General features: G+C 43.9%; 1 protein-coding gene, 2 long non-coding RNA genes and 2 pseudogenes across 5 annotated transcripts, besides 2 other annotated features; 1 reads left to right on the top strand and 4 right to left on the bottom strand.

Annotated features, from left to right (window-relative positions):
* Positions 1–14,990: 14,990 nt before the first annotated feature.
* LOC101927369 (uncharacterized) lies at positions 14,991–47,181 on the top strand. Of its 3 annotated transcripts, XR_007065728.1 has the most exons (5): positions 14,991–15,075; positions 26,293–26,379; positions 28,100–28,245; positions 28,588–28,713; positions 46,966–47,181. It is a non-coding gene; the product is annotated as an uncharacterized LOC101927369 (long non-coding RNA). The 3 variants fall into 3 exon arrangements; XR_007065727.1 differs by lacking the exon at positions 46,966–47,181 and having other exon boundaries at positions 28,588–28,875; XR_243796.5 differs by lacking the exons at positions 28,100–28,245; positions 28,588–28,713.
* On the bottom strand, positions 25,899–28,884 carry LOC107985055 (uncharacterized). The gene is made up of 2 exons (XR_001752867.2): positions 28,817–28,884; positions 25,899–26,410 (listed from the first exon to the last, which is right to left on the bottom strand). It is a non-coding gene; the product is annotated as an uncharacterized LOC107985055 (long non-coding RNA).
* Positions 40,064–40,646: an enhancer, noted in NCBI's record as "OCT4-NANOG hESC enhancer chr17:34450775-34451357 (GRCh37/hg19 assembly coordinates)". NCBI's record gives its function as "activates a minimal SCP1, AML or CMV promoter by ChIP-STARR-seq in primed H9 embryonic stem cells {active_cell/tissue: H9 hESC(primed)}" and the evidence as "EXISTENCE:reporter gene assay evidence [ECO:0000049][PMID:30033119]".
* Positions 45,319–45,924, bottom strand: LOC100419980 (golgi membrane protein 1 pseudogene; annotated as a pseudogene).
* Positions 53,588–53,885, bottom strand: RN7SL301P (RNA, 7SL, cytoplasmic 301, pseudogene; annotated as a pseudogene).
* On the bottom strand, positions 58,421–60,208 carry CCL4 (C-C motif chemokine ligand 4). Its single transcript, NM_002984.4, has 3 exons — positions 60,054–60,208; positions 59,393–59,507; positions 58,421–58,810 (listed from the first exon to the last, which is right to left on the bottom strand). The coding sequence occupies exons 1-3, from the start codon at positions 60,127–60,129 to the stop codon at positions 58,723–58,725; spliced, it is 279 nt and encodes a 92-aa protein (NP_002975.1). The 5' UTR covers positions 60,130–60,208; the 3' UTR covers positions 58,421–58,722.
* Positions 64,503–64,703: a silencer, noted in NCBI's record as "peak2824 fragment used in MPRA reporter construct". NCBI's record gives its function as "represses an SCP1 promoter by STARR-seq MPRAs in K562 erythroleukemia cells {active_cell/tissue: K562}" and the evidence as "EXISTENCE:reporter gene assay evidence [ECO:0000049][PMID:32103011]".

The following is a 69,957-nucleotide window of genomic DNA, read 5'->3' as shown; positions in this document are numbered from 1 at the left end:
TGGGAGAGACAGATGCACACAGGAGCCCCGGACGAGGGGAGGTGTGGGGGGAAGCCCAGAGTGTCTGGGCAGGGTAGGAAACCCAGAGCGTCTACTGGGAGCTGAAGGCTTAGGTCCACCTGGGTGCCGTCCAGGTTCTCTGCGTGTAGAAGTATAGGCTGAGCTTCCTGGAGGAGGAGCAGCTGCTGTTGCTGGTGACCAGCACATTCAGGAACGGAGACTACTCTGTCAACAGACAGGGGGATGACCTGAGGTCTGGATGGTCTAGGGGGTGGTAGGGCCCAGGAGGACCCAGGAAAGGGTCTCGGGGATGCAGAACATCCTATGGAGGGCATTTGGGAGTCAGTGCTCAGGCCACTCCGGGTCACTCAGGTCATTTGCCGGCCCCTGTCATAATTATTGCCATATGAGAGTGCCACCCGTCCTATGACATATTTTATATATTTCTGTGAATGGCCTACTTGTTTGTATTTATGAATTTATGTTTAAAGGATGGGCAGGGGTGCTCGAGAGGTCCCCAGGAGTTTCCCTCTGGGGAGAGAGGGGCCCACCCCTTCCCAGCAGCCCTCTGAGCCCCCCGATCGCTTGGCCACAGCCTCTGCCTGGAGAAAGCATCCCCCTCGGAGATATATGGACATCAGAAGAAACCTTTCTCTGTCACCAGGACAAATCCTGTTCTTACTTGAACCAAGGCCAGGTTTCCTAATGAATGCAGGGAGGACAGCACAGATCAATGAAACCAGCAGATAATCCACAAGACTGTTTCCCAGAGCTGGGAGATTTCCTTCCCTGCCAACACTTTTCCTGAAAGTTCTTAAGAATGAGGCAAACAGTTTAAGTCTCTCTCGCACTGTTCTTTTAGTGAAAGAGTTCAATGAGGAAGGAGAGGAAGTGGAGCATATGCTTAGTTTCCAAGCTGGAAAAGTGGCCCATGGTTAACCAAGACTAGATGTAAAAGCACAGGTGGCCACGGGTCCAGGTGAGCCGGTCCTACGATGGCATGGCTGCTAATGCCAGCAGATGCTCCTGTCCTCTCCTTTCAAAGACTGACTTCTTCTGGTCTTTCATTCGTTAAAATAAAATTGACAGGGCATCATCCGAGAAGCTCTACACTTTCCCTTACTTGGATTTCAGACTCTAGATTCGGCTGAGATTTGAGCTTCATGGTGAACACATTCTTGGTGTGCTTGCTGCTGAGGGGTGTGGAGGACAGAGAGATGGTGAAATGGCAAAGTGACTCTTGAGCATGGGTGGGGGAAGCCCCCACATGTCTGAGTCAGTGCCACCTGGACACTACCCTTGGAGCATCCTGCTGAGGTGGCCATTCCGGTTTTCTTTCCTTTCCTTTTATTCCACTGTTTCTGAATCACAAATAAAGATCCAAGGCAAACAGCACATTCAGATCCCCAAGCTCTCCACCTCCAATGTGACCAGGGACGTGCACCACTTCAGGCTCATGCAGGACCCACAGCCTTTGGACCTCAGCTAAGGGACCTGCTTCTCTTCAGCACACGGGGCTTGTTTGTGTTGGGGTCTGAGCCCTGAGCGCATGGTCAAGGAGACCCCCAGGTCTTTCTGAACAGAGACAGCTGGCCTGGCGGCCTCCCTCTCACTGCATGCAAGAGTCTGTTAGGGCGGCTGTCTTGCTTCTGTGTGTTGGGAAATTCAATTTAGGTACCTAAAAATGAAAAGTCCCAGGACATCTCCATGGCTTGGGATCCACAGGAGAGCATCATTGATGCTGGGGACAATTTAAACATATAGAAACCCACAGGGCTACCTTAGACAGGGCACAGGGCACAGCACCCGGGGATGCAGAGTGGAAAGTTCACCACTACAGCCTGGAATTGCCTCTGTGATGCCTTCTTCATGACACTTGGCTGCCTTCGTGGCTGGAAGGCTGAGGCCCAGATCCCAACATGGCCACAGGCTAGCAGCTTGCTTCACCTTCCTGAACTGCAATTTCTCCATCTGAGCCTTTCTCCTAAGAGGAGTGTGCAGGGTCACTTAGCCCATATGGGCCAGAAACCCCACACGGTGCCAGGCACACAGTAGGGCCTCGGCAGATGCTGCCCCCTTCTGTCTCCACCACCCTCCTGGGGCTCCCTCCTGAAACAGCCTCCCTCAGCGCCTTGAGTCTTGCATCCTAACAGCCTCTTGCACGCAGTGAGAGGGAGGCCCCCAGGCCAGCTGTCTCTGTTCAGAAAGACCTGGGGGTCTCCTTGACCATGGGCTCAGGGCTCAGACCCCAACACAAACAAGCCCCGTGTGCTGAAGAGAAGCAAGTCCTTTAGCTGAGGTCCAAAGGCTGTGAGTCCTGCATGAGCCTGAAGTGGTGCAGGTGCCTGGTCACACTGGAGGTGGAGAGCTTGGGGATCTGAATGTGCTGTTTGCCTCGGACATGAAACATCTCACAGACTGCCTGGAAGAAGGTGGAGCAGACTGGGGTTAATGGTCAGCAGCAGCAGCATCCCCACCACTGGGGCTATCCCTTTTTAGGCCCTTACCGTGGGCCAAACACTGAGCCGTGGGCTTCGTGTAACTTCTAAGCACGCTTACCTGATAGGGTGACAGCAAAGACTCGAAGAGGTGCCTGGGCTTGGCACATAGTAGCTATTGCTACTATTATGAATGTTGTTTTGTCTTTGTTTTTGTTTTGAGACAGGGCCTCACTCTGTTGCCCAGGTTGGAGTACAGCAATGCCATCATAGCTCACTGAAGCCTCAACCTCCCTGGGTTTGAGCAATCCTCCCACCTCAGCCTCCCAAGTAGCTGAGACTACAGGTGTGCGCCACCAAGCCCAGCCAATTGTTTGTATTTTCAGTAGAGACTGGTTTTGCCAAGTCGCCCAGGCTGGTTTCGAACTCTGGGGTTCAAGCAATCTGCCCACCTCAGCCTCCCAAAGTGCTGGCATTACAGGCGTGTGCCACTGCGCCCAGCCATTATGAATGTCAATATTGACATGATCTTGTATCCTTATGCCCACACTGGGAGAGGTCTGATTGTCCCCATGTTCCTGGTGTGGAACCACATGGAAGAGGCCTATGTTATCCCAACAGTGCAGAAGCACAGCCTGAGTCTCTTCTTCGGCTGAGCCAAGGGCGTGCTGGAGAGGCCTGACAGAAGAAGGAGCGGCCCTTGTGACCAGTGTCCTTTTGGTTCACAAGGAACGTCTCCTCTTGTTGAAGTGACTTGGCTGAGCTTGCTACTTCTGCTGTGAGAGTCAAATATCAGGATCAAGACTTTAATTATCCCCAATTTACAGATGATGAAACCATATTGGGCAGGAAAGAAAGTCACCCCAGGAGAGCAAGTTGGACCTGAGCACTGGCTGAGGACAAAGGGGAATGATAATTTGGGATGTAGCTTGTTAAGGGGTCTCACAAGTGTTCTTGTGATCCAGGTGTCGAGAGGATACAGCAGAAAGGTTGCCAGGGAGATGAGGGTAGGTTACACCGCAAGAGTGGGAGAAATTAAAGAGAACACGCAACAAAGCCTTGGGACACTGGGAGGGGGATGGACCACCCTGTTTTGTGCTATGGGAGAAGACAGCAAGAAAAGGAATCTGTGTTAAATCCCGAGAGCCTGCAGGAGAAGCAAATGCCCTTCATTTCCTTCATCAGCGGCGAGACTGGCATCCCTGCAGCTTTGGGAAACCATGCTAGTGTAGATGCCAGCTCACGCCAGCGGGCCTGACTGGGAGACCTTGGGCTGGGGTTCTGGTCTGGGGCTCCTAGGCCTGATGGGAGGAGAGTTCAGCCCCAGGTTTCCTGTACTTCAGCTCATATCCACACAATGGTAATTATTGAAATGAGAGACTCAAAAGAAGATGGAACGTGAACTTTTTTGTTGTCCCATGTGGACACCTGTGTTCGGTTTCCAGTTCTACCTCTTGCTGTCTGTGTGTTCTTAAGTAACTCACTTAAACCTTTCTGAGTCTCATTTTCTTCATTTATAAAATAAAAGACATAACATTTATGTCAGATATTGTCCTGAGGATTAAATGGGAGAATGAACAAGCCTCTTCTGCATTCCCCTGGCATCCAGTGGGTGGAGGCCAGAGAAGCTGCTAAACATCCTGCCAGGTGCAGGACAGCCCCCATCACAAAGAATTGACCGGATCCTGATGTCAGTAAGGCAGAATTGAGGATCCTTGGTGTGGGGGAAAAAGAATAAACTCAGAAGCTTGGCAGATCTCAGTTCAAACCCTGGTTGTATCACCTCTAGCTGAGTGACCTTAGGCAGGTCTGTGAACTCTTTGAGACTCGGCCTCCTCATCGGTAGAATGAGGTAGATAAAAATGCCAAGCTCACCCAGAAATAACCCCGTGCATATATGGTCAACAGATCTTTGACAAGGCCATCAAGGATATGCAATGTAGATTCTTTTATTCCTTTACTTTCTTAATAGACTTGCTTTCACTGTACTGTAAAAAAAAAAAAAAAAGCACAATGTAGAAAGAAAACTGTCTTCAATGAATAGTGTTGGGGAAAGTGCGTGAAAAAGAATGAAATTGCACACTTGTTTTACATCATATACAGAAAATTAGCTCAAAACGGATTAAAGATTTAAATGTAATATCTGAAACCATGTAAATCCTGGAAGTACACATAGGGAAAAATCTCCTCGACATTGGTCATAATTGGCAATTTTTTTTTGATGTAACACCAAAGCACAGGCAACAAAAGTGAAAATAAATAAATGGGACTACATCAATCTTAAAAGGTTTTACACAGCAAAGGAAACCATGACAAAATGAAAAGGCAACCTACGGGATGGAAGAAAATATTTGCGACCCATATATTTGATAAGGGGTTATTTGAAAAAATATAAGGAATTCACACAACTCAATAGCAAAAATTAATAAATACATGAATAACCCAATTAAAAATAGGCAAAGGACCCCAATGGACTTTTTTCCCCAAAGAAGATATACAAATGGCCAGACAGCATATGAAAAGGTGTTCAACACCACTAATCATCACAGAAATGCAAATCAAAACCACAGTGAGATATTGCCTCATAGGATAGGACGGCTCTTATAAAAAAACGACAAGAGATAACAAGTGTTGGCGAAAGCATAGAGGAAAGAGAACCCTTGTACACTGTTGGTTGGAATGTAAAGTGGTATAACCTTTACAGAAAACAGTATGGAGGTTCCTCAAAAAATTAGAAGCAGAACTAAGCATACCATTCAGCAATCAGGTTAGAACCTTGAAGAGAGATCTGCGCCCCATGTTTATTACAACACTATTCACAATACCCAAGATATGGAAACAGCCCAAGTGTCCAGCAACAGATGAATGGATAAATAAAATATATATAAACAATGGACTCTTAGCCATTCAAAAGAAGAAACTCCTGTCCTGGATAAACCTGGAGGACATTACGCTAAGTGAAATAAGCCAGACACCGAAAGACAAGTTTTGTATGATCTCACTTATATGTGGGATCTAAGAGAGTCAAACTCATAAAAACAGATAGTAGAATGGTGGTTGCCAAGGGCTGGAGGTGGGGAAAATGGGAAGCTATTAATCAAAGGGTGTAAACTTTCAGTTATAAGATGAACAAATTCTGGAGATTTAATGTACAGCATAGGTGGTAATGGATGTAATAAATTTGATTGTGATAATTAGTACACAATATATACATATATGAAATCATCACATTGTATGCATTAAATATATACAATCCTTGTCAACTATTTTTAAAAAAAATTTTAAAATGCCTAGGTCATAAGAATTCTGAGAATGAAATACAACATACACGAATGGACCTGCTACACAGAAGGTGCTAAATAGGTTTGTTTTGTTTTCTTTTATTTCAACTCTGGCAGATGTAGACTTATTGGGAAAGAATATAGAATGCACTTGTGCACAAGGATTATCTATACGATAGTTAAATATCCTGCATACATGCCATGTCATTTCTATTCCTCAGTCAATGGATAATAAAAGCAGAACCAGCCTTCTGGTGGTCACAAAACATTTTGACATGAGAAAGGCTGATCATGAGCAATCTGGCAATGTACATCCCAGAGCGTGCATGCCCTTTGACCCACAGCTACCATCATGTCATGTCCAGCAATTAGTCCTAAGGAGATGATCAGAGATGTGTAAAGAGATTTCATTCTAACAGCATCCTCTGTAGTGGTATATGTCAGGGGCTGGCAAACCATGTCCAGAGGAGCAGGCTGCATCTAGTCCACCACCTGTTTTTGTAAAGTTTATCAGAACACAGTCATGCCCATTCATTTACAAATTGTGTATGGCTTCTTTCCCTGCAACAGCAGAGTTAAGTGTTGCACCAGAAATCTATGGCCTGCAGAGTTTAAAATATCTACCCTTTGGCCTTTTATAAAAAAAGTTTACTGACTCCTGGTGAGTATATTAAGAAAAAGTTAGAAAAACCTAAATCTTCCAGAGTGGAGAATTAGAAAGTAAGACATGTTGTATATAAGACAGACAGTTTGTGTGTGCGTTTATTTGTAAATATATTATTTTGAAATAATGTTGTCGACATACGTTGCAGGTCTTAAAAATTGTTCAATATATAGTGTTAATCAAAAAATGGCAAACTGTAAAATGTAGACAGAATGTGATTGTGTATTTTGTGCATACACCAACAGAAAAGGGTGCTAGGAAACCTGTGGACCAACATACTAAGTGTGGCTCTTTTGATGGTGGTATCATGGATTTTTAAAAATCTTCTTGGTTTTCTGTAGATTCTGACTTTCCTGTAATGAGTATGAATAAATATGTATTTCTTGAGAAATGTGAAAATAACTTTATCTTCCCAGATTTCTCATAATTGAAAATGTTGGAATAAATGGTCCTGGGACAGATCTTTCCATTGAGAAGGGCAGAAGGGAAACCCTGGGGATTCAGCTGGGTTTCTGTTGCATTTCTAGTAACACACAGTTGTGAAAGGCCAGTGTTGGCCATTCCCCAGGACAGTCTGGGGTAGAGGAGGTCAGGATTTAACTACCTGAGGGTCCGGGGAACAGATGTGGCCACAGTCCTTCCTGACTCACTGTTTTCCCTTCCACAGTCCCCGTCTTCTCTTCACTGATGCACACAGAAGCCTGACCAGAGGAGAGATTTAGTTTTCATCTGAGGATTATCTGTTATGTTGCAGTTCTGAAATTCCCATAATGTTTAAGCTAGAACACAATTGATTTCATTATCTCCAAAGTGTATGGCTTGATAGAAATATATTCCATTATGTAGCACCTTAAATCCAGATAAAACGTAAAGAATTTCTATTCCATGTTTGTATGATCAATGTTAATAATATAAGAAAATCTAAAAAGTAGCTATATCCTATATTACAGTATGAAATAAATATGCTGAATGATTTGTTTTGGGGGGTGGAAAGGTGTAAGACTGAGGAGGGTGCCTGTGGGGAACACTAATAGGAGTCCTTTCTTAAGGGTTGAGTTTTATATATGTCTTTTAAAATAGATGATATCATTAATAAATTATCTGTGGGCATCATGAAAAAAGTGTATAACGTACAACTTTATGAGCTTGACAGTTGGTGAAACACTTTTCTGTTTAAAATTTTATTTGACCCTCCCCAAAAGAAATGTTTATTTATGAGTATTAGGATAGTTCCAGTAGTAATGCCTCAAAAGAACCAGGAGGAATAGTGTTGTCTAAAATGTGGACTCAGGAGCCAGACTGCCTGGCTGTGCAACTAGCCTTGTCATTTCCTAGATATGTGGTAAGTTAATTAACTTCTCAGTGTTCTTATCTGTAGAATGGGGATAATCATAATATACATCTCAGGGTTATATTAAAAATTGAAAAAGTTAATTTTGTAAAGCACTTAGAATAATATCTGGCAAATAAAATTGTTTATAAAAGTAAACCCTATAAAAGTGTTTACTCATTAAATACAATAATCTGAAACCATTAGTGATTTAAACATTTGTGGCGGACTTGGCAATATTTATGAAAATAAATACTGTATTTATAATCTTTGACCTTATTTTACTCCTAGGAATTTATTGTCCAGCAAACATTTTCACAGGCAGACAAAAATATTCCTATAAATTCATGTTCATTACATCAATCTGTGCAAAACGAATAAACAGACAATTAAAATAGCCATCAAAAGGAGTATTGATTAAATGAATGATAGTAAATCCATTCATTAGTAATCACATTATCGAAAAAGAATGAGACATATTTATGTGACGTGGGAAGATCCATAACTAATGTTAAATGGTAAAACATATAAAATGTTATGCCCAATAAAATACTTTCTGTGAGAGAATATGTTAATTTATGCAAGTGGCGCCAATGTGGAGGGTTTATGCTAATTTCATTATACCTCACAGACAGACCTGGGCTCTCCCACTCATTATCTATGTGGCCTGGGGTAAGTCATTTAACTGCTGGAAGCCTCAGCTTCTTCATCTGTCAGGCAGTGATACCCTGACTACTCTGCAGGGTAACTCTGAGATTTCAACGTGATCATCTCAGAATATGCCTGGCAAACAGTAGGAGCTCAGAACTTGATTTTTTTTCCTACAGCAACTGCTGTAGGGGATAGCAGCTAATGCATGAGGTTGGTAAATCCTTATATATATCAAATATTGTAGAAACATAACTACATGCTACTATTTTTTCAAACCCTCCCCCCACCCTTTTTTTTCCCCTGAGACAGAGTCTCACTCTGTTGCCCAGGCTGGAGTGCAGTGGCGCCATCTCGGCTTGGCTCACTGCAACCTCTGACTCCCGGGTTCAAGCGATTCTTGTGCCTCAGTCTCCCAAGTAGCTGGGATTACAGGCATGTGCCACCATGCCCAGGTAATTTTTTTGGTGTTTTTAATAGAGATGGGGTTTCACCATGTTGGCCAGGCGGGTCTCCAGCTCCTGGCCTCAAGTGATCCGCCTGTCTCAGCCCCCCAAAGTGCTGGGTCAAACCCCTCATATCCAGTAAAACAGCCTCACTGGGTCAATGGATATCATGTGGCTGCCTAACATTTTTACTTTATAAAAGGTCTTCCTGAGGCCATTTGAAAGTATGAATAAAAACACCTTAAGATGAACAGGGCCACAGGTTTGCATGAGGCTTGTCAGTGGACCTCCAGGATGAAGACCAAAGTGACTGTGCAATTTCTAGTGGAATAATTTTCACTTAAGATCTTATTTATTTATCAAAAGACCACTGTGAGGTAGGAATTCTTAACCCCAATTTGCAGAAACTGAGACTTTGCCTGGCACCACAGAGCTAGGAAAAGGTGGGCATACGATCCTCACCAAGTCTGACTTCCAAAGGAAGATTTGAAAAGAAACGTCCTTGCTACCTGCCAAATCTCTGTAGAGCCAGCAGCCATGTTCACACATGAAACAGGACAATGACCAATGACAATAGCACCAGGAATAGCTACTCCTGGTCAGATGCCCTCATGACCTCAACTCCGCAGGATGGGGACACCGGGCCCTGCTTAGGGGAAAGGAAGGGGGTTTGTAGAGGAAGCCCAGCCAGCCAAGCAACCAGAGATGGGAAAAACCCATTGGGAAGAATTTGCTTGCTCTAGCTGGGCTTTGCAAAGAACAGGAAAAGATGAGTCTGCACGGACAGAAATGGTCCCGAGTGGGGAGCTTGGCCATGAGCATGACTCAGGGCGTGGTCAGCAGCTGCCATACCAGGACACACGATATGCAAAGATGCTGGGTGGGTGGTTCTTAAAGGTTTTGTGCCTTGAGAAAACTAAAGGATGCAGACGTGGGCAGAAGGTGGCTCTTTAAAAGTGCTTCAGGCAAGGAGGCATTTATGGCATGGTGGAAAGTGGTCTGGATTTGAGTTGAAGAGACCAGCCTTGCCGTTTATTTTGTAACAGATCACTTCACCTTCTGGGCCGTAATTTCCATGTCTGTGCAATGAGAATAACATTATAACTAAGATGTAACAGGAAATGAAAGCACAAGTGTAAGAAGTCCCCATACTTTCACCTCATCCACTCTAACCAGGGCTGACACGTATGATTTTCCAGGTTGTGCACTGAACAACTATGTCTGGTGGCCAGGATGAGTGGGACCATCATCCATCTCCAGTGTCATTTCTGAAGTGCTCCACCCTGGCACTGCCTGCACCTAGAGGGAGGGACACTTTTCCTAAATAGGATAAAGGTGCTGTCTGTTTACCCATGGGACTCTGTCTACTGGAAGGGGGCCTTTCTCTAATTCTCACACAAGCATCATTTGAACTAGTGGTGGTCTTCATGCAGACTGCCATGACTTTCTGCATTCGAATGCAGGCTGTTTATACACACATTTCTCACCCTCTATGGAGCTGAGGCTATGGTTTTCCTGTCTGGAACCAACTACTCTTTAGTACAAACTGGGGACAATTGTAGGCATGAAAACCTAATGGGACTCTGTTTATTCTGGGAATAGGGTAGAGATGAATCCTGCCTGGGATGTGGGAAAGGAAGAAAGCCTTTGACTCATCCCTTTAAGAGAAGGGGCTTTTGGCAATCTGGGGTCTTTATCTTTTCTGAGTTCCTGGCTGACACTGATGTTTTAAAGGCTAACACAATGTGGAAGTTCCAACTCCCAGGCTGACCATTAACTCCATCCCATGCCACAAGCACCCCAGGAAGCCAGGGTTGGAACCCAGAGCCAGGGAGATGGGTGGCAGCCCAGGCTCACAGGAGCCAGTTTCTTAAGCCTGGAGCATGTCAGGCAGAATCAGGCATAACCTGTCCAGAGTGTGCTGGAGATGGGCTGTCCTGGAGCTGGAGAATCATGCACAGAAAGGAGGACCCAAGAAATGCCCTCAGGCTAGGAGGAGAAACCCACATGACTATTGTGGAAAGTGTGGGTTTTGGTGTAGAATTTTTACTCTTTGATGATTTGAGCACTTTTCATCACCATGGTGGGCCGAGGACCTGCCCCAGCCCCCAGATGTTGCTCCAGACAATGAGTTTTGCAGCCCGCAGTGACTGTTTTCCCTCTTCAGCTGCTCTACTTGGGAGGCTGGCTCTGTTAGGAAGGTGCGGGCAACACTGCTCCCCCGCCCCAGGATTGAACCAGGACAAAGACATATCCAGGAAAGCCGCTGTGGCCAGCCTGAGCATAAGAGAGACTGCGACTCCCTGCCCAGTGGAAATACACTATACTGCAAGATGCCAAAATGAGCCACTCGAATCCTCTTTTTCGGGAAGTCAAAAGTACGGTGAGGCATGAGAAGAAGGATCTCCAGCTCCAATTTGGTCTCCCTCTTGTGGCTGAACACACTGTTACCAGATGCTTATGAAACCATTTGCATATGGTACAAGCCCATGTGGGAGAAATGAGAGCTCTGTCAACTTCTACCCATCTTCTGTCCTCTCCTGACAATGCATCTCCATCACTAATGGTGGCCTCTGGGTTTTACTTTCTTCTGTGCACAAAGAAAACAACTGGTGGCACCTGTACATAGAGAATTCCAGAGGCAGGAAACTCTCCCTACTTTTGGACAGTGCACAGCAAAGAGAATGTAGTTGGAAGTTCAGCCAACCTGGATTGCAAGCCACCTGTAGCAACATGGCCTTAGACGAGTCACATGACTGCTGGGAGCAACAATCTAGAAGAGTGGTGAAGATACCTAGGTCATCAGAAGGTTAAATAGAATAATGTGTGTGACTGGGCAGAGCACACAGAATGCACCAAATATGTGTTTTTTAGATTCTTTCCCAAATCTAGGAGATGCAACTTAGCAATGAAATGCCTTAAAACCTAAAACAAAAAGTTATAAAAATACATTCATGGTCATGGAAAAATATACATTAGGTAAAAAAATAAAGGGAGATTATTAATGTATGTAAAATGTAATGTAGTAGCTAGTTTGCATACACACTTACAAAATAAAAGTTCTGTAAGGATATGCACCAGCCGGTTTACTGTGGCTAACTCTTCTAGGTTCTAGCAGCCCTGACAGGTTTCTGTTGCATTTCCCAGCGACCATGACCCCTAATCCCCTAAGCCCCTAAGCCTCCCTCTTTTCTGCTCACACAGAACTGATGAGAGGAGAGACTCAGCTCAAAAGTGTTGAGTGAATGAAATCGTTTCTTAAAATATTGGGTTTATAGTTTCCTTTTAAAAAAATGAAACAAATGATTTAATTTTTAAGATTTTTTTCTGGAAAAATAAAAAATCTTATTTTAAAACATATAATGTTAATGTTAATATTTTCCCCCTTAAAATCTCATTTGATACTCCCATCAAATAAGATTTATTCTTTAGGATTTGAGTAATTCTGGGAATAAAGCCTTAATAAATCAGGAAGGACAACATAGTCATCAAGTGCCTGGGTGCTGCAGACCCTGGTTTCCAAACCAGCTATTTTCTGTCTAACTTCTGCCAAGTTACTTTGTCTCTCTGAGCCACAGTCTTCTTATGTATAAAACAGAATCATTAAAGTTCTCATCTCAGGATGTCATGAGGAGTCAAGCTCTGGGAGCAGTACCTAGCACAGCACAAGCATGACATAAGTATTTGCTAAGTGAATGAATAAAAATTTGATGATCTTTTATTATGCTGCCTGATTTGGTAGTATGTGTTAGTAAATGTTTGTAACTAATTTTATCATCTCACTCTTAGGAATTTTAAAAAATCACTTCTAGAGGTGTACAAAAATACTTGCATATGATCCAGTTCATTTCAGCATTATATGCAAGGACAAAAAATTGCAAACCATTAAAATGTTCACTAAAGGAATGTTGGTTAAATAGATTATAGTAAATTCATTTAATGGAGTATGACATAGTCCTTTAAAAGGATAAAGTAGGTAGATTTGTAGGTTGATAGAAGTATCTATTCACAATTATTGTTAAATGAAAAAATATGTTATAAAAGGTTAGGTATAATATACTTTATATAGCATTAACCTAGTATCTGTGAATATTTTCAAATACAGTCCACGGTGGATATTTCTCTCATGCTACACAGACAGATGAGGGTCAGGATCTTGGCTCTGCCCCTTATTATCTGTAGAACTCTGGGAAATTCATTGAGCCCCTCGGAGCCTGTTTCCACGTGTATAAAATGGTGATAATAACAATTATTCTGCAGAGTTGTTTTAGGTTTTCTTTTCTTGTCTTTTCTTGTTTTGCTTTGCTTTGTTTTGAGATGGAGTGTAGCTCTGTTGCCCAGGCTGGAGTGCAGTGGTGTGATCTCAGCTCACTGCAGCCTCTGCCTCCTGAGTTGAAGCGATTATCATTCCTCAGCCTCCCGGGTAGCTGGGATTACAGGCATATGCCACCACACCCAGCTAATTTTTGTATTTTTGGTAGAGATAGAGTTTCACCATGTTGGCCAGCCTGGGCTTGAACTCCTGGGCTCAACTGGTCCACCCACCTTAGCCTCCCAAAATGCTGGGATTACAGGCATGAGCCACCATGCCTGGCCCTGTTTCAGGTTTAAATGCCATAACCTCCATGAAAATCCCTAGCAAGCAGCAGGTACTCAGGGTGGTGTTTGTTCCCACAGTGACTGTATGTATCTGGGGGACAACACGGGTAATGCATGAGATTCACAAGTCCATATGTAACCCACACATTGTCTGTAAAATTAATAAGTGATGTTTTATTCTTTTCAAATATAAGTAGAGACTGCTGTAAATAACACAAACTCCTATTTAGTGGCATTACTGAATCCATTAGGCATGTATGCAGATACTTTATTACTACAAATTTAGCTATCCTATGAGTAATTTAACATTTCTGATGTTTTAAAAGGGCCCTCATGAGGCAATTTGAAAATATGTATCTAAAGCCTTAATATTAGGCAGGGCCCTGGGCTTTGAATAAAGACTCGTTTTGAGGTCCACAGAGAGGAGACACAAGGCCACAAGATGGTCCCATGGCTAGCAAGTGGCAGAGTCCAGATCCAAAGGATGTCTGTCTGACTCCAGACCTCAGGATCTTAACCCCCACACGATGCTAATGTTCCTTACTGACCAAGGGAGGTTCAGAGAAGGTACATACCTAGTGCCAACTTCACACTACCATTTATCGAGCACTTGCTATGTACTCAATAAATAAGCACTAAGAGCTAGGTGATTGTACAACCTTATTCAAGTCTCAGAACAACCCTACAAGTAGAAACTATTGTCTCCATTTTAGAATGAAAGAGGCTCTGGGAGTTTGATTCACTTGCACAAAGCCACAGAACTAGGAAAAGGAGGGTGCAGGGTTTGAATCGAGTCTATCTGACTTCAGCCCCCCTCACAATGCTATACTGCTGCCAGTCTCGGTGGGGCTTGGACTATGATGACGGCCCCAGAAATGGCTGTCGCTGTCGGATGCCCCCATGATCTCATGTCTCACCCAGCTCCTGCTTAGAAGGCGAGAGAGTGGTTGTGGAGGAAGTCCAGCCAGCCAGCCAAAGATGGGAAACCCCACTGGGACAGAATTTGTTTTCTCCAGTTCGGACTTGGCAGAGAGCAGGAACGCATGGGTCTGAGGTGGAAGAAACGGTCCTGTGGATGAGTCAGCAGCTGCCACAGCAGAAAGCATTTGTGGCCGCTCTGTGCAAAGACGCTGGGTATTTCTTTTGCTGTTATCTTATAGTTTGAGTGGTTTGGAGGAAAAGGCAGAAGCATGTGGACAGCAGCTCCTCATGATTACTTCATTCGGGGAGGCAGCATGCTGTGCTGAAAAGTGTTCTGGCTTTGGTGGCAAAGAGATCAGCTTTGCCATTTACCAACTGCTTGATGTGGGACACATTTCATCTCTCAAAGACCCAGTTTCCATGCATTTGAAATAAGGATACAATATTTACTTCAGAAAGCTGTTATGAAGAGTAAATGCAGATGTGAAATTTACAGATATTTCCACCTCATCTGCTCCAGCCAGTACTGCAGTGGGAAGGTCATGCACTGCACAGTGATTGCCAGTAGATGGCGCAATGGGCCTGCCGCCATCCCAGGCTTTGTTTCTGAACCCAGCGGGAGAGGGAGATGACAGAAATCTTTATTGCAAACTGGGGGACACCATTAGCTACAGTGGCCTCCTGGGATCACCATTTGCAATATAAGCCCAGTGACTTAAAGGAGAGAGTGGAGAGGAATCATGGTAAGGTAAGCAAAAGAAAAAGACATTTTGTTTATTTCTCAGTTTCCTCATCTGTAAAATGTGGGTGCTATAAATCCACACATCATAAAAAGCTCTCAAGATTAAAAAAAAATGTATTTGAAAAGATCTGAAACAAAGCGGGTGCTAAATATGTGTTTCATTCATCCTTTTCCCACTCTGGGGGATTCCAACTTATTACAAAAGATTGCTGAAACATTCCTCCAAACAAGTAAATATTTCACAAACGTAACTGAGGTTTTTTTTTTTTTTTAATGTATGTGACTTAAAATTGTAAACTCAGATGAAATTACACCTACTGTCAAATAGTGAAAAATTAAACTATAGCCAGTATTTTGAGGTTGATCAAAACTTTTTGGCATAAAAAAATGTACCCTCGTAACAGCAATTTGGCAATGTATTTTTGGAGTTTAAAAAGCGTGCATGCTGGCCAGGCACAGTGGCATGTGTCTGCAATCCCAGCTACTTAGGAGGCTGAGGTGGGAGGATAGCTTCAGCCCAGGAATTTGAGACCAGCCTAGGCAACAGGGATTCCTAATTTTTTAGGGATCTCTAAAAAATTAAATAAAATTAAAATGTAAAAAATGCATGCATTTTCACCTAGAAACACTTCAAAGAATATTTCCTGATGAAACAATCAACTGTGCATGGAAAGATTTCATTCTAAGGAATCTTTTGAAGTCTAAATATCTATTGGTCAAGAATTAGTAAATAAAATATGGTATATCTACATGGTGAGAATGATGTGAAACCTTGGGGGGAAAATGAAATTGTAGAAATACATCCACTGACAGGGAAAGCTGTTTACTGTATATTGGTGAGTGAAAAAAAAAAGAAGAGGTCCAAAATTATGTAGAGTGTGATGCCTTGATTATTTTGCACACACACCCCATGGATCAAAGTATGAAAGGACGTGACAAAACATGTAACTATATTTATCTGCTGGTAATGAGATTATGAGCAAGTTTTACCATCTCTTTGTTCTATATATCTGACTTCACTATAATGAATATCTATTCCTTGGGAAATATGAAATGATTTTTCTTTTCAGGATTCTCATACTTGAAAATGTGGGGGTAATGGGTCTTAGGATCAGCCCTTCCCTCAGGAAGGGTGAGAGCAGAAGGAGCCCTCAGGCCTTTGGGGACATTTCTGTCACATTTGTGGGTGACCGCACTACTGTGAAAATCCAGGTATCACCAAATCTTTAATCAGTCTCGGTCAGGCCAGGTGGGGAGAGTCAGGACTCACCTGCTTGGGGATGAGGTTTTGGGGAGGGGGAACAAAGATGTGCCAGCAGCCCTTCCTGATGCAACATTTTCCTTCCTTGTAGTCCCCGTCTTTTCTGCATTGGTGCACACAGATGCCTGACCAGAGGAGAGACCCAATTAACAGCTTTCAAGTATTACATATAGAAAATAACATTTTCAAATGCCCTTTAAGATATCGTCAAAACCATCAATTACCTAGAGATAAATCTAACAAATCTTGTGCAGAAAATTACACGATATTACAAACAAAAATTTGTAGGTACCTTAATAAATGGAGGGATGTGCCGTGTTTGTGGATTAGAAGATTCATTATTATAAAGCTGTCAGTTTTCCCCAAATTCAACAATAAATTTAATACAATCTCAGTCAAAATCTTAGAAGGATTTTTCATGAAAATTGATAAACTGATTCTAAAACTTATATGAAAATTCCAAAAGGCAAGAATAATCAAGACAGTCTTAAACAAAGTTGAGGGACTTAAGCTACCATTTATCAGGATTTATTATAATGTGGCAGTAAATGGAACAGCAGTGCAAGATACCAAATAGATCAGTGTAACAAAAACACACCATCTCATAATTTATGACAAAGGAGCCGCTGTAGTTCAAAGAGGGAAAGAATGCTTTTTCAGTAAAGGTAGCTGGCTTGATTGGCTTATTCATGTAAACAAAAAGGAACCTTGACTCCTACCCCACACCACACACAGAAATCTCTTCCAAATGGATCATGGACTTAATGTGAAAGAAGAAACAATAAAGCTTTTAGAAGATATTGTAGAAATAGTTTCATGATCTTGGGATAGGCAAAGATTTCTTCTTCTTCTTGTTTTTTTTTTTTTTTTTTTTTTTTTTTTTTTTGAGACAGAGTTTTGCCCTTGTCACCTAGGCTGGAGAAAATGAGCTGGGTTGGCCTTATTCTCCTTTTTTCGTATGAATGTATGGGGTACAAGTGTAATTTAGTTACATGCATAGATTGTGTAGTGGTGAAGTCAGGGTACCTGGATAATGTACATTGTACCCATTAAGTAATTCCTCATCATCTACCTTGTCCTACCCTACCCTCCACCACTGTCCCAAGTCTCTACTGTCTATCATTCCACATGCTATGTCCATTGCATGTTTGTGTTCCCCCCAAATTCATATGTTGAAACCAAATCACCAATGTGATTGTATTAGGAGATGATGGAGGGGTTGTGGAGGTGAATAGATCATGATAATGCAGCCCTTATGAATGGAATTAGTGTCCTTATAAAATAGGCCCAAGGGAGCTAGTTCACCAGTTCTACCATGTGAGGTTGCAGCAACAAGTTGGGATTCTGCAACTCAGAGGAGGGCCTTCACCAGAACCTGGCCATGCTGACACCCTGATCTTGGACTTTCCATTCTCCAGAATGGTGAGAAATAAATTCCTGTTATTTATAAGCTATGGTATTTTGTTATAAAAGCCAGAATGAACTAAGACAGAAATAAATGAGTTAGAGAAAGGTGGCTCCATTTTCAAGCAGAAATTAGATTATAGAAAAGCTGGGGATTTCTAAGTGGGAAAATTAAATTATTTCTCACCTGTAGTCTCTCAAGCCATTAAAGGAAACTCAAAGTAATATATAGTCTCAGTGGTAAAAGTCTAATAAAAGGTATGGCTGTAGGACACTCTGTTAAGAGCTCTGTAAGATTGAAAGTCGTGCTTAGTAGATACTTTGAGCTAGACAAAATGGCTCCTAAAAATTTTAGGGTTCTTGTCCAACAGATGCCTGCAACTCTCAAAGAAGAGAAAGACCTGTTCACAAAAGAATTGTGCTAGAGACTTTTGGGTCATGGAGATCTGAACCAGTTTCACAGGAAACCTTTGAGGTTCTTAAAAGAATTGTATTGTTAAAAGCACTACTGCTCACACTATGAGGGACTAAGACAAAATCTTTAGAAAACTGTTGGCCCTCATATTTCTGCAGACAGGCAGCAGGATGAAATACCTACTGTGTTAAAGGTTCCCAAGACATTTTTAGGCTCAAAGTTTTGCTAGGAGGACTCACAGGACTCAGCATATAGTCATATTCATGGTTCTGATTTATTACAGTGAAGGATACAAAACAAAATCCACGAAGGGAAAAGGTATATGGGCAAAGTCTGGAGGAAACTAGGTGTAAGCTTCCAAAAGTCCCCTCCCTGTACAGTCACACAGTAATAACTTAATTTCTTATGCATCGAGTTGTGACAGCCCATGTGAAATATTGTTCACCAGGAAAGTTTGCCTGAGCCTAGGAGTTGAAGATTTTTACTGGAGGCCTGTCGTATAGGCACTCCTTCTACCCAGCATGTGCCAAAATTCCAGACTCCCAGAAGTAAAACATGTATTCAGCATAAAGCATACTGTTTGCACAAAAAGTTTAGGCACAGTGAGGCACTCTTGTCATTTAGGGAAAATTTTGTATCAGTGTAGAGAACTGTTTAACATTCAAGCTCCCAGATGTCAGCCAAGGGCCAACTTTGCAAGCAGGCCTTTCTAAGGACTATATTCTCAGGCCGGCCATGTTATCTCTTCTGCACAGCTAATCAGATGCAAGTGCAAACTTGATGGTAACAGAAATTTCAGTGATTCCCCGGGATTGGTTACTATGAGGTGAATGTTTGTGTCCTTCCCAAATCCATAAGATGAAATCCTAACCCCCAGGATAGTGGTGTTGCAAGCTGGGCCCTTTGGGAGGTGATTAGGAATTAGGGGCAGAGACCTCATGAATGGGATTAGTGCCTTTATAAAAGAAACCCTAGGGAGGTTGTTTGATCCTTTCACCACATGAAGACACAGCAAGAAACTGCCATCTATGAATGAGGAATCAGGCCCTCACCAGATACTGAATCTGCTGCCACCTTGATCTTGGACTTCCCAGCCTCCAGAACTGTGAGAAATAAATTTCTGTTGTTTATAAATGACCCAGTTTATGGTATTTTATTACAGCAGCCTAAATAGATTAAGACAGCAGCATTACTTTTAAATTACTATTTAAATTACTATTAAATACTATTAAATTACTTTTAAATTACTCTTTTGGTCATAGTGGTGGGATAGTTCCAAGGGGGTTCCTCTTGACGTATTCTATCATAATAGCCCTCACCCCATCCATCAGGGAGCAAATGTGAAGTTTTTCCCAGTGTTTAAGATAACAATTACAACTAAGCACTCAAGACCTGAGAAAGTGACCACAGGAAGAGTTTGTGGAACCACTGGGCTCACTGTGAAATGGGCAGAAGCCAAAACTCCATTCAACACCTGACTTCGAAAAGCCTGCACTCTGATCAATGCAGGGATATTTTAGTTCCCAAATATCAGTGTCAGATCAGAGCACTGTCCAGTCATTGCCTCAGAGCCTGGGTAGTTCCCTCTCTCCAATGCTATGTCACCAGTGAATGATTGCAAGTCCCATTAGATAAGCATAGAAGGAAACTTTACAGTACTCACTTGTGGCAATGTCCCATGGTCCTCTCTTAGTGGGAGCTGACTTCCTCCTAACTCAAAGGGTTCTGGTCTGTAAACTGGTTGGTTTTGGTTTTGGGAGGAGAAGCCATTCCTTTCCAGTATGGTGTTCCTAACATATGTCTGTTCCCTAGGCCAAGAAGTTGTGTGCACTCTCTTGCTCTCTCGCTTTCTCTCTTTCTGTCTCTCTCTCTCTCCCCTCCTTCCCCTCCTCATCTCTTTCTTCCTCTGTCTCTCCTTCTCTCGTATAGATCCACAAAGGCCTCAGTAGTTTGCCCATATCTTCCATCCTAAGAACACCATGCCTAGTTAGCCATTGCCAAAAACATACACATATTCCTTAGATTAGTGCTGATATAACTTGGCAAAATATTTTAGTATTTGAGCATGTATTCTATCTCCTCCCAGGTCAGATTTTGGACTTCACCTTTGGAGTGCAGCTGGATTATGACTCTTGTCCTCCCAGTATTCTGAGGCAATGAGAGGCAATGGACTATAGCTCTCCAAGACATTCAGTAGAAATTATTATAGAAACTTCAGGCAAGGGGGTGGCAGCTTCCTCAGGGGAGCTGGGGCTGTGACTGCTGGTAGAGAGAGTCAGCGCAGCTCTGGGAAGTTAAGGTGCTCATATTTGTCAGAATCATTGCAATCTGTAAGGCCCTACTTTCCCCTCTTCATGCCTTAGTTTAAATATGAGAGACCTGGCAAAGCTGAGATTCAACTTGCTTTGTAATTCATAGTCAACCTGTCAAATTTGGTTCTCATCTCAGATAAAATGGAAACAGACTTCCTTAGGGCAGAATACATGTTAGCTGTTTCTCTGACCTTGTCTTCAACTAAGGATTGAAAGCCCTGAGCTTATGTTTTCTGTAAACTCTCCAGTGCAGTTAGAAGGTGGCATCCCACTCCATGTAACCACCATAATGTTCTATTTTAAGAGCTCCTTGGGTATTCTAAAGACTTCCCTTTAAAAGGCATTTCATCGAAGCAACTATAGGTGATAATTTCAGTATCTATCTTGCCAATCTGTGACCTGGACTCCTGGGATCCTACTTTCCACCAGCAATGTGGCCGTTACTGCCTTTAAACACAACCTGCAGAGATAACCAATCCCAGATTTCCATCTTTAAGGTGTGGTTTCCTGGAATCTTGTTCTCTGTCTACAGCACCTGCACTGGTCCAGAGCCAGGTCTCTGTATTGTCAGTGAATTGGTGCTGGTTGGGAGGATGCTGATTTTTAAGAATTGCAGGCCAGGCGCAGTGGCTCACGCCTGTAATCGCAGCACTTTGGGAGGCCAAGGCGGGCGGATCACGAGGTCAGAAGATCAAGACTATCCTGGCTGACATGGTGAAATCCAGTCTGTACTAAAAATACAAAAAAAAAATTAGCCGGGCTGGGTGGCGGGTGCCTGTAGTCCCAGCTACTCAGGAGGCTGAAGCAGGAGAATGGCGTGAACCCGGGAGGCAGAGCTTTCAGTGAGCCGAGATCGTGCCACTGCACTCCAGTCTGGGCGACAGAGCAAGACTATGGCTCCAAAAAAAAAAAAAGAATTGCAGCACGCACATTTAATAGTAAGAAGGACCCAGACTTTGTAAAGATACATCAAGGGCTCATTCAGGAAAAATATTCTAGAAATCAGCCACTCTAGTATTCCCCTTGAAATCTTCAGAAATCAGACTTTAGCCTAGACCCATTGTGGAACTTTTCCTTCTAGTGTTGTAGTTCCAGGGTGCAGAGAACAGCCAGGAAACCCTGTGGAAAGCCTTGTATTATCAGGAAGCTAGAGGCCCATCCTTGGACTTGGCACTGGACAAAGGAAATAACTCTACACACTTTATGACAATACCACAGTATCTTGAGTAGTGTAGCTTTATAGTAGATCTTGAAATTAGATAATGTGAATCCTCTAAGTTTGTTCTTCCTTTTTTAAGATTGTTTTAGCTAGTCTAGATCATTTTCATTTCCATATACATTTTAGAATAAGTCTCAATCTTTAAAAGAAGATTACTATAATTTTGATAGAGATAAGTTGAATCTATAGATTAATTTGGGGAAAATGAACATTTAATACTATTGAATCTTTCTGTCTGTCATTGTGGTATAAATCTCCATTTATTTAGGTTTTATTTATGTGCTTACAAACAAGTCCACTCAAGTCCTTCTCATATGGCCTCTCTGCAAAGCCACTTGAGCCCAGAGACCCATCACTGCCCCCACTTCACCTTTGCCAGTGTCCTCATAGGAATGCCGCCCTGTGCAGCAGGACATTCTCTCCAGCCCAAAGCTGAGAGTCTAAGTGACAGGATGGTGCTGTGTTCCCACTAGCATTTACTCCATTGGTCACATCATGTTCTGGACAGCAATGGGGAGACTGCTTCTCTCCTCACAGGGCTCAGAAGTCCTGTGAGATATTGGCTGGAGAAGACAGGTAGAAAGCCACTTCCTCCATTCCTCCTGCCTCTGTCTCTGACATGGGTACCCCAGACTTCCTGGAAGGTTATCCTCACCCAATTCATGTTACTAACTCATAGGAGGGACATTTTTAAACTTGAAAATTCATATTTCATAATTACTTTTGGTTCTTTACAGTATTTTTCAGCCACCTCTTATGTAAGGACTTTTTTTTCCTTTTGCACAGGTGTTGATGGGAGCATTCATATCTTGTGAGGCTGACTTTGTGGAATGTATGACCTCAACTTTGACCACGGCTGGGAGATGGGAGGTTGGGTGTGGGGTGACCTCCTAACCATCGTTCCATCAGCCATGTGGGTTTCGTAAAATGAATGTGATCCCTACTCCTCCAGGCCACCCTCTTCCTTTCCAGCCCTCACGTCTTTCATTCCAAGAGCAAAGGGGCCATTTCTGTGAGATGTCTAATTTTTGAAGGTGCTGTGATTTCTCTTGATCATCAGTATAGAAGGGGCTGTTGCATCTTGTTCAGCTATCTCTGAACAAGGTGGCGAAGCTGAGATTCATCTTGAATCTCGGTTGAGATTTAATTGATTTAATTGATGTTTACATGCCATTTTAGATCTCTGCACAACATGGAATACAAATACAACAACTATTCTGTCTGGTTTAAAAGTACCATGCACAATCTGTCTTGATAATGACCTTCCTGATGTAAGTGGATTTGGACCTCTATAGATTCTATTTGTGATTTTAAAAAATGAAAATGTATGTGAAGGGATGGGTTGCCCCTCCACACCTGTGGGTGTTTCTCGTGAGGTGGAACGAGAGACTTGGAAAAGAAAAAGACACAGAGACAAAGTATAGAGAAAGAAATAAGGGGACCCGGGGAACCAGCGTTCAGCATATGGAGGATCCCGCCAGCCTCTGAGTTCCCTTAGTATTTATTGATCATTCGTGGGTGGGTGTTTCTCCGAGAGGGGGATGTGTCATGGTCACAAGACAATAGTGGGGAGAGGGTCAGCAGACAAACATGTGAACAAAGGTCTTTGCATCATAGACAAGGTAAAGGATTAAGTGCTGTGCTTTTAGATATGCATACACACAAACATCTCAATGCTTTACAAAGCAGTATTGCTGCCCGCATGTCCCACCTCCAGCCCTAAGGCGGTTTTTCCCTGTCTCAGTAGATGGAACGTACAATCGGGTTTTATACCGAGACATTCCATTGCCCAGGGACGGGCAGGAGACAGATGCCTTCCTCTTGTCTCAACTGCAAGAGGCATGCCTTCCTCTTATACTAATCCTCCTCAGCACTGACCCTTTACGGGTGTCCGGCTGGGGGACGGTCAGGTCTTTCCCTTCCCACGAGGCCATATTTCAGACTATCACATGGGGAGAAACCTTGGACAATACCTGGCTTTCCTAGGCAGAGGTCCCTGCGGCCTTCCGCAGTGTTTGTGTCCCTGGGTACTTGAGATTAGGGAGTGGTGATGACTCTTAAGGAGCATGCTGCCTTCAAGCATCTGTTTAACAAAGCACATCTTGCACCACCCTTAATCCATTTAACCCTGAGTTGACACAGCACATGTTTCAGAGAGCACGGGGTTGGGGGTAAGGTCATAGATTAACAGCATCTCAAGGCAGAAGAATTTTTCTTAGTACAGAACAAAATGGAGTCTCCTATGTCTACTTCTTTCTACACAGACACAGTAACAATCTGATCTCTCTTGCTTTTCCCCACAGTATGAATTTAAATATAAATAAAAGTTTACAATGAAAAGTAATAATTTTCTGGCTGGGTGCAGTGGCTCACATCTGTAATCCCAGCATTTTGGGAGGCCAAGGTGGGCAGATTGCTTGAGTACAGGAGTTCAAGACCAGCCTGGGCAACATGGTGAAATCCCATCTCTACTAAAAATACAAAAAATTAGCTGGGCTTGGTAGTGCATGCCTATTGTCCCAGCTACTCAGGAGGCTGAGGTGGGAGAATCACTTGAGCCCAGGAGATGGAGGCAGCAGTGAGCCAAGATCGTGCCTTTGCACTCCAGCCTGGGCAAACAGGGTGATACGTGGTCTCAAAAAAAAAAAAAAAAAGAAAAGAAAGAAAGAAAGAAAAGAAAAGAAATTTTCCTCCCCATTTTGACTTCCAATACCTCCCACCCCATTATCTTTCCAGGAAGAACCACTATTATAATTTCTTGGGTTCTCTTCTAGAGATATTGTATATCTATCTATCTATCTATCATCTGATCAATAGTGATATGCATTTTTGTATATGTGTGTTTGTCCTGATAATATTCTGAAAATATTTCAATCTGATGCTTGGGTTAAGGTCAAGATCATTTGGAATGTATATTTGGGCTGAGACATATTTGAATTAAAGTCAGGATACATATTTGGGCTGTTTTCTGATCTCTGACTGACTTTTTGTTTGTTTTGTTTCCAGAGTGACTTTTTATATTTTTTAATTATAAATTTTTTTGTGGGAGGAAGGGAAGGATTAAAAAATGCTACTGGAGATAGAAAACCTATTTATCCATTTGTGTTATATCATACAATGTAGTTTTCTGAAATTATATCTTTTTTTCATTTTCTGGATCTAGACTAGGGGTCAGCAAACTTTTTCTGTGAAGGGCAGGAAGTAGATATGGCTTTGCAGGCCATTCAGTCTTTGTTGTGACCCCTTAACTCTGACATTGTGACTTGAAAGCAGCCATGGACAATATGGAAACTAATGAGTGTAGTTATGTTCAAATGAAACTTTATGAGCACTAAAATTTGAATTCCATATTATCTTACATATCACTAAATATTATTAGTATATGTGTCTCTTTGTATTTTAAACATTTTAAAATGCAAAGATCAGTTTAACTCATGGGATGTGCAGAACCAGGAGGTGGCTTGGATTTGGCCTGTGGGCTGTAGTTTGCTGATCCCCGGGCTATCTGAAAACTAATAAAAATCAGTATTCAGGCTGAGTGCAGTGGCAGCCTGTTACCCAGGCTGGCGTACAGTGGTGCGATCTTGGCTCACTGCAACCTACTGCTCCTGGGTTCAAGCAATTCTCCTGCCTCAGCCTCCTGAGTAGCTGGGACTACAGGCATGCACAATCATGCCCGGCTAATTTTTGTATTTTTAGTAGAGATGTGGTTTCACCATGTTGGCCAGGCTGGTCTGGAACTCCTGACCTCAAGTGATCTGCTTGCCTCAGCCTCCCAAAGTGCTGGGATTACAGGTGTGAGCCACCGCACCCGGCCGACTTCTTCATTCCTTCTCTATGACCCAGCTCTGACCCCCACTTTTTGGTGCTCCCTCAGTCTGCCCTACAGCCTACCCTACATCTTTGATATGGTTTGGCTGTGTCCCACCCAAAGCTCATCTTGAATTGTAGCTCCCATAATTCCCACATGTTGTAAGAGGGACCCAGGGGGAGATAATTGAATCATGGAGGTGGTTTCCCCCATACTGTTAGTGAATATATCTCATGAGATCTGATGGTTTTATAAGGGGAAACCCCTTTCACTTGGCTCTCATTCTCTCTTGCCTCCCACCATGTAAGATGTGCCTTTGCTCCTCTTTCGCCTTCTGCCATAATTGTGAGGCCTCCCCAGCCATGTGGAACTGAGTCCATTAATCCTTTTTAAAATAATTCACCCAGTCTCAGGTATGTCTTTATTAGCAGCGTGAAAACACAAATACAATCTTTCTCTTCCCGTGGAGGCTAAGCAGAGGGTAAGCCCCACTCACCCTTAGACAGAGGGCAGTAATTCAGAGGCCACTAAGGATGTAGGAAGGGACTTGAGGGACTTTGTCTTCTTAGAATCCCCAGAATTGCTTCTACATGCATGGGCCTTATTATTTTTATGCTATTTATGATGCTGCTAGTCCAGAAAGGGCCCCTTAGAGACCTTACATAGTATAAAGACTCAGATTGGATAATGCCAGAACAGTTTATTCTGGATAAGAGTTTTTAGGATCAAGATCTTCTGGTTAAAAGTTAGCCTGTGGAAATTTCCAAAATTGAATAATTAAAATAAGGCTATTTCTTCCAGGCTTGTAACTCCAAGGATGAAGAACAACCAGGGCTTGGGGATGGGTGAAGAATCTTCTGAAGAAGTGACCTGGCTACTCTTATAAAGGTCTGTGCTTCCGCCTGCACGGTCATCACTGCTGTTGACATAAAATACAGAATTTATCATGAGCCATTCCCTGCTTAAACACCTACTATGGTGCCCCATTCGAATCCAAGCAGGGTGTTTAAGGTGCTTCAGACTCTGTCTTGATCCTCCTCTTGCAGATTACTCCCTGCCACTACCCTATGGGGAGTCTCTTGCCACATCCTCCATGCTCTAAATCTCTATGGCTTTGGCTCATCCAGGGTGATGTGACTGTTGCTTCCTCTGCCTGGCTTGTCCTCTTCTCTCTGTTAACTCCTGCTCTTTGTCAAGATCTAGCTCAGATTATTATTTCCTCTCTGAAGACTCTTCTTGGTAAAGTTGCTCGCTCTGCACTGCTTCCTCAGATCTTTGTGCACTTGTTACGTGCTTTTTAATTTGTTTTATGGCTCTATCTCCCTAACTAGACTGAAAGCACTTGAGGATGGTGACCTTTTCATAGTCTTTTTGTTATTTGGGCACTTAACACATAGCAGCTGCCCCATGATTGCTGGTCCCTTTTCTTTCTCTCCTCGCCAACCACCCACCCTGTTGTCAGACTGAAATAAGCCCAAAAGTCCATGGAAGTTGGACAGCTGTATTGACAACTGAGCTATGTCCAGGATCAAGCTATCTCTTCTTAACTGCTTAGCATGCTTCTAAGCATGGTTCAGGGAAGCCAGGACAACAGAAGAGTTCAGATAAGGTGGCCAAAAGTCCTGGAATAGTCAAAACAATTCCTGCTTCCCTGTGGTTATCCTAAGGAAGACCAATGTGTCATTTTCCCCTGGGAGCATCTCAGGGGCTGGCTTTTACTTGTTTCAGGAACAACTTTGCACACATGACCACAGCCATTGCTTTGGCATCTCTTTCCCCTAGACAGGATTTGTTTCCTGGGCACATGTTGACACAAATACCATAGGTTCCTTTTGGCAGGTCCAGGTGCCTACCTATTTCAAAAGGTTGTTTTAGGAATGAAACTGGATACTGTTCAAGTTCCAACCACATTGTGACCTCATCCACTACTACCCACCTACCAGGTCCTCACATGTGAACTCTCCCTGCACTCATGATTGCCCTGCCACACGAGTGTTGGTTGGAGTATTGTTTAGAAGCAAATCAGCCTTCAATGTGTACCATGGGCAGCTATTAGGCATGAAAATCTGCCAGCTGCCCTATAATTTCTATGAACAAAGGGATCCCTACAACAAGGGAAAGCTGGATTCCCACAGAAAGAGACTAGGCAAAGGCATTTGGTCCATTTGTATTGTAAGGCCTAAAACTTCAAGAGCTGCCTTAAAGTGCTTTCAAGTTCTCACAGGGTCCAAAGGTCTAACCCTGAGTTCTCCTGCTCTTTGAATGTGCTCCCCCCTCCACCACCCAGTGGGAGAGGCTCCCCACCTGGCTAGTTCCTCTATTATCAGATCAGCTGCACCCACCCAGTTCTTAACCTATGAGTCTCAAGTCCCTGTCAGCCCACAAAAAAAGCTAATCACATCTTCCTGCAGGAGTACTTTTAATGGCAAAAACCACGATTACCCTTGCACCATCCTAATGCAAAGCCTGCCTTCCACAGCCTCTGCTGGTTCACCCTGCTCCCAAGTGGAACCTCTGTGGGTCACTGCATGGCATGCAGTATCCTCCTCCCTCAGGCTGTGAGTATAGGTGACACTAATTCTATGTGCTATTCATCTCATCTCTTCAGTGTCAGGTGTCATGGGTTCAGCCATCTCACACTATTTAAAGTGGGGGACCCGTCCTTCACTGATGGAGTGGACAGGTGATCAGAGAACCATCCCACCAAGAGAAAGACCCTCTTGAGGCCCTCCATCTCTGCATGTCAGGTTCACAGTAAGTCTTAACGGTGCCAAACATAAGCCCTTATGCCACTCTTCTCTTCTCTTATCACCTTTGCACCCTTCTCCAACCCACACACATGCATACACTGGGCCCCTGACTTCCCTCTTCCTAGCTTCTCTTTCTGCTATTAACTGGCAGTTGCTGCCTAAACTCGCCAACCACCTTGAGAGTTGTGAGAGGATAGCCCGGCAGCCTGTAGCTGTATGCTGGGGGTGGGGAGGGCTGAAAGGAAGAGGACGTCCACCCTCCCAATGTCAAGTTGCTGAGTGAAGTCTCCTTTGATGACAATGCAGTAGGGCTAAAGTGGACTAAAATTTGCTTTCTCTCTCTCAGGCTGTGAGACAGAGCATAGAACCTGTGTCAGGTCACAGGAGAGTGATCCCCCAACACTTTGGGCCATGTTCCAACCCTGCCTGCCCCAATTCCCATTGTGTAAAATCCATCTGCAACCTATGCCAGGTGGGTGGAGAATCTTCCCTCCAGGTTAATTCAACTTCCTAGGATATAGAGGCTGTGAGATTAAATAGGAGCCCCTAGTGAATGGGGACTCAATTGTACTCACCTTTTCCTTGGGCAGGCAGTTGGGGCTGCAGACACAACACTCACACAGCAATGTACTGGGAAGATCTTCTGAAGACACAGATTCAAGACAAATATGTATCTCTCTGACCATGAAGAGGGATGTTAGAACCCCAGAACAGAGATAATATGTTTTGCAAGGACACAAATACTATGGGGCCTGTTGTGGAGGTGTAATAATTCTTTTTCAAACATTCAAACATTCAAATAATTCTTTCTTCAAACATTCTTTTTCCTCTGTGCCAGGGCTCCATTCAGGCTATAAGATATGTGGCTACCATATGTTCCCTGGTGGAGGTGAATATGGTTAGGATGGGACCGAAGAATAAGGTTGGCAAATGTGTAGCTCCTAAAATTTCAAAAAAAAAAAAAAAGTTTTTTTTTTTTTTTTTTTTTTGAGATGCAATCTCACTCTGTCACCCAGGCTGGAGTGCTGTGGTGCAATCTCAGCTCACTGCAACCTCTGCCTCCCGGGTTCAAGCGATTCTCCTGCCTCAGCCTCCCGGGTAGCTGGGATTACAGGCATGTACCACTATGCCCAGCTAATATTTTTGTATTGTTAGTAAAGACAGGGTTTCACTATGTTGGCCAGGCTAGTCTTGAGCTCCTGACCTCAGCTGATCCACCCACCCTGGCCTCCCGAAGTGCTGGGATTACAGGCATGAGCCACCTCGCCTGGTGTAAAAATCCAAATTTAAGATACAAATATTTTGGGAGAAGATGCAATCGGGAGCAAGAGAGTGAGAAGTAATTGTAAGAGTGCTGTCTCCTGACTCTTGCCCCACTGGCCAGAGTCCTGGGATGGGGTATAACTAGACCCTGCCTTCATGTTTGGGGGTCTTGGAGTAGAAGATTCCAGGTTTTTTTTTTTTATTTATTTAGGCAGGACCCTCAATGATAGAAAGTCTTATAGATAAGTTCCACAGTGTAACCATGGAGAGGAGGCATCCCTATATCAAAACTGGAGGTGCAGTATGCCTAAACATGAGCAGGGCAGAGGCAGCTCTCTGATTTTCCATGAGCACAGAGTATCATGGGAGGATCAACTTAATCATCTGATTCCCCTGAGAGGAAGACCGAAGTTAATTGAAAAACAGCTGATGGACTTGTAAAAGGTAGCCATGACCAGTACAAAAGAGCAGTCTTTGCTTACGATTTCACCAGAGCATGCCTAAAGCCTGGAAAATTGCCAGCAGTCTAAAAAGTGGATGTTCTGTTGACTTAGCAACTATTCCCAGCTATAAAAGGAAATAGCACTACTGCTGTACAATGTAGACAGTGTGGAAAAAACAGTATGAATGGAACTCAGATTATTCCTGGGGTCTCTCCTTGCTTTACTGTGTCAGTGTGTATAAGCTCATGAAAGATGTCTATAACTCTGTACAGGTTGGGTCATCAAGGGCTCAGATCTCCTCCAGAATAAAAATCTGAGTCATTCCACCAGAAAAAATTGCACCAATCAATCGAGGGGGTGGCTGAAGGCAAAGGGAACATGGATTGGATAAGCGGAGGCAGGAATTTGTTACAATAAGCTACAGCCTCACAACCAGTTTCAGAAATACTCTCCATCTACCCATATTTCATTTTTTATTGTTGGGTATATGTTTCTGTATTTAATCTTCTTTTCTCTTTCTTCTCCCATTTTCTCACTATTATAACTAGGTGAGTTAGTGGTGGTTGACTTTTAGTATATTTCATAGGATATGAAATATCAGTACAGGATCACAAAAGAACAAGAGATGAAGTGGGCACTATCAGGAGATCCTGAACTTGGAGCTGAATGAAAATAGCAAGTATTGGGCTGTCTTTGGGGACAAGATGAGTGGATTTTCAGTAGTACAGGGGCATATGCAGCAGTACCTGCATTATATTAGGTAGGGTTTGAATCCAAGGGAATGTACGAATATGCAGGCAGAGTTTGGGAATATTCCCAGCAGTGCTGATGCAGCCAGGAGTCCAGCAGTGGTGGTGAGTATTCAGGGTATTAATACAGCATTGGCACATGTCAGAGTCTTCTTGCTGTATGGACATGTACATAGCTATATTCTGTATTGCCCGACGCCTTTGTTTGCTGCCTATCACACCTTCCTATCAATTTTCCATGCTACTCTTAACATTCCAATAAGTAGGGTCAGTTTCAGTTATTTGCATAAAAACCTTTTGCCTGGTTAGCTCCCAGAACTGTGAACTCCTACAAATGCTCAAAGGGTGCTATGTTCTCACAGTCCTCCCTGCCCCAGAATCAACTAATACTGGGAGTAATTGGAGAGAGTTCTCCTCTCACCACAGGACTTAGTATGGGTTGAGGAAGAGATAACATTGAGGCAGGAGTAAATACACAGAGACTGTGAGCAACCTATTCACACAGATCATTTCTGCCTTGGGGTCTGCTCAGGCCCAGTCACACTTTTAGCTTTTCCATTTGACGGGGTGTTGCTGGACATGCCCTACTTGATGGCTAAGTGGATCAGATAACACCCAGCTCACATGGGTGGTAATGTCACACATGAATGGTTGGGCATTCAGTCTTTTCAGAGTTTTAGCTAGTTCTACAAAAAAGAGTAGGTACTTTCCACAGAGAACAGGAACTTGCTCCAAAACCCTAGGGGCTTTCACTGTGATTCTTCTGTCAGGGTTTTCCGGTTCTATACAGCATTCCTGAGCAACTCCAGACATTTTGTGTATCAAAGACCTATTGGTTTATGAGGGCCAAGAGTCAGAGCTACACAAATTTCAGTTTGAGTCAACCAGAGAGACATTGGTTTTTCTTGACATAACTCAAAGCTAATATTTTGTTAAGTTTAGATCACAGGGATACTTCATCTCCCATGGGGAACCTCCATGAGATAGTAATTTCCTGAATTTTTATAAAATTTATGTTTCATCCCAAGAAATTAATGTGACCTGCCAAAACATCTAGGGTATCTGCCTCATCTGTCTCCAGGCCCTGTCAGCACAATGCCATAAATGTACTAGATCAGATGGATATTCAATGGGATGGTGAAGTGGTTAACATCACTGTAATCTAGATTCCGTCATTGAGCCACAGAAGTAACTGACCATGAAGCAAGATAGCGAAAGTATACTGATAGCCCTGCAAGGTGAAAACACTTAACTTTTTGCTTCTGATATTTAGGCTTAGAATTGCAAATATCCAGATGTATAGCTGGCAACATTCCAGATACCAGGAGATCAATTTATTGGCTCTAGTAAAGAGAACCCACCTTAAAGGGCAGCCGTCATTAAAATTACAAACCAATTAACATCACTCTTTCAGTTTTTGAGAGGGCCCAATAATAACACCATTTTATCACTGCCTGAGTTTTGAACCAAATGAGAAGCCTACAAAGGAGTCAGCAGAGGAGGGACAAAATATTACCTTTATCATTGATAAAAAATCTCACTTGAAGGACATAGCTAATACCTTTAGAAAATTTAGATTACAAATATTAAGAATCAGAATTAAACAGACAATCTCATTCAGCAGTGTTAGACTAAGGCAGGATCCTGTTCATTGAGAAAGAGAAGGGAATAATGGGTGCTCTTGTGGTCAGCCAGCCACCAAGTGGCAGGGGAAGGAAAGGGGCTTATGTAATTTACAATTATGTATGTTATAGGAAGAGTACGTAGGGAGGGAAGTTATCCAACTGCAGCCATATCTTGGAGAAATTGCAGATTCAGTTCCATACCACTGCAACAAAGCAAATATCACAATAAATTGAGTCACACGTTTTTTTTTTTTAGTTTCCCTTTACATATAAAAGTTATGTTCACACTACATTATAGACTATTAAGTGTGCAATAGTATTATATCTAAAAAATACTTTAGTGCTAAAACTGCTAACAATTATCTGAGCCTTCAGCAATTCTTTTTTTTTTTTTTTTTTTTTTTTTTTTTGCTGCTGGGGGGTCTTGCCTCCATGTTGATGGTTGCTGACTGATCAGGGTGGTGGTTGCTAAAGGTTGGGGTGGCTGTGGTGATTTCTTTTTTTTTTTTTCTTTCTTTCTTTCTTTTCTTTTTTTTGATGAAGTCTCACTCTGTCACCCAGGCTAGAGTGCAGTGGCTTAATCTCAGCTCACTGCAACCTCCCCCTCCCAGATTCAAGCGATTCTCCCGCCTCACCCTCCTGAGTAGCTGGGATTAGAGGCACGTGCCACCACGTCTGGCTAATTTTTGTATTTTTGGTAGAGACGAGGTTTTACCATGTTGGCCAGGCTGGTCTTGAACTCCTGGCCTCAAGTGATTGGCCCACCTTGGCCCCCACAAATACTGGGATTCCAGGCATGAGCCACCAGGCCCCACCGATGATTTCTTAAAGTGGGACAACAATAAAGTTTGCCACATTGATTGACCCTTCCTTTAATGAAAGATTTATCTGTAGCATACACTGCTGCTTGATAGCATTTTGCCTCCAGCAGAACTTCTTTCAAAACTGGAATCAATCCTCTCACAGACCCTGCTGCTGCTTTATCAACTAAGCTTGTGTAATATTCTCAGTCTTTTGTTGTCATTCCAATAATGTCGCAGCGTCTGTAACAGGAGTAGATTCCATCTCAAAAAAAAAAAAAAAAACTTTCTTTGCTCATCCATAAGAAGCAACTTCTCATTCATTCGAGTTTTATCAGGAGATTGCAACAATTCAGTCACATCTCCAGGCTCCACTTCTAATTCTAGTTCTCTTTCTATTTTTACCACATATGCGGTGACTTCCTCCACTGAAGTCATCCACTAGGGCTGGAATAAACTTCCAAACTCCTCTTAAAGTTGATATTTTGACCTCATCCCGTGAATCACAAATGTTCTTAATGGCACCTGGAATGGTGAATCCTTTCCAGAAGGTTTTTAATTTACAGCCCAGACCCATCAGAGGAATCACTATCTATGGCAGCTCTGGCCTTACAAAGTGGATTTCTTAAATAATAAGACTAGGAAGTCAAAATTACTCCTTGATCCATGGACTACAGAATGGATGTTGTGTTAGCAGGCATGAAAAGAGCATTCATCTCCTTGTACACCTCTATCAGAGCTTTTGGGTGACCAGGTGCATTGTCAATGAGCAGTAATATTTTGAAAGGAATCTTTCTTTCTGAGTAGTGGGTTTCAATAGTGGGCTTAAAATATTCAGTGAATCATGATGTCAACAGATGTGATGTAGTTTAGGCTTTATTTTTCCATTTTTAGAGCATGGGCAGAGTAGATTTAGGATAATTCTTAAGGCTCCTAGGATTTGTGAAATGCTAAATGAGCACTGGCTTTAACTTAAAGTCACCAGCTGCATTAGCTCTTAGCAAGAGTCAGCCTATTCTTTGAAGTTTTGAGGCCAGGCATTGAGTTCTTTCTAGCAATAAAATATTCCTAGATTGCATCTTCTTCCAACAGAAGGCTCTTTTGTCTTCACTGAAAATCTGTTCTTTAGTATAGCCACCTTCATCAATGATCTTAGCCAGATGTTCTGAATAACTTGCTGCAGCTTCTCCATCAGCACTTACTGTTTCACCTTGCACTTTTATGTTATGGAGACGACTTGTACATCTCTATCTTCTTCCCTTAAACCTCATGAGCCAATCTCTGCTGGCTTCAAACTTATCTTCTGCAGCCTCCTTACTTCTCTCAGCCTTGACAGAGTTGAAGACAGGTAGGGCTTTGATTAGGTTTTGGCTTAAGGGAATGTTGTGGCTGGTTTGATCTTCTATCCAGGACACTCGAACTTCCTCCATATCAGCAGTTAAGACTGCTTTGCTTTTGTATCATTTGTATATTCACTGGAGTAACACTTTTAATTTCCTTCAGGAACTTTTCCTTTGCATTCACAACTTGACTCTCAGGTGCAAGAGGCTTAGCTTTCAGCCTGTCTCAGCTTTCAACATGCCTTCTTCAGTAAGCTTATGCATTTCTAACTTTTGATTTAAAGTAAGAGATGTGAGACTCTTCCTTTCACTTGAACACTTAGAGGTCATTGTAGGGTTATTCATTGGCCTCATTTCAATATTTTTGTGTTTAAGGGAATAAGGAGGTCTGAGGAGAAGGGGAGAGATGGGAGAACAGCTGGTGTGTGGAGCAGTCCGAACACACACAGCATTTATGGGTTAAGTACACTGTCTTACATGAGCATGGTTTGTGATACCCCAAAACAATTACAATAATAACATCAAAGATCACTAACCCCAGACCACCATAACACATAATAGTAATGAAAAATTTGAAATATTGAGAGAATTACTGGAGACACAGAGTAAACACATGCTGTTGGGAAAAAATAGTACTGATGGACTTGCTCAATGCAAGGTTGCCACAAACCTTCAATTTGTAAAAAAGTGCAGTATCTGTGAAGTGCAACAAAGTGAGGTAGCAATAAAATGAGGTGTGCCTGTGTTTATTCTCTCAGCCGTTAAAGCTAGAGTCAACTGCAGGTGTAACCGTTCCTCCTGGAGAAGGAGGTCAGCAGTTAGCAAGGCCACTCTACTTCCATCGTCATGAGGTTACTCATAGCTTCTTTGGATATTCCCTGGAACCCCGAACAGTGGCTATAAAGATTGTGAGCAATCCTGGGGAGAAATCCTGGCATGTTTGTTTTGGCATAGGAAGGGGCACTAAAGCCTGGAGCAGGAAAGCCTCAGGGTACCACAGACAGAGGCTGGGCTGTTCTGTGGTATGCCCCATCCCCCATCAAAATTGCCAGGAAGGGCACAAGTAAGGACTTCACTTATTTTAGCCTTTCCCCTAAATTACATTTGAGTAGCCACAGAAGCTGCTATCTCCAGGGGAGCATGAGCTCCTGGGGGCTTCCAAGACATCTGAGGATCATAACTGATGTCAAAGAAAGATACAAACTTCACAAGATAGTCTGGATGAATCAGATTTAATGAACCAAATAGAGCAAGACATAGGACATTGGGCTATAAGATGGAAAGCTTTTTGGTTGTGCTCTGTTCCTTCCTCACTAAGTCCGAGGAAGACTTCGGCTGTAAGGAAGACAGCAGCTGTGCCTGTCCTGCAGAGTCAGAATGATGCGATAACGTCATGGTGGGCTGGAGAGACCAGCAATACCAGCATGCTGATCTGCTGGCCAATGAGGAGCCCTCACTGTCAGCAGGAGTCCCATTTCTTCCTTCACGCTTCTGTGTTCTTCCCTCAGCTTCTTCAATTCCACTCTCACTCTAAGTTCCCCATTTTCACAGTCTGGCCCTTGGGAGAATATTCTCTCTGCTCTGAAGTCTGTAGAGTCTTGGCAGGAATGAAATTTGCGTTGTCATAACCCCCTTCTTTCCATCTCATAAGAAGATATTATAAAATCTCTGCTCAGAGCAAGCCATCTTCCCACCCTGCACATACCTTGTGTTCACCTCAGAGCTGCTCCCTCTTGGATTCCCACATGGAGGGCACATCCCCCACCTAGAGGAGTGACCCTACTCTCCACATCCAACTTCGGTCAGACCCAACCCAATCTGATGAGAAGGATGGAAAATGCAGGGTGATCCCTCTTGTAGGTCAAAGGAAGTGGGTCTGATGAATGCAGTGGGGACACAGCCTGCCTCTGTGTCAGATGATCCCCAGGCCTACGGCTCGGCCTGGAAACTTCTCTGCTCCCCTCGATCCTGAAAGGAGGACTGTGAGCACAGGTCACCTCATCCTCATGGTGATAAAAGCCACCAAAATGAAGACTGTGCCTTCTTCCAGTTAGGCTTTGATGTGCTGCACACACCTGGAACAATTTGTACCCTCAATGTCACCAGAAAGGAAGGCAGAGCAGAAACAGTAGGGCAGGAAGTATACACAAATACGAGGTCTCCAGGGAGTGCCCCCAGGTGAGCCAGTTCCTGTTCTATCTCACAGCTGGTTTCTCTCTAATTACAGTAGTGGTTTCTTGGAGATGTAATCGCCAAACATGAGACATTTAAGAACACTTTTTAGCACTTTGCTAATCCCAACAAGGCATGGATGTTCCTGGTACCTTTAGGAAAAGTGGCCAAAGAAATGAATCGTCTCTGTGTCATTTAGAAAATCAGAGTGAATGCGTAAGCTATGAAGCCAGGTGTAGTGTGCTGGGGGCCATCTGGGGCCTCCTGGAGGTTCAGTGACAAGAGGATTTGAAGAGCTTCTGGGAGAGATGTTGAAAGTGTGCTTGGAAGCCGCTGACCAACCCCCCAGCTGAGATCCCTATGCAGGTATGAAATTCGGGCTGCCGCTTAACTGCAGGGGCAGTAACAGGTGGGTAGTGAAGTCACTCCCTGAGAAGATGGGTGTTCAAAGGTTGCAAGCTGGCTGAGGGCCTAGAAGGTTGAGAGACAGAGTCTACCCTGATGCCTGGTGGTCTCTGACCTCTGCTTTGTACTCAGAGGTTCCTAGAGGAAATGCTGCTTCAGTGAGCTAAAGAGTGAACAAAATAACAAGAGAAGAACACTAAATGTTCCACACAAGCCTGAGTAGGATGCCTGCCCTCTCTCCTCCCCAAATTACAGAATCTCAGTGAAAGAGATGTGGAGGTAAAACCCCAATGACAGTCAAAGGAGGTGAGGCCAGACACGGTGGCTCACGTCTGTAATCCCAGCACTTTGGGAGGCCAAGGCAGGTGAATCATGAGGTCAGGATTTCGAGACCAGCCTGGCCAACATAGAGAAACCCTGTCTCTACTAAAAATACAAAAATTAACTGGGCATGGTGGCACACGCCTGTAGTCCCAGCTACTTGGGAGGCTGAGGCAGGAGAATTGCTTGAACCCGGGAGGCAGAGGTTGTGGTGAGCCAAGATCGCACCATTGCACTCCAGCCTGGGCAACAGAGCAAGACTCTGTCTCAGAAAAAGAAAAAAAAGAAGAAGAAGAAGGAGACGAATACAAAGCCTGCTTTGTCATTGGTGGTTGGAGCTGTGACAAGCACTCATGACCATCTATGGGGGGCCTGGACAAGACAATATACCCTAGCAGCAAAGAAATACTAGGCAAGCCAAGAGAAGGGCTCAGACTGAACACCCCTGGTAGTTAGTTCACATTGGCATCTCAGAATCTTTGGAGGTGCTAAATTTGCAAGCACCCAGGAAGGATGACTCAGTCTGAAGAAGGGACCAGGGCACCTGGAGATGGAGCAGTGATAGCTACAGGAGGCAGACAAATCCCTAGGCAGACAGGGGTGGGTCCCCAGTGAAACCCCGTCTTCAAACCAGAGACGGTTTAAAGCCTGAAAGCCAAGCTACGAGTCTTAGATAAATCCATAGACCAGACTGGGAACCTCTCTTCCCATTTGGCACACTTTCCTCTAATTGATCCCCACCCTTCACCTATTTTACATATACCTACACTTCCCTAATTGATTTTTTACACTGCTGTGCCCACCTTTGAGTGGTGCCTTTGTTTTAGCCTTTCTTGCATACTCACAAACCAATCAGCACACACTACCCCATTCTGAGCCCATAAAAGCCTTGGACTCAGCCACACTGGGGGACTGCCCACCTTCAGTCAGGAAGAGACCATCCAACTTTGGAGAGGGGACTGCCCTCTTAGGTCCTCTCTTTGCTGAGAGCTGTCACTCAATAAAACTCTCCTCATCCTTTGGTTGTCAGCATAACCTCATTCTTCTTGGATGTGGGACAAGAACTTGGGACCTGCCAAATGCAAGTACAACAAAGGCTATAACACTGTGGTTCTCTGCCCTCTGCTGGTGGAAGGCAACCGCCCCATGTGACAGGAAGCAGTGCTGGAGCCAGGCCAGCCCTGGAGCCATGGATTGGAGTGGGACAATGGGACTAAAAGAGCTGTTAGCCTGCTGTAACACTCCCTCTGGGGCTTTAGGGTTGCTCGCATCCCCATTCATGCACCATTGCATTCCTCTCAGCCAGACATTGGTGCCCAAGGTGGAAGCAGGTTGTGGCAAGCCAAGCCCACCTGCAGGCTTAGTGTGGATCCTGCGGTGAGCACAGGATCCAAGCAGGAGCACAAGCCAAGCACAGCCCGCTGGGCCGAGTGGGTGAGGTAGCTCCTGTGGTGAGCCCGGGGCCAAGTGAGGCCCAGGCAGGGGTATCACCAGCCATGGAGGTCTCCAGCTGGCTACGCAGCTCTGAAAAATCCTGTGTCAGCAACGCAGTACAGGACGGAGGGCAATGTCCCCAGACAGCACAGAGGACAGCAAAGGGCAAGCCCAAATCCAACTGCAAAGTGGCTGCCTGGATTCTAGGCTGATGAGTAGCCTGGCCTTGGTGAGGGAGTGGGGCCAGGCAGAACAGCCCCAAAGAGCCTGCAGGAGGACCCTCTGGAGCACTGTCAGCCAGGGGAGGGCTCCCATGCCCCTCTCTAAAAGTGACCTAAATAGGATCATGTTAACTTAGGTAACATAATCTTTAAAAGTTAATTTTTATACAAGAAACACATCAATGAACTCGTGTGATGAACAATTCAAACAATATAGACATGCAGAATGACCTACTGGGAGGTCGTTAATATTATCAGTATTAGCAGTTTGCTGTGTGTTTTTCTAAGGCCTTTTCCTATGCTTTTACATGCACACATGTGTGTATACAAAATTTACTTTTTTTGCATAAATGAAGTTATATGTATTATTTTGCTTTATTTACTTAATGTTATATCTTGGAGAACTTTCCAGGGTAGTGTCTTTTTTTTCCTTTTTAAAAAAATAAGTGCCAGCTCAGTGTGGTGACTCATGCCTATCATCCCAGCATTTTGGGAAGATGAAGCAGGAGGACTGCCTGAGCCCAGGAGTTCAAAACCAGCCATGAGGGCAACATAGTGAGACACCATCTCTACAAAAAATTTAAAAATTAGCTGGGCATGGTGGCACGCCTGTCCCAGCTACTTGAGAGGCTGAAATGGGAAGATCATTTGAGCCTGGGAGGTCGAGGCTATGTGAGCCATGATCATGCCACTGCACTCCAGTCTGAGCAACAACAGAGCAAGACCCCATCTCAAAAAAACCCTGTTATCTAAAAATCCCATCATATGAATGGCTCATATTTTATTTATCCAAGCTCCAATTCTTGCACATTTAGGTGGCTTCTAGTCTTTTTGCTATCACAAACAATACTATACTGATGATTTCATGCATGCTTCTTTGTCTATATACATCAGTATTTCCCCAGAATGCCTATATGTGAAAATAGAAAGGATGTACCTACTGTACAGTGGGAAGATATTGCCAAGTTGTTCTCCAGAAAGACTACATCAACTTACACTTCCACCCACAGTGAAGGAGACACCGATTTCTCACACATTAGCCCAATATATTTATTACCTTGCTTTCCCAAGTTAAATTTTTAGTGGACTATTTCTTGCTTTGTATTCTTGAAAGCTACTTCCCTTTTCCCCCTGGAAAAGGGAGTAGGCTTAAGACCTACCCCAATTGCGAATATCGAGCAAATAACTCTCACAACAATTAGATAAAGAAATTAATTAGCAGAAACTGTGTAAGACAATAGCACCTGGCGTTTGCTTCTCCAGCATTTGCAGTTTCCAATATGCAGCATAGGGTATTCATGGCCTGTGATAGTTTTGCTGAGGCATGCATTTCAATCACTTAGCTGCAGTATTGCTAAGGAGGGAATGATAATGACAACAGTTGACTTTTGTTAAGTATGCACTTGTAGGTTAGGCCCCCGGCTTGCATTTTATACCTGTCATCTCCCTGAAGCCCTGCTAGCCTGTGGGGTCATTTCCATTGGAATCCCCATGTCACAAATGAAGAAACTGAAGCTCAAAGGAAGTCCACACCTTACAAATGCTTCAAGCCCACCTCAGGCCCACTGATGTGGAATCTCCAAGGCTGGGGTTTGGGTAAAGCTCCCAGATGCTGTTCCTGCATGCGGGAATGAGCAGACGCTCTACCGACTTCATAAAAGCTCTATTTCTTTGTGAAAAACAAAACAGTGTTCCCATTAAAAGATTTCCAGAGCTCTGCTGACAATCACAAATTTGGGCATTTGGCAAGGTCTTATAACATATCATTTGAAAGGGCTAGGTATCCACAGCAGCCGTCACACATGTATAAAAAATTAAGAGAAGACTGAGCAGACGTTGGGAATCCCTGGATGTCCTCAGTCCACAAACCTCATCCTTCATATCTGGAGCCATCAAAGTTTCATTGCTTTTTTTTCAGGCTGGCTTGTGGGACCTTAGGCATGCAATGGCTTCTGTGTTTAGACTCCTGAATATGCTGGAATTCTATTTTTCCTGGAATTTTATATTGCAGATAATCACTTCCTATTCCTGTCAAATCCTTCCAACGCCTAACTGCACACCAGCCCCAGATGTTGATCAGATTACATCTTTGTCCTGTTTCATGAGAAAGTGAGGATGGGCACCAAGATATAGTGTCACCCAGCATGAGACTTTGAAAGGTCAGAGACAGTGAAATTTAAAAAGTCAGATGGCAAAGATCTGCCCAAGGAAGTCCTTTAACACAGGTGGGGCTGTTTGCCTTTCTGTGTTACTTAAAGCATGTGCCAGGTAATATTTCTCTCACTCTCCTACTTTCTTTTTTTTTTTTTTAGTTGAACTAACAGCGTATTTTATTTCTCAGTAACTCCATGTGCACTAATTAAACATGAGATGAATAGAGACATTATTAATTGGAAAGCAAGACAGAATTCATATCATCCCCAAGACTGGGACACAAAAGGAGGCTGGAAAAGGATTTAGAGAAAATTTTATAGAGCTGCATTCGTACTCTTTGTGACGGTTAATACTGAGGGTCAACTTGATTGGATTGAAGGATACAAAGTATCGATCCTGGGTGTGTCTGGGAGGGTGTTGCCAAAGGAGATAAAGATTTGAGTCAGTAGGCTGGGAAAGGCAGACCCACCCTTAACCTGGGTGGGCACAATCTAATCAGCTGCCAGCATGGCTAGAATATGAGCAGGCAGAAAATGTGAAAAGAGAGACTGGCCTAGCCTCCCAGCCTACATCTTTCTCCCATGCTGGATGCTTCCTGCCCTTGAACATCAGACTCCAAGTTCTTCAGTTTCAGAACTCAGACTGTCTCTCCTTGCTTCTCAGCCTGCAGATGGCCTATTGTGGGACCTTGTGATCATTTGAGTTAATATTGAATATACTCTTCTTTATATATATAGCTATTCCATTAGTTCTGTCCCTCTAGAGAACCCTCACTAATACACTCTTCTTCAGTTGCCTTTTCTGAGTGGAAACATTAAATCCTAGTGACTGGGTAAAGAGATATCACGGGGAGAACACTGAAATTGGAGATCGCCACATGCGTGCAAACAGGGCCTGCTCTCAGTGGTCACAGGGCACAGGGAGGTGGCACAGCCTGCTGTGAATCCCGGTGCTACAGCTCACCAACTGGATGCTCCATAACTTCTCTGGGCTCCATTTCCTCTCTGAAGCCCAGAGAGGCCCCTGCATCTCAAACTGCGTGGATCCTTCCACTTTTCCTGTAGAGAGCCTCATTGGAAGAAAGTCATTAGTGCAAACTTGCCAGTCATTCACAAGTGGTAAGAGCCTATTTACTGTAAATCTTCGAAACCAACTCAAGTCAAACCAAATGTCATTGTTTTCATTGGGAACTATGATTAAATAGTCATTTTCTTTTTTTTTTTAAATTATTATTATTTTACTTTAAGTTCTGGGATACATGTGCAGAATGTCCAGGTTTGTTACACAAGTATACATGTGCCATGGTGGTTTGGTTTGCTGCATCTATCAACCCATCCACTAGGTTTTAAGCCCAGCATGCATTAGATACTTGTCCTAATGCTCTCTCCCCTTGCCTCCCACCGACTAACAGGCCCTGGTGTGTGATGTTCCCCTCCCTGTGTCCATGTGTTCTCACTGTTCAACTCCCACGTACAAGTGAGAACATGAGGTGTTTGGTTTTCTGTTCCTGTGTTAGTTTGCTGAGGATGATGGTTTCCAGCTTCATCCACGTCCCTGTAAAGGACATGAACTCATTTTTTATGGCTGCGTAGTATTCCAGGGTGTTTATATGCCACATTTTCTTTATCCCTTCTATCGTTGATGGCAATTTGGGTTGGTTCCATGTCTTTGCTATTGTACATAGTGCTGCAACAAACATATGTGTGCATGTGTCTTTATAGTAGAATGATTTATAATCCTTCGGGCATGTACCCAGTAATGGAATTGCTGGGTCAAATGGTATTTCTGGTTCTAGACCCTTGAGGAATCGCCACACTGTCTTCCACAATGGTTGAACTGATTTACACTCCCACCAGCAGTGTAAAAGTGTTCCTATTTCTCCACAGCCTCGCCAGCATCTATTGTTTCTTGACTTTTTAATGATCACCATTCTAACTGGTGTGAGATGGTATCTCATTGTGGTTTTGATTTGCATTTCTCTAATGAGCACTGATGATGAGCTTTTTTCATATGTTTGTTGGCTTCATAAATGTCTTCTTTTGAGAAGTGTTTGTTCATATCCTTCACCCACTTTTTGATGGGGTTTTTTGTTTTTTTCTTGTAAATTTGTTTGAGTTCTTTGTAGATTCTGAATATTAGAACTTTGTCAGAGAGATAGATTGCAAAAATTTTCTCCCATTCTGTAGGTTGCCTTTTCACTCTAATGATAGTTTCCTTTGCTGTGCAGAAGCTCTTTAGTTTAATTAGATTCCATTTGTCAATTTTGGTTTTTGTTGCAACTGCTTTTGGTGTTTTAGTCATGAAGTCTTTGCCCGTGTCGTAAATAGTCATTTTCAAAATTAACATCAACCTTTGATTTTTAAATCAGTTTTGTGAGTCATTTACCACAAGCTAAATGTGTAAACCATGGCAAAAACAATCATTGTATTCCTCTTGCCTTTCTAAACATTCCCGATTTGTAACACTGTATAAATCCATCAATAGAAATTAACTTTCTTTTATTCTATTAGTAAAGTAGGCATAGATCTCTCCACAACAAATCCATCTCACAATGCTCTCCCTCCCTCACTGTGCTCTGTGGCAAGCATTCCCATTTTTGGCCCATTTTTATCAAAAGCCTAATACACTCATGGCTTTTCTTGGCAATATGTACTTAATAGAGCATATTTTGCTTTGCCCACACATAGGAAGCAAAGTATGTATAGATCAGAAATCTTCAAATTACAAATAACTTAATATTGCACTATTATACTAAATAACTTAATAGTACACTAAAATGACAGGGTTATTATACACGTAGCCTTTTAAAAAAATCTTGCACAAACAGCTTTGTATTTAGACTTGTTTAAAACTCTTGCTAATAATGTCTGTGTTAACAGTGCTCTGTAATTCACAATTGCTAACATGTAGAACCAACCTAAGTGCCCATCGACCAATGAGTGGATAAAGAAAACGTGGTATATATACACCATGGAATACTACTCAGCCATAAAAAAGAACAAAATAATGTCTTTTGCAGCAAGTTGGGTGTAGCTGAAGGCCATTATTCTAAATGAATTAACACAGGAGCAGAAAGCCAAAAACCGTATGTTCTCACTTATAAGTGAGAGCTAAGCTTTGAGTATGCAAAGGCAAACGGGTGATATAATGCACTTTAGAGACTCAAAAGGTGAAGGATGAGAGGGGGGCTAGGGAAAAAAAACTACACATTAGGTACAAGATACACTACTCAGGTGACAGGCGCACTAAAATCTCAGATTTTGCCACTTTATAATTCATCCATGTAACAAAAACCACTGGTATCCCAAAAGCTACTGAAATAAAAGAAAAAAAAGTCAGTGCTCTTGGCCAATGGTTCCAACCTTTTTGGCACTAGGGACAGGGTTCATGGAAGACAATTTATCCACTGATTAAGGGATGGGGGATTGTGTCAGGATGATTCAAGTGCATTACATTTATTGTGCACTTTATTTCTATTATTGTTACATTGTAATATATAATGAAATAATTATACGACTCACCATAATGTAGAATCAGTGGGAGCCCTGAGCTTGTTTTCCTGCAACTTGATGGTCCCATCTGTGAGTGATGGGAGACAGTGACAGATCATCAGGCATTAGGTTCTCATAAGGAGCGTGCAACCTGGATCCCTGGCATGCGCAGTTCACAATAGGGTTTGCACTTGTATGAGAATCTAATGCTGTGGCTGACCTGACAGGAGGCGGAGCTCAGGTGGTAATGTCAGCAATGGGGAGTGGCTGTAAATACAGATGAAGCTTCTCACTCGCCCACCACTCACCTTCTGCTGTGTGGCTCGGTTCGTAACAGGTCATGGACCAGTACCAATCTGTGGCCTGGGCCTGGGGACTGCTGTTCTAGACCATTGATTGTCAGAATCGGGAGTGCACAGTACATAGTCATTCAGTGGGTACCAGTGAGAATAGGAATAACAGGCTGGAAACAGCGCTCTACCCCATGTGTGGAGAAGAGGAGAACTCCAGAGGGAACCCAGACAGAGTTCTCTACCTGCAACCAGCCTCTCCTTCACAGTGGAAGAGGGACTCTTCCTACAGGCTGCTTTTTTTCACACAAAATTATACTCAAGAATAAACAAGCACCACTGTCACCTTACTTGAAAGAGAGCTTGTGTTCTATTTTTGGCTTGGAGCTGCTGACTCTGGTCTTTTTTTCCACTCAGGTGTCTGGAAGCTACAGCTTCATTTCCCTTTTTGGTGACCTCTTCTGTGGGCTCCTCACATAGCTCCTTTGCCTCCTTCGTTCAGTCAATGTACTGGGTCAGATGCATCGCTCTCCAAGTTGGCGTGGCCCTTCTGAAACTGGAGGCCATCCTGCTGCAGCTTGCTGTAATTCCTATGTAGCCTTTAGCTGGTCTTGCAGGATGCCTATGAGCCTCTCACCCAAGTGATGTTCTTCACAAAACCCCCTTTTAATCCTGGGACAGCTTGTCAATGCTCTCCAGCTAAAAGCTGTGGCTGGACTAGATTTGGCTGAGCTGATCTCATTGCTTTTCCTGCCCTCCCTGGAGCTTATTCCTTTTCAGCTGCACCACACCCCTCTCCACGGCCACCCTGCAGACCCTGCCTTCCAGCACCTGATCCACCCCTGGGGGTGGGGGCGGTGGGGGGCAGTTCACAATCTAGCAGTTGAAGCCCACGACAATGACACAGGCCACCAGGGAGGCCTGCACAAGGGGTAGCAACTTCATGCAGTGATGCCTATTTCCCAATGCCATCATCTGAAAATCAGCACTGAGAATCTCTCTGACATAGATTGAGAATTAATCATTTCTGTAAAAGCAGTAACAAATATTCAGTGCTTTCATATCACATTAGAAAGAACGTGGCTCTCATTATTCCCCAGAAAGGGTTTCTTGATTTGATTCTTAGCATGGGAAGTTTCCCCGCCTCCCCACCACCTTTGACAGAATTACTAATGACACCCAATAAAAGCCTTTCTCAGCAAAGCCAGAAACCCATTCTGGAGGTGAATGGGAATTCACCACAAGCAGCATCATTGCTCAGAGAACACCCTGGCAGCACAAGTGTCCCCAGTCCCTGGCTTTCTAACCTTCACTACCACTCCCCTGTTTTGCCAGCAATCATCATCATCCATGCTCACTGCCTGCAGGGGAGGGTGAATAGAGTTTAAACAAACAAGTCAGTTGAGTTCCTCAGTACTCTTTTTTTTTTTTTTTTTTTTTTTAACTCATAACAGACATAATCATTCTGAAAGTGCATTTCAGGATCTGGACTTTTTGAGAGGAAAGGATCTGAGTGTGGGAGGGAGAAGGTGCTCCTAAGGTTAAACCCCCAAAGACAATGGGGATAAGGATGATACCATTAGTAATATATGCATTTTTTGAATTAATGATAATTTTTAAGAACTAGCTTCCCACATACTGAGAGAAAATCAGATAGACATTCATGGGAGAATAAAGTGAAAGATGTGAGCCAGAAAGCTAGACATCTGAGAATGACCCCAATAGGGCGTCCATCCTGCCTGGGAAGAGGGAGGACTGTAGGTGCAGGGGAGCAGGAGGGAGGTGTGCCTGGGAACACCACCAGTCTTTCCAAGTAGCCCCTGGCCTGGAAGGCTCAGAGAAGCTTAGGGTGGGACAAAGGGGACAGAGTCACAGCCCTGACCCAGGAGGACATGGCAGGACAAGTGAGCCGGCAGTGACCAGAAAGTTGAAATGCACCTCATCAGTGGCTAGCAGGGGTCAGGGTCAATCATGAGTGAGAATCCTGCATCTCCTGACTGCTCAATCACTCTCCAGCCTTCCAGAATGCAGAGGGACCCTGGGAAGAGCTGGAGAAGAGAAGAGGAAGAAGGATGGGAGACGGAAGATTCTCAGTTGGAAAAAAAAACAGCAGCAAGAAACTTTGTTTACCTTGTTGGTCAGATTAAATTTCTGCCACCAAAAGAAATCGAGATTGAAAAGCTAAGTTTAATTATGGAGAAAATAAAGTTACATTTTTTTTTGCACAACAAAGTCATTGACTATGAAATTTATAAGCATCATATGAAACAGACAATCTTATGAAACTTACCAAGGATGTTTCCAGCAACCCCTTGTTTAGGGAACAGAGTAAAGGGGAGAAAAGGTAGCATTTTCAAATCTCAAGAAAGTGTTTTATGTCAGAATTCAATTTGTCCCAGAGCACAGCTGTCAAGAGCTTTGTAAATCTAGGCCTCTAGGAGGAGAGGGCTAAAGCACTTTCAGGATAAAGGCTAGAAGCCTAAGGCCCTGATCATTTGGGCAATCCTTGTTATTGCATTTGTTGTTCCATTCTCTGACACTTCTAAAAGGCTGTGGAATCTCCAGATGTGTTCATAAAATAGTGGTAGCAATTATTCATTGCTTCTAGGAAAGGGAAATGGATATGTTACCAACAAAGCCAGTCCCCATACAAATGGAGTCTTTCCCCGTTTAGTGCTGTGAAGCCAATATACAAAACCAAAAGTGAGTGTCAAGTAGTGCAGGCTTTATTCCATGGCCACTGTATTAGTCAGGGTTCTCTTAGAGGGACAGAACTAATAGGATAGATGATAGATAGATGATAGATAGAGAGATAGATAGATAGAGAGATAGACAGATATAAAGGGAATTTATTAAGTATCAACTTACATGATCACGAGGTCCCACAATAGGCTGTCTGCAAGCTGAGGAGCAAGAAGGGCCAGTCCAAGTCCCCAGACTGAAGAACTTGGAGTCCGATGTTCAAAGGCAGGAAGCATCCAGCATGGGAGAAAGATGTAGGCTGTGAGGCTAGGTCCATCTCTCCTTTTCACGTTTTTCTGCCTGCTTTATATTCACTGGCAGCTGATTAGATTGTACCCACCAGATTAAGGGTGGATCTGCCTTCCCCAGTGCACTGACTCAAGTGTTAATTTCTTTTGGCAACACCCACAGGCACACCCAGGATTAATACTTTGTAACCCTCAATCCAATCAAGTTGACACTCAGTATTAACCATCACAAGTCCACCCCTTGTCAACCTGAACCCATACACATCTCCTGAGATCATACATAATCTTCAAATAAAGACAATAATGAGGTCATAATTACATGTAACATAATACAACTATCCATTGTACAACTGGAAAGGCACCAATACCAACCCAAATACTATTACATAAAGTGAACAATACTTAAATGCTGATATGAAGCCAATAAATATTATGTCACATAATAAAGGAAAAGGAAATAAAATTAAGATATTTTCTTCGTACAAGTCTATACATGCACAAACATGTTTTTAACAAAAGAAGGAGGAAATGCTCATGACAGTTACAGTGCTCATTTCTGCAGCTGGTCTTGTGATCATAGCTGGTATTGATGACTACCTTCCTCTACTACCCATTCTGCATTCCCTTTGCCTTCAGCAAGCACCTCAGTAGGTCGTGTTTTTGTTTTTGCTTTTTTTTCCAGTGGAGTGACCCAAACCTTCATTCCTGAAGGGTCTGAGTCATTTGTAGTCCTGCCTGGATTGGCTGTTGCCCCAACCCTGCAAACTATTGTCACTTATTTGGCATTGTAATTGTGACTCCAAAAGGCCATTCCACCATTCTATCAATCCAGCTGCTTCAGGATGATGGGGAACATGGTAAGACCAGTGAATTCCATGAGCATGAGCCCACTGCCCCACTTCCTTAACCGCAAAGTGAGTGCCTTGGTCAGAGACAATGCTGTTTGGCATGCCATGACGGTGGGTAATGCATTTTGTGAGTCCGTGGATGGTAGTCTTGGCAGAAGCATTGCATACAGGATAGGCAAACCCATATCAGGAGTAAGTGCCATTCTAGTGAGAACAAACCTCTGCCCTTTCCATGATGGAAAAGGTCCAATATAATCAACTTGCCACCAGGTGGCTGGCTGATCACCCTGAGGAATGGTGCCATATCGAGGGCTCAGTGTTGGTCTCTTCTGTTGGCAAATTGGGCACTCAGCAGTGGCCATAGCCGGGTCAGTCTTGGTGAGTGGAAGTCCATCTTGCTGAGCCCATGTATAACCTCCATCCCTGCCACCATGGCCACTTTGTTCATGGGTCTATTGGGCGATGACAGGGGTGGCTGGGGAAAGAGGCTGAGTAGTGTCCACAGAATGGGTCATCCTATCCACTTGATTATTAAACTCCTCCTCCACTGAGGTCACCTGTTGGTGAGCACTCACAGGGGATACAAATATCTTCACAGTTTTTGACCACTCGGAGAGGTCCATCTACGTACTTCTTCCTCAAATTTCTTTGTCACCAATTTTCCAATCATTCTTCTTCCAAGTCCCTGACCATCCAGCCAAGTCATTGGCTACAGCCCATGAATCAGTATATAATCGCACACCTGACCATTTCTCATTTCATGTAAAGTGCACTGCTCGAAGTTCTGCCCACTGGGAACATTTCCCTTCACTGCTCTCCTTCAGGGATGTCCTAGAAAGGGGCTGTAGTGCTGCAGCTGTCCACTTTCTGGTGGCGCCTGCATATCGTGTGGAACCATCTGTGAACCTGGCCCTAGTCTTCTCTTACTCTGTCAACTGATCATAGGCCCATCGGTGCAGGCTGGGGGAGAGAAGGCAGAGTGGCAGGAGTGGAGACCATGGGCATTTGAGCCATGTCCTCATGTAACTTACTTGGCCTTCAGGACCTGCTCAAGCCCGATCACATATATACCACTTCCATTTGATGATGGAATGCTGCTGTGCATGACCCACTTTGTGGCTAGATGGGTTGGAAAACACCCAGTTCATGACAGGTAGTTCAGGTCACATGGTGACTTGATGACCCATAGTCAAACGTTCAGTTTCCACCAAAGCCCAGTAACAGGCCAAGAGCTGTCTCTCAAAAGGAGAGTAGTTATCTGAACAAGATGGCAGGGACTTGCTCCAAAATCCTGGAGGCCTCTGCTGTGATTCACCTATGGGAACCTGCCAAAGGCTCCAAACAGCATCCTTATCTACCACTGACACCTCAAGCACCATTGGATTTGCTGTGTCATATGGTCCAAGTGGCAGAGCAGCTTGCACAGCAGCCTGGACCTATTGCAGAGCCTTCTCCTGTTCTGGATCCCACTCAGAACTGGCAGCCTTTCGGGTCACTCAATAAATGGGCCAGAGTAACACTCCCAAATGTGTTGCCTCCAAAATCCAAACAGGCCCACTAGGCTTTGTGCCTCTTTCTCGGTTGTAGGAGGGGCCAAATGCAGCAACTTATCCTTTACCTTAGAAGGAATATCTCGACAGGCCCCACACCACTGGACCCCTAGAAATTTTACTGAGGTAGAAGTTCCCTGAATTTTAGTCAGATTTATTTCCCATCCTCTGGCATGCAAATGTCTCACCAATAAGTCCAGTGTGTTTGCTACTTCTTGTTCACTGGATCTAGTCATCATAATGTCATCATTGTAATGGACCAGTGTGATATCTTGCAGAAGCAAAAAGTGTTCAAGGTCTCTCTGAATAAGATTATGACACAAAACCGGAGAGTTGATATACCCCTGAGGTAGGACAGTAAAGGTATATTGCTGGCCTTGCCAGTTGAAAGCAAATTGCTTCTGGTGGGCCTTATGGACAGGAATGGAGAAAAAGCATTTGCCAAGTCAATTGGTGCATACCAGGCACCAGGAGACATGTTAATTTCTGGACCCTTCCCACTGGGATGATTAGGTCTAAAGTGACTAATCCACTCCACCATCCCAATCTCCCTAAGCCTTTGGATCCCTTCCTCTACATTAAACCAGGAGAGATCAGGCATTTCCAGCTGGCTCACAGTGGGCCATCTTTTATTCCATATTTCAGCTAACCAAGCAAATAAACTATTAGAATCTTTTGTAACTCCCCAATCTGCAACATTAAATGCAGAATCCCTACTTAGTGGGCCCAAATCAATAAATTCAGCCTGATCCAACTCTATGTTCCTTCCACCATTACCCCATACCCTTAACATCCATTCCCATGCCTGTTCTCCAGATTGCTGTTTTTATAAATTAGAGAACTCAAACAGTTCTTTTGAAGTGCCATGCACCTCCTCATGGGTCACACTCTCAATCTCACTTCCAGGGGCCCACTGGGACTTTAGTTACAGGTCTAGACTGTCATCAGTGTAATGGACCAGAATTTAGTGTAGTTACATGTCTAGACTGTCATCAATGTAGTGGGCCAGCAAACAGGGGTGTTGGGTGTGGCTCCTGAGGGGAATCAACATTACTTTGCCTGGCAACTGCCTCAGGGGAGGCCATCACTGTTGCCTCAGGCAGCACAGGGTTTATCTGTGGACAAAGGTGGAAAGGCTGATGGCAGCATGGGTCAGGGAGCGGATGTTGCCACTACTGGGGATTGGGAAGCTGTTCCTTCTGGCAAAAAAGGTTCATCAGAGTTTACAAACTCAGTGTCCCCAGCTTCATCTGGGTGCTCCCACATTTCCCCATTCCAAGTTGCAGGGTCCTATTCTTTTCCAATCAATGCCCCCACTTTAACAATAGACACCTGGTGAGGCTGTGCATGCCCCTTTTGTTGCAGGTCAGCCACTTGCATGATAAAAGCTTGTGTCTGTTTTTCTACAATTTCAGCTCTTTCTGTACAGGAGATAAGGTTCTCACTCAGGGCAATCTTAGCAGATTTGAAGCTTAGTATCTATTTCTGAAGCCGGGAGACAATCCCTGAGTTCATCATTTTCTTTCAACACTTTGTATACTGAACTTAAGAGCAACCAACCAGCTTCATTATGTTCCTTGGTTCTCCGCATATGGTCAAAGGTATTATGTATAGAGTCACTAAACTCCTTGCCTCTCATGAGCAGTGAAATCAGGAGTGTCAAATGCATTTATTTTGCCTAACTATCTAAACCGTTCACACCAAGGACTATCAGTCTTCTCCATACTATTAGACATACAGTCCTTAGCATTTTGGGGTCTAACCATATTAAGCAGCCAATTCCAGAAACCCCAAAACCAACGAAAGAACTCAATCCTTAATATTCTGTTTCTCTAGAACCACTCCTGGTACCAAAATCTGTATTAGTCAGGGTTCTCTTAGAGGGACAGAACTCATAGGATATATATAGAGAGAGAGAGGGGAGATTTATTAAGTGTTAACTTACACGATCACAAGGAAACATCCAGCATGGGAGAAAGATGTAGGCTGGGAGGCTAGGCCCAGCTCTCCTTTTCATGTTTTTCTGGCTGCTTTATATTAGCTGGAAGCTGATTAGATTGTGTCCACCAGATTAAGAGTGGATCTGCCTCCCCCAGCCCACTGACTCAAATGTTAATCTCTTTTGGCAACACCCACACAGACACAACCAGGATTAATACTTTGTATCCCTCAATCCAATCAAGTTGACATTGATTAACATCACAGCCAGGGAACTGAGAAGCAGGAGCCTGGCTCACAAATCAACTTCTTAGCTCAGAGAGCCGGGAAATCACAGATAATAGGATATATTTAATGAAGGGGTTGGGCATTAAAAGCAGGGGGAGGAATATTCATGTATTTTCTGAGAATGGGTGGAGAGCTTCTTGGAATTGGAGTTCTTGCCTTTCTTTTGGTCCTCTTATGGTTTCTTCAGTTGTTGTCATGGAGATTGTCAATTGTCATGGTGCTGGTGGGAGTGTCATTTAGCATGGACATTAGATTATAATGAAGTTACAAGTTCATCGGAGGTCAAGTGAGCTGCCATCTTAGACCCCAGCAGTCTTAGTCTGTTGGTCCCGAGGGGGAACTTTGGACCTCAGGCATCCTGTTTTCTGAAGATAAGCAGAGTTAAAGTGGCGTAGAAATTTACCTAGGTCACATAGACATTACCCTGGGTAACAGATATTTTGGTGACAGAGCTAGGAGGGAGATTTACTTTCTGGTTGGGTATCTTTTTATGCCTTTTGAATTGTATATAATGTCTACTGTTATCTATTCAAAAATTATTAATTTAAAAACCATTAAGTGCATGATATCAAACTCCTTGGTGGGCGCTCATCTGTCAGAAGTTCTAATGGGTGGGTAGGGCCTTGAATCTGCAGACTTCATCTGGAGTCACAGATATAATAACTTCCTCTACAGACAGCTTGAAAGATTCAGGGATTCACTCTTTTCAAGAAATGAAGGGGGAGAACAAGACAAGCCCTTCCAACCTTCCAAATCAAGGAGATATAGAAAGGTAGGATGGAAGGCAAAGAGGTTTACTATGCCAAGGTAGACCTGTTTAGGCAGGTTACAGAAAAGAAGAGCTAATATAAATCAAATAGGTCTGCAAAGATTACACATACCAGTGTCCTCACACTGTGGATCTACCTCTAGACCTTTCAGAGCCTTGGTTTTCTCATCTTTAAAATGGGAATAATAATATCTACCTTAGGTTTTTTGTCGTTGTAGTTGTTGTTGTTTTTGTTTTTTGTTTTTTGTTTTCCCCAGAGACAGGGTCTCACTATGTTTCCCAGGTGGAAATGCGGTGGCTATTCACAGGCACGATCCCACTACTAATCAGCATGCGAGTTTTGACCTGCTCCATTTCTGACCTGGGCCGGATCACCCCTCTTAAGGCAACCTGGTAGTCCCCTGCTACCAGGAGATCACAATGTTAATGCCGAGCTTAGTGTGGACACCAATTGGCATAGTGCACTGTAGCCCAGAACTCCTGGGCTCAAGCAATCTTCCTGCCTCAGCCTCCCATGTAGCTGGGACTACAGGCACATGCCACCATACCTGAGATTTTGCAAGGATTAAAAAAGACTATATATGAAACTCATAGCAGTATAGCACCTGGCGCTTTAAGGAGCTTGGTAAATGCTGGCACTTTTCCCCTTCAAGTCCCTAGCTGAAGGAAGAGAGGACCCCCTAAGGAAATGAATCAGGAGTCACTGTAAATAACCAACATCTCCTTGAGGAGCCCAGGGACATAGGGTCCCGAGATTTAGAAGCTGCTAACACTGCCTGAAGAAATTATTTCCCTGCAGCTGTGCTGGTCTCCTAGTAGGGAATGTTTCCGTAGAAGGGGATAGTCTCCCAGACCATCCTCCATCAAGTCCCATCAAGCCCATCTTCCCTGAGAGACATTAATTTTGATTTTCTGATTCCTTCTGAATATATATATTTTACACACTTATCGTATAGAGCCATCTCTTGATATCCACAGGGGATTGTTTCTAGGAATTCCCATGGCTTCCAAAATCTACAGATGCACAAATATCTCTGATATAAAATAGCATATTATTTGCCCATAACCTATGCACATCCTCCCGTATACTTTCATCTCCAGATTACTTAGAATACCTAAACAATGTAAGTGCTGTTAATAAATGTAAATGTAAATCATTGTTATACTGCATTGTTTTTTATTTGTATTTTGTTATTATTATTATTTAGTTTTTGAGACAGGATTTTGCTCTAGCGCCCAGGCTGGAGTGCAGTCACGTCATCTCAGCTGTCTGTAACTTCTGCCTCCGGGGCTCAAGCAATCCTCCTGCCTCAGCCTCCCAAGTAGCTGGGACTACAGGCATGTGCCACCTCACCCCACTAATTTTGATATTTTTTGTAGGATCAGGTTCTTGTTATGTTTGCCCAGACTGGTCTCGAATTCCTGAGCTCAAATGATCCACCTTAGCCTCCCAAAGTGCTGGGATTACAGGTGTGAGCCATCACATCTGGCCTGTTGTGCTTTCTTTCCCAAATATTTTCCATCCATTGTTGACTGAATCCACAGATGTGGAACCCACATATACGAGGCATTGGCTGTATCCAAAAATGAAACTTATTAAAAGGTAGAAAAATGTGCCATGATTTTGTCTCTCAATTCTTTTCTTCCATTTTCCTGTATGCTAGACTCAGTGGGAACCCAAGAGAGAAGGAGTTTAGAAGGGAGAACAGGTAGAGATAAGTGGGAAAGAGAGGGCGCCAAGACCCTCAAGTCTGTAAAGGGTGAATGCAGACTGCAGTACAGGACTGCCACCTGGTCTCTGGTCTCAGCCTCGAGGAAGAGCTGTGGCTATGTCACCATCCTCAGCTCATCTTGCTCCCTTGATCCCTGCCTCTGCTTGCTCGGCTCCTGGCCTCCTTGGAGGAAAATGCCTGTGTCAATGGGAGCATGATGGAGGGTTCCAGGTTGAGGTGGGATAGGGGGATGAGGACATGTTTGCATGAACATGTCCTAAAGGAACATGTACATAAGGAAATGGACTCCCATCTGGAGAGTGAGCTGGGGGAGGTGGGCACTGCAAGGAGTAGGAAAACAGGCCGGATGCCTAGAAGTTGCTCCATAATCCATAGTTCCTTTCGAGTGTCCTGCTTCATCTGTTCTGGCTTCTGTCCCCACCCGGAAACCTGGAGAAACCTCAAATGGAACGTCAAGTAAGCAGATTCCAGCTCTCTGGGCCCAGGGTGAGAAAAGGAAGTTGTATGAAAAGAGGAGAAAGGAAAAAAACAGTCTCATATTGTGCAACAGGTGAAGTCCCACATTGCCCCACTTCGAGGATTCCATTCTGCTGTTTGTAATTGCTGGTGAAGCATTTCTTCATGAGGCTGCCCAGGCCTCCTGCAGCCTTCCCTGGTGGTCTTGCCTCTGTGGAGCTGAGCTCCTCCCTTTCCATTAGCTGAGGGGCAGGGAGGATTGGGAAAGGGACTCCATCGTGAGGGAGAAGACCCAGATTCTGGCCCTGACCTTGCCTGCTCAACAATGAACCAGAGACAGGTCATGGCTCTGCTCTGGGCTGCATCTGACAGATGAGAGGATGGATTCTTTCCCGGACAGGAATCCAGGACCCCTCAGAGCACCCTAGATGTCTCAAGAAGAGGCATGCTTCCTAAGGGTCTTGGACCCTGGATCAAGCCTCAGCCCCAGAACTCAGTTGCTGAAGCAGATCTCCTCTTGGGATGCCTCTCCTCATTATAGTTCATCTCCTTGAGGTGTGTCCCTCTCACCCTGGGTTCCTCCTGCAGGGAGGTTTGGCTCACCCTCTAGAATGCTCCCTTTCCTGCCACACTGAGCTATTGGGGGCCGCTATCAGTGACGCGTCAGTTGGTGGTTGTATTTGTTCCTATTGCTGCTGTAAAAAATTACCACACACTTAACATCTTATAACCACATATTTATTCTCTTAAAGTTCTGGAGGTGAGAAGTCTGAAATTAGTTTCACTAAGCCACACTCCCTTTGGAGGCTCTAGGGGAGGAAAAATTTCCTTGCCATTTGCAGCTTCTAGAGCTGCATCCTAACACTTCTTGGCTCCTGGCCTCTTCCTCCATCTTCCAAGCCAGCAGCATAGCATCTTGCTTCTGTTGTCACATTGCTATCTTCTCCTCTATTACCAAATTCTTCTCTTCCTCCCCCTTATAAGGACACTTACAACTGCATTTAGGGCCTGACCAAATAATTCAAGGTAATCACTCATCTCAAGATTCTTAACTTGATCATATCTCCAAAGTCCATTTTGCTATAAAAGTGACATTCACAGGTTCTGAGGAATAGGATGTGTGCACCTCGGGGGCCATTATTCAGCTACCGTAGTGATCTATACCTTGTCTCTGGCCTGGAGTCATCCATTCTCTCTCCCATCCCGTCGCCTCAGAATAGAATTGCATATCTTTCTCAAAATCCACACTCTAATCTTACAGGCCATCCCAACTCCCCTTCCCTTCACTTTCTTTAGGCTCTGAGAACATTCTAGGAGACTGCTCTCCAACAGAACTTTCTGCAATGATGGACAGAAAGCCCGTAATCCGTGCTGTCTAACATGGGAGCTAGCCACATGGAGCTACTGAGCACTTGAAATGTGACTAGTGTGACTCAGGAACTGAATTTTAAATTTTATTTCATTTTAATTAAATGTAATGAAAACGTAAATAGCCACTTTGGCCAGTGGCTAACATATTAGACAGCTCAGATCTAGGCAAATGAAAGCAGAAACTATGGCCAGGCACATTCTTTGCTGCTAGCCTCTTCCTACACCTGTTTTGGATCAGCTCTGCCCCCTAACCTCCTTCTCTCAGTCCCCGCAGAATCTGAAAGAAGTTTCCACTGGGGCTCTGGAATGATGAGGGTGACTAAGGGCAGGACAAGGAAGGGAATTGTGTCTGTTGACCCCAGAGAAGTGCAGGGCCCCAATTCTGCTTTTGCATAGGACTAAGAACACTCAAATGATTTTCAAGATAGTCTCCGCCTTGTTCTTACTCAACCGGTCTCCCTTTTGAGGACCACAGAGATGCGTCACTAGGGAAGGTGTGCAGGAAAGGGCCCGAGCCTGGGAGCTGGCATTGGCCAGGCTCCTGCTCTGCTATGCACTCGCTGAGTGGCACGTGGCAAGTTACTTCCCAGGCCTTGGCCCTCAGTTTCCATAAAATGAGAGGGTTGGACCAGATGGTCTAAACTTTCCTTTTAGCTTTAGTAGACTACGAGTCTGTGTCCCATGGATCAGGCTTTATTGTGCATGTAATTCTACTTCAGAGTTGTGTTGTGTCTGACCCATGGAATAGGCAGTTCTGATTGAAGGATAATTAAGTAGAAGTGGCTTTAGGTTACTCCTGCAACACTTCCAAACAAAACCTCCATCCTGCTGTCCTCATGACAACACTTCACAGTAGATTGGGATTTAGAGTGCTGATCTGTCAACTAACTAATCTAATCCTCATGATGATCCTGACAATTGCTAGGTCCATTTTAAGTGAAAAGGCTGAAGCTCAGAGAGGGAAGGAGAGAAACTTCCAGGTGCCTGGTCCTATGATGGGTGCTTTATACATCACCTTATAACAGCCCTTCGAAGTGGTTAATATTATCCCCATTTCACACTTGTGAACACCGAGGTCTAATAAGGCAAGATGACTTTCCCAATGTTATAATAATAATAAGATGATGAAGTCACTCTTCTCACTCTTCTTCCGCCTTTGCTGTGCTGCTTCCCCTCTTTACAACTCCCCCCACAAGATGTTGAAATGATAACCTCCTTTTCTGGGGCATTCTTTCATGACACTCCCCAAGCAGGCCTACAAGCTTCAGCAAGTCACTTCACCTCTCTGTGCCTCTGTTTCCTTAACTGTGAAACTCGGTGCAACAGTCCCTAGTTCATAAGGGTGTTAAAACCCTTGTTGAAAGTACGCAGTGAGATCGTGTATTAAGAGTGTTCAGCCCAGAGCTCATATTAAGGACTCAGCAATTGCTCATTCTTACTGTTTTGGGAAACTGTAGTTTGTCCCTCCCAATGGTACCAGGCAATTCCTTTTACCCCCAAATCAAATTAAAATCACAAAGAAACTGTCTGCATTTTATTTTAAAGTTTTATTATGAAAACACACAGAATCAAATGTGTTATCCATGTATTTGCAACAGCAGAGAAACAGTGACAGTGGACCATCCCCATAGGGGACACTTATCCTTTGGCTAAACTAATATAAATAATGGAAATGACACCTAATACAATAACACGGCACATAAAAAAGATTAAATTAAGAGAAGGGACAGGAACTGCGGAGAGGAGTCCTGAGTATGGAGGAGATGTGTCTCATGGAGAAGCATCCGGGCTCAGGTGACCTTCCCTGAAGACTTCCTGTCTCTGAGCAGCTCAGTTCAGTTCCAGGTCATACACGTACTCCTGGACCCAGGATTCACTGGGATCAGCACAGACTTGCTTGCTTCTTTTGGTTTGGAATCTGTAGAACAAGGAGCGGACAGATTAGAATCTCATGAGACCTTTGAGGTCATCTGGCTTTATCCTTTGCATCTTCCTCTGCCTGACCATGGTCCATGTGGGGCAGCTCTGGTGGATGGGATCCTTCCTGGAGCAGCACTGGAAGCAGACTCCCTGTAACTTCCACCCACTGGATTTAGCTGTGGGCCCCAGGAGTTGCCCAGATTAGGAACCAAGGGGCATTGCAATCAATATGAATAGATCTCCCCATTCCCTGCCAGCCTGGCAGTGACTTTTCCACATGTCTTTCTAGCACGGTTTAAGGAATCGGTCCATATCTCATGGGACCTGTCTGCCTTCCCCTGCTTCCCTGTCCTCTGAATAACTTCCTCCCCAGCAACCCCCTTCTCTCTCGGCTCCCACTCTGCCGCCTTCAGCACTTGAAAAGTGAGTTCATGACCTGTGTCCTCACTGCTCTCAGGGAAGGCTTCAGCCCTGGGAGCTGCCTCCCCAATGCTCAATCACCCCCTCCCCAAAACAGGCCCTCTTTTAAAATCCAGCCCTCACCCTTGCCTCCCAGGGCAGCCCAGGGGTTGATACTCACACCACAGCTGGCTGGGAGCAGAGGCTGCTGGTCTCATAGTAATCTACCACAAAGTTGCGAGGAAGCTTCCTCGCGGTGTAAGAAAAGCAGCAGGCGGTGGGAGGGTCTGAGCCCACTGAAAGGAAAGGCCAGGGTGAGATCAACACTGCCCGTGGGAGCTGTTTATTTTGACTTCTAATTTTGTATCTTCATTGAGCATCCCTGTGGAGCTACCAGAACCCCAAATATCCATTCCCACCTAACATGAGCAGGAGTCTTATTTTGAATAGTGGATCTTCAGAGAAGAACGAGAAAGAAATCTAGAAGATTGGAACTGGATTCAGTCTCAGAACACATCGCACTCCCTTCATATGACAGATGGGGAAACCAAGGCACAGAGAGGGACAGGGGCTTGCTTGAACAAATAATTAAAGGCAGAGCCAATTCAACAGTCTGACTTCCAGCCCATCGTTTTCCTCTGCTGGTTGCTAATTCTTAAGAAAATAGGAACTTGAATGTTATTGAATATCTACTAGACTCTACATTTAGCAGCAGACTACATGGCAATCTTCCTAGCTGCCTTTTGTCCCATCCCCAGATCCCACTGTTTGCCAGCCATGACTAGAAAAAAGGACTCTGCCTACACCTTGACTCGAAATAGCAGCTGCAAAAGTAGACTTACTTGGTGCTGAGAGCGCTGGAGAGCAGAAGGCAGCTACTAGCATGAGGAGAGACAGGACAGTCACGCAGAGCTTCATGGTATTGGTGGAAAAGAGGTTTTCTCAGAGGTGAGGCTGCAGAACTCAGAAGCTTCAGAACCCAGCTGTGTCCTGTGCTGATACTGACTTGGGAATCTCTCTTTATAGGGACTCTGAGGCCTAGGACAAATGTGGGGGCACAGGAGAGTGAGTGGAATTTCCATGGTAGAGATGACGTCATGCTCCTGAAGCTAGCTGAGTGAGGAGTTCCTCTCAGCTTCTCTTCCCCAGGGCGATGTCATCATAGAGGAAAGATGAGGGAGGTGCAGGCGAGAAGAAAAGGGAAGTGGTACAGCCAAAGGCAGTGACCGAGACTGGGGAGAGAGTTGCAAACCCCAGAGGAAAAGATGAAATGTTCACACCTGCTACAAGTGGCTTGTAGACAAGAACTGTGCTGCTCTTGGTGGTTGGCACCCTCAGATGCTGGAGGGTTCATGTCAGTCTTTCCAGGCTGGCCACAAGCCTGACCCCAAGAACAAAGTGGGAGCCAGGACTCCCCCATCCCCTTCCTGTGCCTTCTTCTGCTGAGCTGAGTGCCACTGACTTTTGTGCCTTATATGTTTCCTTGGGCATGAAGAGTCCAGCATTGGATGTGAGGAGGGACCCAGTAGGGTGGCTCAGGAACATTTGTAACTTCTTATTGGACACTTACCTTGTACCAGGCACTGGAAAAGCTGTGTTACACACATTATATATAATCCTACCATAATCTTGAGCAGGGGTGTCTAATCTCATTTTACAGACAAGGCAATTGGGGATCAGAGAGTGGTCCACTGATGCGCTCAATGCCACAGAGCTGATGAATGGCACTGCCAAGATTTGAATCAAGATTCACCTGACTCCAAAGTCCATTTTCTTTCCATGCTGTAGTCTCCTGAATAAACATAGAATGTGACCACAAAGAGAACCCGTTGACTGATAGACTGCTAGGAGCTATTCCACACTCAAAGACTGACTATATTCGGACTTAATTCAGGAAGGGGATAGGGCTAGTCTGTCCTAGGACAAGGAGGAAACGGAGAAGAAATAAAGATTTCAGGATATTTTCTTGGACCAGCAAAAGAACAGGACAAATTAACCAGTAAGAATCAAGTTTGGAAGACCCAGATAGAGAATGTTCTTCTAGTATAAAAACAGGATTGAGCTGGGTACAGGGCCTCACACCTGTAATCCCAGCACTTTGGGAGGTCAAGGCAGGCAGATAGCTTGAGCCCAGAAGTTCGATACCAGACTGGGCAACATGGTGAAACACTGTCTCTATAAAAAAATATTTTGGCTGGGAGTGGTGATACACACCTGTAGTCCCAGCTGCTCAGTAGGCTGAGGTGGGAAGATCACCTGAGCCCAGAAAAGTCCAGGCTGCAGTGAGTGGTGATTGTGCCACTGCACTCCCGCTTGTTTGACAGAATGAGACCCTGTCCCAAAAACAAAACAAAGCAAAACAAAACGAAACAGAATTATATACCTAGTAATTAGTTTATCTATGTTACAGGCAAAATGTGTAATCTAAGGATGTGGGTGTGTCCCAGCCAGTCCATAGGGAATGCCCATGCTCATGTTAAGCCCTGGCTGGTTTGACAGTTGCTGGGCACCTGTACAGAAGGTGAAGCTTACAAAGGCCCTGCATACAGGAATGTGCAAGGTTGGACAAATGAAGGGAATGAGGATAATTGGATCAAGACCTCTATCTGCCTTTAGCTCCACTACTCTAACCCACCTGCTCACCTTTAACCCCACATTGTTACCTGCTCTTCTCTGAGAAAGAAAAAAGAAGAGTAAAAAAAGGGAGCCATGACTTCAAACTATACCACAGGGCTGCAGTAACCAAAACAGCATGGCTTTGGTACAAAAACAGACTCATAGACCAATAGAACAAAATAGAGAGCTCAGAAATAATGCTGCATACCTGCAACCATCCGAACTTTGACAAAGTTAACAAAAACAAGCAACAGGGAAAGGACTTCCCAGTCAATAAATGGTACTGGGATAACTGGCTAGCTGTATGCAAAAGATTGAAACTGGACCCCTTCCTTACACCATCTGTAAAAATCAACTCACAATGGGTTGAAGACTTAAATGTAAAACCTAAAATATAAAACTATAAAAATATGATACCTGTAAGATAACCTAGACAATATGATTCTGGGCATAGGATCTGGCAGATATTTCATGATGAAGATGCCAAAAACAAATCACAACAAAACCAAAAACTGACAAATGGGATCTAATTAAACTAAAGAGCTTCTGCACAGCAAAAGAAATTATCAGCAGAGTAAAGAGATAACCTACAGAATGGGAGAAAATATTTACAAACTATGTATCTCACAAAGGTCTAATATCCAGAATCTATAGGGAATTTAAACACATGTACAAGCAAAAAACAAACAACTCCGTTAAAACGTGGGCATTGAACATAAACAGACACATTTCAAAAGAAGACATACACGCGGCCAAGAAACATACAAAAAATGCTCAGCACCACTAATCATTAGAGAAATGCAAATTAAAACCACAATGAGATACCATCTCAAACCAGTCAGGATGGCTATTTTTAAAAAGTCAAAAAATAACAGATGTTGGTGAGGCTGTGGAGAAAAGGAACACTTATACACTGCTGGTGGGAATGTAAATTAGTTCAGCCATTGTGGGAAGCAGTTTGGCGATTTCTCAAAGAACTTAAAACAGAATTACCATTCAACCCAGCAATCCCATTATTGGGTATATACCCAAAGGAATATAAATCATTCTACCATAAAGACATGTGCACATGTATGTTCATCGCAACAGTATTCACAATAGCAAAGACATGGAATCAACCTAAATGCCCACTGATGGTAGACTGGATAAAAAAAATTTGGGATATATATATATATATATCATGGAATACTTCTCAGTCATAAAAAAAAAAAAAGAACAAGATCATGCCCTTTGCAGCAACATGGATGGAGCTGGAGGCCATTATCTTAAGCGAACTAACACAGGAACAGAAAACCAAATACTGCATGTTCTCACTTATAAGTGGAAGCTAAACATTGAGTACACATGGACACAAAGAAGGGAACAGCAGGCACCAGGGCCTACTTAAGGGTGAAGGGTGGGAGGAGGGTGAGGATAAAAAAAACTACCTATTGGGTACTATGCTTATTACCTGGGTGATGAAATAATCTGTACACCAAACCCCCCGCAACACACAACTTACCTATATAACAAACCTGCACATGTACCCCTGAACCTAAAATACAAGTTAAGAAAAAAAGGGACCCACAGCATCTGGGAGCCATAGGAGAGGTTGGAGCAGCATCCTGGGGTACTTCAGGGTCATTAAATAAAGTACAAGGTCATCCTGCCTCAGCACTCTCCCTCACTCCCCACCCGCACACACAAGCTGCACTTCTCTCATCTGTTCTCTCCCCCTTTTCTTTGTACAGCTCTTTTTTCAAATGTTCTGATCTTCTCCAAGACCCTCGCCCCCAGCTGTAATGTTCCGAGTTCCCTGATAGCAGATGTGTTAGTACCTCTCCTGGCCTTTCCTAGTTGGTGCAGTTTCATCTTCATGCATCGAGGACCTCACTTTAAGGGAAGCAGAATGTGTCTCATGTCCTCTGGATTAACACAGACTTCGTTATCTATGACATTTTTATTCAACCCAATGTACTAACCATCTGCTCTTTGCCAGGGCAGACAGAGCTGAATGAAGCCCCATCCCTGCCCTCGAAGAGTTCCATGTCTAGTGATGGCATTGACAGTGACAGAAATAACTATCCCATGAGGAGGAATAAGCTAAGTGTCATGTCAGAGGAAGAAACAAAGTGTCAGGAAGGCTGAAGGATGGAGAAGGCTGTCTATTAGCTGTAGATGAGTAGTTTCAAGTTAAGTCTCAATCCCCACTAAAGCAGCTGTCTGAATGAGCAGGGTGGAGGGGTTAGGAGGAAGCCTGTTCTGGGGCTTCAGGAGAATAATGATTGATAAAATGGGTGATTAGTCATCACTGAGCCATACAATGAGTTTGTCTGTTGACTTTTGTTTCCTCGCCTTGATCTGATCTTTGGCTCATGGGGGTAAAAGGTTTTGAGAGATCTTCATGAAGATCCTAACAACAATACTATGTCTGCACCAGTGGAAGTCCACACTGAGAGTAAAAAGGACTTGTATCATTTCGTTTAGCCATATTAACTTCCCCCACCCCAAGATTTAGGCACTGGTGCCATTTAGAACTCCTGGAGGGCAAATGTGGAGACTGGAAAGCCAAGGAGAGCCAATAATCAATGATAACAAATGACTCTCAGATACATGACGAAAAAGATTCCCATCTTCCCTAGAGAAACTTTCCTGACCTCTTTCCCAAGTAAACTCTGTATCCTTCACTGTGCTCCTACAGTCTCCTGAACTATTTCTTCTTACCACCTATGACATATTTATCTATTCCTGTGGTTGCCTCCCCAACTAGAAAGTGAGCTCCTTGATGCAGAAACTGTTTATGCTTATCTCCATGGAGGGAATGTGATGAGTAACATGGACTCAAGATGTGGACCCCTATATAGCCAAATGAGTAAACCAAGTATGAATGAACTGGGTGTTCTGACATTCCACCCAAAAGGTGATTCCTCAGCCCTGATAGTGTGGTACTTCCCCTTCTCCCCCACCCTCAACCCACGCATCCAGTAGTTTTATCACAATGGATACTATTCTTGGACTCAACTGTTTTTAGCTCAGGGTTGCAAGAAGTGACAGCAAGGGTCATCCTTGGTTCCAGGGAGCTCCATTCAGAGGTCCACCCCCTCACCCTGAGCAGGGAAGCCCTTCTTTCCCCCTCACTTGTGGTCATTTAGAGGTTCCCCCTCCACATCCTTGACCACCACTATATTCATAACTCCATTCTGGGCATTTTTACATTTGTCTTGTCATGTTGTCCTCAACCTCCCAGGCTGCAGACAGGCCCAGCAGCCACAGCAGTAACATGACCTTGAAAATGTCCTGGTATTTTTTCATTTTCCTCAGTATATCCATGGCCTGTGGTTTTACCTGATCCCAATCTGTTTTGCCACGGTACAGAAGAGGAAAGCAAAACCTAGAGAAGTGAAAAGACCCGATCAAGGTCACACAGGATGCATGTCAAGACCCAGGGTCTTCAACTCCCAGTTCAGTGATGACCAGAGTCCCTCTACAGGTATGAGCCTCTGAGATTACACATAGAGGCAATCTCTGATCATAACACACTCAGTCAATCTGGACATCCTGGCTTCTCCTAGAGTGTTGAGGAGACCACTGGGTGTTGGGGCCAAGAGGTAGCCTCTAGGAGGTGGGATGCATAGAACTAGAGAACCCCTGGAGGGCAAATGTGGAGACTGGAAACCCAAGGGGAGCTGGAACATAGGGTCATTTTGCCAAGATAATAAACCAAGAAGAGGCAAATCCTGTAGTTTTGCCAATATGGTGTCCAAGTCACTTTGGAGGAAATGGGAGCAGAAGCTGGATTGTGAATTGAAGAAACAAATACACAATTATCCAGAGTGCAGAATTCTTCAGGATGAAATCTGTAGGACAATGAGCTGGTTGGAGCAGCTCATCAGTGACTGTCACACTCTGACTACGGAGCTGGCCAGCCCCACGCTTCTTACCATGGAAATGGACCTTCGTCGCCTGCCACAACCTGCTCTTGCTTGTGAAAGGCAGAGGTCAGGAACTTCAGGCAATGCTAAATTCCTGAGAGAGGGATAAAGCCTCACCAGCATTCATGAGGTCAAGAAAACTTTCAGTATTCCTTGTGAAGCATCTTCCTTCAAATTGTTTCTGGCCTCTTTCCATGCAGGTCATAGGGAATACTCCAGCAAGAGATGAACATAATTCAGTAAAGCTTTATTGAGTAACTACTGTGTGACAGGCATTGTGTCTGAGGGTGAGGGTATGCACTTTAGATGGTGGTAGTGTAGTGTTAAGGAAGGCCTCCAAAAAATGTGAGACCTGAATTTTTTTTTTTGAAAAAAATTTATAGGCCAGGCATGGTGGCTCATGCCTATAATCTCAGCACTTTGGGAGGCCGAGGTGGGTAGATCATCTGAGGTCAGGAGTTTGAGAACAGCCTGGCCAACATAGTGAAACCCCATCTCTACTAAAAATACAAAAACTTAGCTTGGCATGGTGGCACATGCCTGTAGTCCCAGCTACTCAGGAGGCTGAAGCAAGAGAATCTCTTGAATCTGGGAGGTGGAGATTCCAGTGAGCCGAGATCGCGCCACTGCACTCCAGCCTGGGTGACAGAGTGAGACACTGTCTCAAAAAAAAAAAAAAATTATATTAGTTTGGTTTTCTTTTATAGAAAATATACATGGTCATTGTACAAAATTGAGAAAATATAGGGAGGCATAAATAAGAAAATTAAAATTGCCCTATCATTCTGTACCTAGTTTTATATTTTATTATTGGTACTTAATAGTCTTTTATGAACCAGTGTATCTTATTATTGTTACTTAATCTTCTTCTGTGTCATTACAAACTTAAATATTACTCAAAAATGGCATGAATATATGCATGGTATTTTATTGCATAGATATACCAAAAGTTGTATTTAATCACTCTGCTATTCACATCTGTCCATTTATGTTGCTCTAACTTTTCTCTATTGTAGGTTGAACTGAGATTAGCCAGGCAAAGACAGGCACAGGGGTATCCAGGCAAAGAACAAGAGACCTGCACTTGTTTTTGATGTAAAATGGATATATTGAAATATTGCAATAATAATAAAATAGTAATAGTAATAATAGTAGATAGCACTTAACACAGCACTTTTTATGAACCAGTAATGTTCTCTGCCTTTCATAGATATTAATGCATTTAATCCTCACAGTGGCCCTCTGAGGTAAGTGCTGTAACTATCCCCTTTCACACACGAAGAAACTGAAGCACAGAGAGGTACGTAACCTATGGAAAAACACACAGCTGACATACAACAGATTTGAAGCTGAAGCCAAGAAGTCTGGCTCTAGAGCATGAATAAATCACAAAAGGGAAGTGTGCTGTATTATAAATTTATGTTAAAAGCACAACAGCCAAAGTTTCTGTTATTCTAATGTAAAATGTCTTTTCTGTTTTGCATTTTGCATGTCTTTGAACAGCAAGATCCATGGATTTCCTCTTTTCCTTAGAAAATGTGGGGAATTACAGGCCAGGCTTGGTGGCTCACACCTATAATCCCAGCACTTTGGGAGGCCAAGGCAGGCGGATCACTTGAGGTCACGAGTTCAAGACCAGCCTGGCCAACATGGTGAAACCCTGTCTCTACAAAAAATATAAAAATTAGCCAGGCGTGGTGGTGCACGCCTGTAATCCCAGCTACTCAGGAGGCTGAGGTGGGAGAATCACTTGAACCCGGGGAGAGGGGTAGGTGGGATCGGAGGTTGCAGTGAACCGAGATTGAGCCACTGCACTGCAGCCTGGGCGACACAGTGAGACTCCATCCAAAAAAAAAGAAAAAGAAAAAGTAAAGAAAATTTGGGGAATGATGTAGTGTTTTTCCTTAATTGTTCTAAATATTAATCCCTGCAGCTGTCATGGGATGTGCCCACTTTTGTAGTATTACACTCTGCCTTGTGGCTTACAAGAAGGGGAAACTGTGCTCTACCAAGTCAACACCTCCTTCATTAAAAGCAGGGAAGAAAGCTGCACATTTAAGGAACCACAGGTAGTGCAAATAGGCTGTCTTGGTTTTCAGGAAGTCTCAACTTGGCAAGCCACAAGGCCAAAGAGGTAGACAGGGGTCAGGTTACAGAGAAGCTTCCATTTCATGCCAGAAGCAATGTAGAATGTTTGCAAGATTTTAAAAGGAGAGAAACAGAGACTGATTTGAGCTTTAGCAAAATTATGTTGGATGCTGTGTGGTGGGATAGATTAAAAAGAGACAAAACTAGGCCAGGCGTGGTGACTCACTCCTATAATCAATCCCAGCACTTTGGGAGGCCGAAGCAGGCAGATCACTTGAGGCCAGGAGTTCAAGACCAGCCTGGCCAACATGGTGAAACCCCATCTCCACGAAAAATACAAAAAAATTAGCAGGGCATGGTGGCACATGCCTGTAATCACAGCTGCTAGGAAGGCTGAGGCACAAGAATTGCTTGAGCCTGGGAGGCCAAGGTTGCGGTGAGCCAAGATCGAGTCACTGCACTCCAGCCTGGGCCACAGAATGAGACCTTGTCTTGGAAGAAAAGAAAGAAAGAAAGAAAGAAAGAAAGAAAGAAAGAAAGAAAGAAAGAAAGAAAGAAAGAAAGAAGGAAGGAAGGAAGGAAGGAAGGAAGGAAGGAAGGAAGGAAGGAAGGAAGGAAGGAAGGAAGGAAGGAAGGAAGGAAGGAAGGGAGAGAGAGAGAAAGAGAGAAAGAAAGGAAAGAAAGAAAGAAAGAAAGAAAAAGAAAGAAAGAGAGAGAAAGGAAGGAGGGAGGGAGGGAGGGAAGGAGGGAGGGAAGGGAGTTGCTAAGACCATCTTCTAGTTGTCATGGTGAGAAACCATAAGAACCTGACCTAAGACAGAGGCAGTGGGAATGGTGAGAGACAGATGCACGTAAAATTGAATGTAGACTAGAGTTGGTGATTGAATAGGTATAGGAAATGATAGAGAAAGAGGAGACAAGGGTGACTCTCAACTTTCCGGCTTGGAATATTGATAGGAAGAGGCACTTTTTATTGCATAGAGAATATGGAAGAAGGGGCAAGGGACCGGGAGAGGGATCAGATCCAGTACCAAGACATACGCCCTGACCTACTGCACACATGCAAGAAATGGCTAGAGAAAATAACAAGGACTCAGGACAGGAAACAAAGGGCTGGCTGCAGAAAGAAGGGGCTGTGTCAATGAGACATTGTCTGTCTAAGATACTAGACAGGGGACTCCAGGCTGCTGCTTCTGCCTGCATGAAAGGTGGGGCCCACACCTGCTGCAACCTGACCACGCAGACCACATATGAGGAAAGGAGGCCAAAGCTGGGCCAAAGAGGGTGTCATCATCAGTGAACGCATCCCTGGGGTGCCTGCTGCCAAAGGAGATAGCAGAGGGTGACACTTGGGGAAGTGGGGCCTCGGGGCCAGAATCTGAAGGAAAGCAATGCGCCGCACTAGAGAGCATGGGCAGCAGCACGCAGTGGGGAGGCAAGCTGAGCAGTGCAAGGCAAAGACGCCGCAGAGGACAAACTGCCCAGCCAGGATTCCCCGCACTGCGGACTGGGACGCTCTGCTGGACTGAGGTGGGGCCTCGCAGAGGCTGAAATGAGCCAGAACGCTGGGACACAAATCAAATCCCTCCATGCTGAAGGGTCCATGGTGTTGACTGCTGGCTACTTTCTGTCACCACCACCTAAGGAATCTTGGGTGGTCAGTTTCCCAAAGATCAAGACTGTGACACCATGGTCTTTCTTTCTCTCTTTCTTTCTTTTTTCTTTTTCTCTCTCTTTCTTTCTTTTGCTTTCTTTCTTTTTTCTTCCTTTCTCTCTTTCTTCTTTCTTTCTCTCTCTTTCTTTCTTCTTTCTTTCTCTTTCTCCTTTCTTTCTCTTTCTTTCTTTCCTTCCTTCCTTTCTTTTTAAAGCAAATCATAACCTTTTAGATCAAGTTACTGAAAACTTCTTTATATAAGTTTACATTTCTCTTTCTAATTGCATCTTTATCACGACACTCAATTCTATTTTTTTTTTTTTTTTTTTTTTTTTTTTGAAACAGAGTCTCGCTCTATCACCCAGGCTGGTCGCAGTGGTGCGATCTTGGCTCACTACAACCTCCCAGGTTCTGGTGATTCTCCTGCCTCAGCCTCCCAAGTACCTGGGACTACAAGCATGTGCCAACACGCCTGGC

This window comes from Homo sapiens, chromosome 17 (assembly GCF_000001405.40).
Source record: "Homo sapiens chromosome 17, GRCh38.p14 Primary Assembly".
NCBI classification, from domain to species: domain Eukaryota; kingdom Metazoa; phylum Chordata; class Mammalia; order Primates; family Hominidae; genus Homo; species Homo sapiens.
Note: the sequence above shows the minus strand (reverse complement) of the source record. Positions and strands in the feature narration are given on the sequence as shown.

Excerpts from the sequence above, each read along its gene's own strand:
- CCL4 (NM_002984.4), bottom strand. The coding sequence starts at position 60,129 with ATGAAGCTCTGCGTGACTGTCCTGTCTCTCCTCATGCTAGTAGCTGCC. Across the intron at positions 59,508-60,053 it reads TCCAGCGCTCTCAGCACCAA|TGGGCTCAGACCCTCCCACC; the intron begins GTAAGTCTACTT and ends CTTTCCTTTCAG. Across the intron at positions 58,811-59,392 it reads TGCTCCCAGCCAGCTGTGGT|ATTCCAAACCAAAAGAAGCA; the intron begins GTGAGTATCAAC and ends CTTGTTCTACAG.